Source organism: Melozone crissalis, unplaced genomic scaffold (assembly GCF_028551555.1).
Source record: "Melozone crissalis strain CALT ecotype California unplaced genomic scaffold, PUWL_Pcris_2 ptg000002l_1, whole genome shotgun sequence".
NCBI classification, from domain to species: Eukaryota; Metazoa; Chordata; class Aves; order Passeriformes; family Passerellidae; genus Melozone; species Melozone crissalis.
This window is the reverse complement of record NW_026535780.1, coordinates 2,991,792-3,062,691: the sequence shown is the minus strand read 5'-3', so window position 1 is coordinate 3,062,691 and position 70,900 is coordinate 2,991,792. Positions and strand designations below refer to the sequence as shown.

General features: G+C 49.7%; 1 protein-coding gene across 2 annotated transcripts; it reads right to left on the bottom strand.

The window, feature by feature from the left end:
- Positions 1 to 21,717: 21,717 nt before the first annotated feature.
- Positions 21,718 to 59,692, bottom strand: PTP4A3 (protein tyrosine phosphatase 4A3). 2 transcript variants are annotated; one of them, XM_054292663.1, is made up of 6 exons: positions 59,608 to 59,692; positions 28,728 to 29,548; positions 27,358 to 27,450; positions 23,995 to 24,125; positions 23,565 to 23,639; positions 21,718 to 23,175 (listed from the first exon to the last, which is right to left on the bottom strand). In XM_054292663.1, exons 2-6 carry the CDS (start codon positions 28,830 to 28,832, stop codon positions 23,058 to 23,060), a joined length of 522 nt encoding a protein of 173 aa, XP_054148638.1. In that variant the 5' UTR covers positions 28,833 to 29,548; positions 59,608 to 59,692; the 3' UTR covers positions 21,718 to 23,057. The 2 variants fall into 2 exon arrangements, with proteins under 2 accessions (XP_054148638.1, XP_054148700.1); XM_054292725.1 differs by lacking the exon at positions 59,608 to 59,692 and adding an exon at positions 55,714 to 55,824.
- Positions 59,693 to 70,900: the final 11,208 nt, after the last annotated feature.

Below are 70,900 nucleotides of genomic sequence, written 5' to 3'. Positions count from 1 at the left end.
GAGACACAAGTCTGCCATGATTGTCTTTTTTGGGTAAATATTAGCAAATTTGTCTAGATCTGACTGGAATGTTTTCTGATTAATTTTTTTTCCCCATAAAAAGTGCTGATATAATTGAAACTAAAACTTTGCATGGGAACATACCCATTTCAATGAAACATCAGTTGAGAAAAATTTCTCAGGTCCCCATCTGAATTTGGGGCCAAAACCAGAGGGGCAGGGAGTTTTTGTGCCATTTTATCTGAGCCTGGGGGATGTGGAAATCCCACTTCACAGGGATCACAGTGATTGAAATCCCTGCTGTGAATATCAGCTGTTAGAAAGTGAGTGACAGTAGAGATTCTTTGCAGTGATGATTAACCATGTACTGGGCTCTGTTATCTTGGCTCTGAGTCCAGTTTGGGAAAGGTTGGTAGCTTTCCAGACTGTGGGATTCTGGAATAACAGAGTAAATATGTTTTCACTTGCGGCAGTGTTTGGAAGTTGGGTTGGATGAGGGTGGAACAGAGATGTGAATTCTGGTAAGTGACCTGTGGGCTGGGTGAGACAAAATAACCACATCTATCCCATTCCCTCTGATTTTCTGGGGATAAAAATAATGATTTAAATTTTTTTCTCATCTCTGAGAATATGGAAATCATGGTATTACCCATTCCATGGAATAGAGGGGAGGGACAACTCTGTGCAGTATTTATCTCCCAGCTGCCTTCATCCTGCTTTCTACACCCTTCACCTCTCTCCCCTGAGCTCTTCCTGTGCTCAGATGTTGCTTATCCTGTCATGCAGGGGATTGACGCCACCTGCAAACACATCTGCCTGACTGGAGAGATCAGCTGGGTCATGGCTGAATTCCTTGAGAACTTCCAGAAGAGAAAGGTGGATGAATTCCCAGTGAGCTCTGTCACCAGTTTATGTAGCTTGGATCCATAGCTGCTAAACAATGACTGATCAGGGTTTGTTTGACAGCTGTGCTCTAAACCTTTGCACATGTTGATGTTAGGACATATTTTGGTTCTGATGCAGAATTCCCCTTGGATCAAGCTGTGCTTGCAGGGGGAGGTGGGGGATGGAAATTTTCCCTGGCTGTGACCTGGGCTTTTAAACCATGGGAGGCAGAGCAGGTAGTTGTTATTGCAGTAGCAATGGCAGATGTCATGTCCCAGTGAGGCCAGGCTGCTTTCCTCAGCCCTGCCACCTTCTCCCTGCTTCCCCCAGAGCATCCTTTCACCTCTGCAAAGGAGGGTGACCAGGCTCCCATCTGAACAGGTAAATCACATTCACAGTCTTGTTCAGGTAGAAATAATTCCTAAAAAATGCTGGACAGAGATGGGCCAGGCTGGGAAGTTGCATCTTTCAACCAACTTTCACCCTCTGCATCCTCAGTGTGATAATGGGACCAGTTCCTTCTCACTGGCTGCTGCTTTTCAGACCAGCATGTCAGAGATCTGTGCAGAAACAGCTCAGTTTTCCCAGAGAATGTCTGGACAGGTCTTTTTTGTGTCCAGCTCTGCTCATCATGCTGTTTTTGTCCATGCAGGTGTTTCTGTGTGCAGCCTACAGCCCTGCTCGTGCTGCATCCCAAACCAAGGCAAAGGATTGGCAGGAGATGAGGCACAGAGCTCGTGGCATGAGCTCTGCCTCCCAATCCTTGGGCTGCAGGGCTGTGATCCCACCTGGACAGAGATCAGATGGTACCTGCAGGGTCTGTCTGTCACCCTGCCAGCACTTCCCATCCAAGAACAAGCTTTGTAAACCCAATTTCTCTTTACTGAGCAGCTCCCTGACAGATTCTGGGAGCACTGAGAACACACATCAAGGTAGTGAAAATGCTGGTGGCCAGGCAGACTGGGATGGCTGCAATCTGCCTCTGACAGTGGGCCCTTGGGAGCTGCTGGAGGGGAGCCCCAAAAAACCCAGAGATAAAAAATCTGCTTAACATCACTGCAAAGTCTGTTCTGCAGCATGTGGTCAGTGCATCAGTGATCAGAGATATGCATTTATCAGGGTTTTGTGCAAGCTGCTTTTAACCCCCTGAGGTGGGAATACCTACCTGTCTATTTGAGGTCAGGGTGATCATGGCCTAACAAGAACTCAAGGAGCATTTCAGGGCTCTCAGGCTCATGGTGGGATTTTTGGGACTGTCCCATGAAGGGCCAGGAGCTGGACTTGATGATCCTTGTGTGTCCCTTCCAACTCAGGATATTCCATGATTCTGATTCTACTGAGCCGGTGGACAGGGCAGTTTCTTCTTTGGCTGCTCGGCCCTGACCTTGCTCTTGGCAGCTTCCATTCCCCTCTGCTCTGAGCCCTTATTTCCAGCCATGCTGTGATCCCTGTGACTGTTTCCTTGTCCTGGACCCAGCGAAGGCTGTTTTCTCTCCTGCCTCTCTGTTCCCCACAGGATAATGGCAAAATACAGCAGTGAATTCCTATGGGAGCACAGCTTAGCAGGAAACACTACAGTGGGACTGGCTCAGGGATTTCAGCAGGCATCAGCCACTAACACACAAAAAAACCCCCAAACCAAGCAATCCAGGGATGCAACCCAGAGTTTGCCTTTTCAGGGATGAGGCTGGAAATGGGCTGGCATCGCCCTCTGGTGCAAGTTCCCAGAATTAACCGAGCGGCTCCAGCAGCCAAAAACCTGCCCGGGAGTGAAAACCTGACCGGAGCAAGGGTGGTGTGGCCGGTCCCAAGGAGAGGTGACCTTCATCCTCAGCATTTTCAGCCTGATTGTCCCCTCAGAAATATTTGGGAAGCAAGTTGATGAGTGCTGGGATGGAGCAAAGAAAGAAAAGTAATGGGCGGTGGAGGCTGGACTCCTGTTTTTCATAGGGAGCATCCGAGTCTCTGGGGTTGCTAAAAGTTTTCTAATTTATTTTTAAGATAAATCATCTTTTCTTTTTAAGTTGGAGAGCTGAGATCACACCAGAAGAAAACCCCAGTTTTATTTTCTAGCCATGGGAGCAAATAACTACAGAAATTTCTATATAATATAACTCATCAGCCAAATAGCCAAATTTTTATTTTCCTCAGCCTCAGTGTTTTCATGTGCTTCTTTTCTAAGGAGAAAGCAAAACTGTGTTCACAGGCACCACCAACACAGCTCAGCTGAAATAAGGAGCTGGGGCTCTGTGTGTGTCATGGCACAAAGTTAAAAGCAAATGTTTGGCACTAACCTTATTCAAATGAAGATTTTTTTATTTGAATTTTCCGGGAAGAAAAACAAACAAAAAAATTTGAATTATTTGAGCAAAACCACAGCTTTTTCTCACAGCAAAACTTGATTTTGCATAACTTGCCTTTCCTGCTGAGCAATTGTTCCTGCAGACAATTCCTACAGCCCTTTCAGAAAGGCAGGGGATCACCAGCTGGCATCTTCTGGGCTGTATGTAGCCAATTAGTTCAAACCAATTAGGCAATTATTGGGTGTTACTAAACTGGAGTTCATTTCAACAAATTGCAAACAGCTGAGGAATTTGGCATCAAAAAAGCAAATCCAAAGGATTTCCCAAACCAGTTTCTTCCCTCTCTGCATTCCCTTTCAGAAAACTTACCTGTGATGCTGCCCTTGGCCTTGTGGCAGTGAAAGAAAATCATCACCTTCCCAGGCAGGGGATCCCAGAGGTGTCTGAATTCATCACAGAATGGGGCAGAAAAACCTGTCCTGAATCCTCTCTGGAAGGGTGGATCAGTTGTCCAGATTGCTCCAGCAGGGTGCAAAACCAGCCAGATTATTTGGGGAGCAGACTGGGATCCCAGCGATGGGCACCCATCTGGGCATTGCTCTAAGAATATTTTCTCTTCCCTCATGTGGCATTCTTTCCAAACAGGAGCTGGAGCACTAAAAAGCAGAAATGAGGCTTGGAAATGGGGCTACCCCTAACTTTAGTGCAAGGCACTAAATGGCATAAATTTTTTCCAAGTTTCTGGGGGTTTACAAACAATTGAGAAGTTGCCTAAACATCTGGTACTGTTCAAAACACCCTACAGGTATTTATGGAAGGCCATTAAACCCTTCAGACACTCATATCCTCTTGTAGCAGCTGGAGGTTGATGGGAACACCCCATCTGGTCTGAAAAACCTGTGTTAGGACACTAAACTGCAACCTTAGCATGAAGTAAAGCCCATGTAGACAATTCCATAGCCAGTCCTAGGGTATCCTGAGTTGGAAAGGTCCCACAAGGATCCTGGAGTCCAACTCCTGGCCCTTCCCAGGACAGTCCCAACAATCACACCATGAATTCCCAGTCAAACCCTCCTCAGCTCTGTGCACTCCTGGACACCTCATGTTGTGCTGGACTTGGTCTGGACCCTGGGAAGGTGCAGAGTTGTTCTGGTGGGACTGGAGAAGAAAACACGCAGAAAGAAGTTCTGGGTTTGTGCCAGATCACTGTAAGGAGTGATCTGAAATGCAAGGAGGTTGAGCTGGAGCAGCAGAGGAGCACACGGCTGCTTCCCAGCACTGACTTTGCCCAGGGTCTTCAAAGGACCGTGTGGACAAATCCTACAAGATCCCAAACATCCTCATCTTCCTTCTGATCAGCTGAGAAGTAATCACTGAGATTTATTTCAACTGAAGTTCACAGTGGCAGATGTTGGTGATCCTCTGTACTGAATGTCCTGTTTCAGGAAAAAACCCCAGTCCTGTTGGATCCAATAACCTGGTCTTGAACAGGGTCCTTCACCATTCTGTGACACACTGGGGGGAAAATGTCTCCTGAATGCAGTGGCATGGATTTAATTGTTTGTGAAGAGGGATTTTTGACCAGAGCATACAAAGAGAGTACAAGGTTAGTGCCTTTAGGCTGAAGGAGGGTAGATTTAGACTAGGTATGATGGAGAAATGCTTCCATGTGAGGGTGGTGAGGCGCTGGAATTAGTTGTCCAAAGAAGCTATGGACACCTTATCCCTAGAAGTGTTCAAGGCCAGACTGGATGGAAATTGGAGCAACCTGGGATAGTGGGAGGCGTCCCTGCCCATGGCTGGGGTTGCAACAAGATGATTTTTCACGTTTCCCAAGCCGAAATATTCCATGACTCCATGAAAGATTTGATCAAATCAATATGTGACTGAAGACAGAAACCTGTGTCTGGTCATAAAGTATTAATTTTCAAGAGAGAATCACTAGGGAAATAGCTGTGAAGGTTTGTAGTGAAACAGGCCACTAAATATATTCCAGCACAAAGCTGACAACAGCTAGGGCCACATGTGATATGCCTCTGGAATCCTAGCAGGGTTGATTTATCTTGGTGTTAGGCCTAATATACTTAAAAGCCCTTTATAAATAACCCAGGACCTTTTGCACTTGCTGTTTTACAGACTTGCTTTGTTTATTTGACTGGTTGAGCTGGGCCTGTAATTTTTAATGAAAATAAACTTCTTGTCAAGGACCTTTTTCTTTTGGGACCTTCCAAAGGACACACAGAGCAATTCTGTGCTTCTTCCCTGCTTCCCAGCAGTCCCATCAGTTTTTATCTCTTTGGCTTATGGAAGGCAAGGCCTGGGGAAAGGTTAACTGAGCCCCTGTGGGTTGTGTTTCTTCAGGCCCTCAAAGCAGAATCATAAAAATCAGAGAATCACAGAAAGGTTTGGGTTGGAAGGGACCTTAGAGACCATCAAGTTCCCTTCCATGGGCAGAGACACCTTCTATTCCACTATCTCAGGTTGCTCCAAGCCACATCCAGCCTGGAACACTTCCAGGGATGGGACATCCCCAGATTTTCTGAGCAAGGAGTCTTCTAATTTTGGGTTTGTTTTTTCTGAGGGGTAGGCACTCAACGTGCAGGTAGAGCTCAAGTTCAGCCCAAAGGAACAAGAGGAATCTACAGAGGAGGGCGGGTGAGGGGCAGGCAGGTGACTATGGTCATTGAGTGTAAATCCCATCTGTTCCTTTTCCTAATATCCAGCCTAAACCTCCCCTGACAGATCCAGCCATTCCCTCAGGTCATGTCACTGGTCACCAGAAGGAAGAAATCAGCTGATAGTAGGAACTATTTGCTACATCTTCATTTATCACTCTGGTTTTTCTCTTCTGCCCTCTGAACTTCAGGTATTCTCCCTCTGCGATGAGCTGGTTAATTTTTTGATATAGAGCTGTTTTCCCCCTGTACTTTGCTTATCTCTGGCACCAGCATTTTTCTTCTAACAGATCCCCAGGATCGGCAGAGGGAGTGCAAGAGCAAGGAAAAGAGAGATGTGCGCACTGAATGTGTGATCTGAGTGCTCCATGAGCCTGGCCAGGGATGAATGAACCCTCTGGAGAGGAGACCCTTCTGGCCATCTGAGCGATTCCTTCTGCATTTTCACACAAAAAAGGGACATCAGATGTTCTCAGTAATCTTTATTCTCCTTGTGAATATGAGAAAATCTGATTACATTATAGCAGCAGCAGAAAAAAAAAGCAAATAAATTAAGTGTGAACTTAGGATCCAGGTTAAAAGATTTTCATCCAGATAATTTAGAAATCAACAACATTCACAGACAAACACACAGAGAAAAAAAGTTGAAACTGTGAAAATCACCTAGTCAGCTACTATTTCACCATTTCAGAGAGAACACAGGGGATGAAGGGCTTTGTGCTAGTCAGCAATGTGACTTGGTGACCCTTGGTTTGGCAATGACAAATGTTGTCTTTGTTATCCAAAAACTCCAAGGTCCTCACATCTAGCACGTTGCACAAGGTTGCATTTAAGTGCCACTGAGGCCAAGGAGATTTGAGCACACAGCTGAGAGTGCTCTGCTGAACCACAGCCCCAGCCTGTAAATATTTGTTAACTTAGCCCAAGAGCCCAGGGAACACAAATCTTACAGCTGCAATGAGTGGCTGGTGTAGCAGTGAAGGCACTCGACCCTTTCTCTCATTTAACAAAAACAGAAAAAAAATAGTACTTAACTATTCAAATATCTGCCCTTCATTAATCTTTTGTCAGTAATTATTAGCCCAATAAGCAAGCACATCATATAGCTACCTATAAGCCCAAGGTATTACTGCCCATTCCATTTGCACTGGAAAAAAACAAAACAAAACAAAAAAATCTCCCCAAAGCATTTAAATTGTGAAATTAAGATAAAGCCCCCAAAAAATCAAAGGCTTTCTTTCACATCTATCTGCCTCACTGTGTGATGGGAGCATTTTTTCAGTGTCAGGTCCCCAAAAAATGACACAAGAATAATGAGTACAAATGACCTAAAGGAGGAAAATGAGCCAACACTCACCAGGTATCTCAGGGGTTTCAGCTCCCCTTACCCAGTTTGATGTGGGCACCATGAAGATCTAGACTGAATAGATCAGCTGAAAGGGTGCTTAGGTATTTTGCTGAATTTGGGGTGCACCCAGCCTATGCTGTCTGATCCCAGGCTGGGGAAGCCTCTTTCTGTACATTACTACTGGGAAATGCCCACCAGGAGACAGCTCCTACCTCCTGCACTCCTGAGGAAGGCTTTAACTGGGAGCACTGAATGTCCAAGGTGAGGTGTGTGGCTTTAGTAAAAGGATTCTCAAGATGCTGTGGTTCTCCTCTTGGAAAACCTGTGGAAGAGCTTCTCCCTGGTGCACCCTCTTGGACCACTGCTCTGGAGACTGCTGGGCTCCTTAAAAGCCAAGATCCAGGAGCAATTCCTTGGGCTGGCCCTGAGAGAGCTCATTCAAGCAGGGTTGGGTCCAGCTGCTCCAAGCAGTGAGGTTATTTCATGGACAATCTCCTGAAAGGATTGTGACAGAAACATCCCTTGCTGTGCACAGGCTCTGCCCACCAGCCCCAGGGAATCTTCTGCTCCCCTCAGGCTGCAGGAGACCCTTCTGCAGAGCAGAACCCACAGAAGCTTTCCACCCTTGTTGCTTTTCCAACACCAGTTTGCTGTGAGCGGCTGCAATTCTCCCAGAGCCTGGAGCAACAGGGCTGAAACACTGAAGAAAACTCATTGCAAACCTGCTGTGGGTGCTACAGCAGAAAGCTGAGAGCTCTGGAGTGTCAGGGGCTGGAAAAGGCCTTGGCCATCCCAATGAGAGCCTGTGGAGGGCTCTTGGTTTCATTTTTAGATGTGTCCTCCTCTTGTGTCCCAGAGCTGTGGTGCCAAGAGGTTTGGTTAGCCACACTGGGGGCATCCACCTGAGCCAGGAAGGCAGGAGATGTGGAGGAGCCTTGTGACATTCCAGTGTCCAGGTGATCAGCCATGGCCCATCCCTGACACCCTCAATCCACCAGAGTTGTTATTCCCAGACCTGTTTAACCACTCTCATGTTTCCTGACAGCACAGGGTGGTGGAGGTTATCAACAAAGATTGTTTGATGTGTTTAATTGGCCTGTAGTTAATTATATAATATTTCTTTATAAAGAAACTCATGAAAGAGAGCTGCCAGCATGGCTGATGTGTTTGTCATTCACATGGCCTGCCTGGGGGATGGCAAGGTTGGCCTTGTTCAAGTGTTTTAGGCTTAGCTCAGGAACATCCACTCCAGCTGGAGTTACAAAGACCTGCTCCCAGGTGTTCTCTTTTGTTCTATTTAGTCTGTTTTATTCTGTTTAGCCTTTTATTTTTTCCTGCTGTTTTCTCCAGGGAGCTTAGTGGGGAGGAAAGAAGGAGAAGTGAGTTTGCCCTGTCATGAATTACATCCCTTCTGTCTCCTTCTCTCCTCTAATACCACAGGGTTTGCCTTAGGACCTTTCCCTGGTGCTGCAGGGCTCCTGAAGAGGTCTTTGATACCCCACACATGGCAGGGCCAGTGCTGGGCTGGGCTGAGAGCAGCTGGGCCTGCAGCTCTCCCACCCCAGCCAACCCCACTGTTCACTGCCCACCACAGACAAGTGAAACTGTGCTCCAAAAATGGGTCAGGCTGCTCCAAAGGAGGAGAATTGATATACCAGCAGATCAGTGGCTGTTTGAGGCTGCACCTCTGCATCCATGCCCTCATCTGCTGCCTCATCCTCCAACCCACAGTGGTGTTTTCCTCCCCAGGCTGGTGGCAGGGTCTGAGATGCCTCCAGAAGGAAATGGGTGTTCCCAAATCAGCATCATCATGTGTCGCAGACATCTTTTTCACTAAAAATCTTTTCTTCAGGATTTTCCCTTCTGGGAAGCTGAGGCCCCAGAAAAAGAATGTAAACAATGGTTGCTGCTGTGGAATGCAACAGGTGGATTTTTGATTGGGCCATCTTGAATGTTTATAATTAATGGCCAATCAAGGACCGAGCTATCTCAGACAGAGTCCGAGAGAGCTGGCAGTGTTATCATTCTTTTCAATTCTATTCTTAGCTTAGCTAACTTCTGAGGAAACCTTTCCTTCTAATTCTTTTTAGTATAGTTATAATGCAATATATATATAATAAAATAATAAATCAAGCCTTCTGAACATGGAGTCAACATTCTCATCTCTTCCTTCACCTGAAAACCCCTGTGACCACTGTCACAATCATGAAGCCACATCCTGCTGCTCCTCCTTCCCAATCCATCATGTATCCCACCCTGACTTAACCCCAAACCTGAGGCTTCCATCTTCCTACATCCTCTCTCACATTTTATTGAAGACAATCTGGTAGGATGGAAATTGCACCATAAACCAAAGCACAAGTGTACAAGGCTGTGCAGAGACTCCACAGTGAGGTGCCCCCTTTCTTTTCAGGGGTCAGAGCTGAGAAATAGTCATGAGCCTTTTTTTCCCCTCAGAAAGGGAAGAATCCACAGCTTGTCCACCCTGCTCAGCAGCAGGGCTGGGCTCAGAGCAGTTTGTGTAGGTCTGCACTGAGGACATTGTTCTCCATCACCCTTGGGGCTGGCAGTCCCCAAAACCATGACAGACCAGTGATGGTTTATGGTCTCCCCAAAGTGCCAGTGACAGAAAGGGCTTGCAAGACCCCAGGGAAGGCTTTGCAAACACAGCAGGGATGCTCTTGGCACAGCAAAGTGCTTTGGCACCACAGCCCAGCTTTTTTCCCCTTGTTTTCCTAAAGAAGCAAGATTTATGTGAGTAATCCAGGCAGTTTCAACCCAAATGATGCTGAGTAGAAGAGCCCTCAAGGAGATTTTGTTCCCTCCAGATTTGTGGGGGAAAAGCAGCCCCTGCCCTTGGGATTGTGACACTGAGGGGCCCCTCCCTGCGCTTGGAAGGATGGAGGACAGAGAATCACTGGTGCAAAAATGGGCTGAGCTGTGCTCTCCACCCTGAAGGGACAGGGAATGTGCCTGAGGGACATGGTGCCATCCAGAGGGACCTGGACAAGCTTGGGAAGTTGGCCATGGAATCTTGTGAAGTTCAACAAAGCCAAGTGCTGGTGCTGCACCTGGGTCAGGGCAATGCCTGTTATCCATCCAGGTAGAAGACAGACATGGAATTCTTGAAGTGGGTCTAGAGGAGGGCCATGAAAAAGATCAGAGGGCTGGAGCATCTCTGCTCTGGTGACAGCCCAGGACAGCTGGGTCTGTTCAGGCTGGAGATGGGAAGGCTTCAGCAAGACCTTAAGACCTTTTCAGTACCTAAAAGGCACATATTAAAAAAAAAAAAGAGAACAGACATTTTAGCAGGGTTTGTAGTGATGGTTCAGGCGGCAATGGCTTTAAATTGAAAGATGTCAATTTAGATTTGGTATTAGAAAGAAGTCTTGTTACAGTGAGGGTGGTAAAACACCAGCACAGGTTGCTCAGATGGTGGATGCCCCATTCTTGGAAACATTCAAGACCAGGTTGGATGGGGCTCTGATCAATCTGGTTTAGTGGGGTCTGGACTAAATGACCTTTTAAGGTCCCTTCCCACCCAAACCATTTTATGATTCAACAATCCATGGAAGCCTCTCTACCACCTGCCTCTACCCAGCCTCCATGCAGGCATCCTCATCCATGGCACCCTGGCTTTTAAAGCCCCTCTATGTCTCTTGTGCCAGGCTGGATCAAGGCTTGTGGAGGGGTGGATGCTGGGCATCACCTCTCTTGGCTGTTCACAGCAGGACTGACTTCCATAAATCTCTTTGCATCCTGTTTTTCAGGAGGGGATAGTGACACTGGAGTAAACCACGAGACCAGGTGGTTTTTCACCCAAGTTGCCTCTCACACCAAAGGGGTTTTCCAGGCCTGCTGACACTGCAATTCTGTGATGGATAGTGTGGCTGAACCTCTCCATGGTCTCACAGGGGAGAGAGAGACCATGGCATCCCTTATGGCATCTCCTCTCACCTTCAGCAGGACAGGGAGGCCGGGACCAGCTCTCCCTCCCAACAGGAGGGCACAAAGGAAATGCTCCATCCGTCAGGGCTCATTCCCCATCCGGGGGCGATGGGGGAGGATGGGACCAGGCAAGCCCGGCCATGTGTGATGGGAGGAGGAGAATGGGAAGGGAAGGACGCTTGGATTCGTCCCGCTGGGCTGTCATCTCCCCCCTGGATTTATCACCCAGCGCTAATGAGAAGCAGCCGGCGCTGTGTGATGCGGACAAGCCCCGGCTCCTCTCGCAGGCAGGGAGGGCAGGGCTGGCAAAGATGCTCCAGCTCAGCTCGTGTCCTCAGGAGCTCTCGGGCTGAGCCGGGGGGTGGTGGGGAATGTGAAGGGCAGCAAAAGCGAGACAGGCTCTGCTGGGGCAAGCACAGCCCTGAGCCAAGCTTTTCTTCTGGCAGCCGGCTCCACGCATTCACAGGGGGATTATCTTTTCTTTCTTCTATTTTTTTCCCCCTCCCGAAGTGTGTTGCATGAGCCCTGGAGGGGAGAAGATTATTTAAACCTGACGTGTCCCCTCTGGTCCTTCTCACGTTGCCAACCCCGCAAGGCTGCGGATGCTCCTCCACCTTCCCTCGCTGCTCCATCTGCCAGGAGCTGCGCATCCCACCCTCCACCGAGCCCAGCCCCGGGCCCTCCTTGGGTGGAGGAAGAGGAAGCCGCCCACACCACCCCGAGAATCCCCCCATTGTCTTCCTCACTCGTGGGAAGCCCCAGTGCCACCGCCAGGGCTGCAGGGAGGGCAGGAATCTCGGGCAGGATGCAGGGAAGGACCCGCAGCGCGGGTTTGGTTTGGCGGCCCCGCTCAGACAATAAAAGGTCAGGCTGCAGAGAAGATTGTTTTGTTGATTTTTTTTTTTTTTCGATTTCCCTGGCTTTTGTTCAAGGCTGTGTCCTTAAGGACGGGGATTCTCTACGCCGGTGGCAGGCTCAGAGCACGGGTGGGCGGCTGGGTCTTTGTCTGGCGGGGTTTTTAGTGTGCAAATGATTTTGCTGGAGCACCAGCTGCGAGAGGAGGAGGAGGAGGCTGGGCTGGGTGTGAGCTCTGCGAAAGGAGGTGAAACTCTGCACCAGGGTTCGGTTTGGTTCGATATCTGAAGTATCTTCTTTTTCACGCTGAAGTTTTAGAGGTTTTCAGGGGACCCAGAAGATCAGGAATTGAAGCACGTGCTATGGAGGAAGCTGCACATGTGGAATAAAATGAGGGCGAACAGCCCCAAGCAGAGATGAGGCCACAGGAGGGTCTGTATGGAAATGGTCACGCAGGGTTTGAGAGTATGCTTCAATGGTCTCAGCAGATCAGCTGCTTCACCTTTTGATTTTGGGTAGGATTTGATGTTTTTGGGATGCTGCTGCTGCTTCCTAATCTTTTTGGGGCAGGGACATTTTCCTAAAGCTGTGCACCCTCCACTAAATCTCCGTCCCTGGAATGTTCAAAGGACACTGAGATGTGGCCCTTGGGGACATGGTTTAGTGGTGAACACAGTGGGGCTGGGTTAATGGTTGCAGTCAGTGATCTTGGAGGTTTTTTCTAAGCTGAATGATTCTATGATTCTATAATCACACCCAGCCTGATCCCTGCTGTCCCACAGCCCGAGGGTCAAGGACCACAGCACTCTGCTGTCACACACAGGGAGTTTTGCAGGGTCACTGTTGGCTGTGCCTCTCCTGCAGCTCAGGGACGTGAGCTCAGGCCTCACCTGGTGTGTCCTGCCAGGCTCCCCACAACCATCTCCTCTCCTTGGCCACCTTGCAAAGAGACACACAATGAACCCTAATGAGTTTAAAGGCTGCCATAATATCTGTCTTCTATCTGAGTTTCATACAAACTTCAGGACAAAGTAAGGAAACCGGTTTTTGGGTGTAGAACAGCTGCCTCAGGCTCAACCCAAGCAAGCCTGGAGCTCAGATCCTTGGAAGATGCGAAGGCCTTGATGCCTGGGCCAACACCTTCTCCTGGTCTCTGGTACCAGTGCTAAGGTGATGCTGAGCAGCAAAACTGCCTTTGTGGGCCAGACATGTCTAGGGGTGATGTCAGGCTGGTAATAACAACAGGCTGATTGCTAATAAAACCAGTCTGATCTAGAATCTGATTCATGAAAGCACAAATAGCATAAATATAAAAAATGCCAGTCAACGTGGTTTTCTGGAGCAGGGTCTTGTTGTACCAGCTTGATGCCATTATTTTAGAACATAAGGTTGGCCCATAAACATAACTGTGTATTCAACATGCTTGTAAAATATTAGATTTGTACAGTGTGGTGTTCCAGTAGGGGAGGAAAGCACCACACATCAGTAGAGCATGTGTTAAATGAGCTAAGAATTGGCTGTCTGACAGATCTCAAAAAATGGTGATCAGTGGGCTTTCACCAGGGCCTGGATCTGTTTCTTCAGTGGAAAATCCTTGGCCCAAAGTTGTGCAGTCTTTTCTTCCAGTGAGCTGGAAATAAATGTGAAATTGCTCCTGAAGAAGCTGTGAGGGGAGAAAAATGGGGTAGAAAATGGACAAACACCCACAGGGACTGGCCAATCGCTCTTAGTATGAAACCATTTCACAGAATCATCAAATCATCAAGGTTGGAAAAGAATTCTAAGTGCATCAAGTCCAACCATTAACCCAGAACAACCATGTTCACCACTAAACTGTGCTCCCAAGTGCCACATCTAGATACCTTTTAAATACCTTCAGGGATGGTGACTGCTCAGCTTCCCTGGCTGGCCTGTTCCAGTGCTTGATGATCCTTTCTGGAAAGAAATTTTTCCTGATATCCAATCAAAACCTCCCCAGGTACAACTTGAGGCCATTTCCTCTGGTCATTTGTAACTTGGGAGAAGAGACCAGCCCCCACCTGGCTCCAATCTCCTCCTTTCCTCCAGGCCTCAACTCCCTCAGCCATTCCTCATCAGATTTGTTCTCCAGACCCTCTCTCAGCTCCACCACCTGGGCAGGACAGGACACACTTTGTAACACTTTGGCACCTGCATTTCCATGCAGATTTCTGTCCATCCAGCTGGAAAGGACCCCAGTGGTGGATTGAGGGATCAAAATGTGAGGGGTCCCAGCTCAGCCTCTTCAGGACATGATGGATCACAGCTGATGGAGACAAGAGACATCTCATTGCAGGGCTTTGAGTGTGGTAAATCTGCATCTTGTGATGGAAACACTCTCAAGAGAAAACAGAAGACAGGTTTGAGTTATGGGTGCATGTAGGGAAGGGATTAAACTGCTTTAGATGAGTCTGGAATCCACATCTGAGGAGCTGTGGATGGTGAAATCCTCTGACAAGCTGTGGATGGTCCCATCCCTGGAAGTGTTCAAGGCCAGGTTGGACTGGGCTTGGAGCAACCTGGGATAGTGAATGTGTCCCTGCCCATGGCAGGGGGTGGGATTGGATGATCTTTGAGACCCCTTCCAACTCAAATCATTCTGTGATCCCAGGATTCTATGAAAGTGAGTACAATCACACTTCAGAGAGGATCCTGAGCTGTCTGTGGGGGGAGCAGGCAGTCTGGACATAATTCCCTCTGCAGCCAGGGACATTTTATCCATAACAGACGGAGTTGGAGGGGACAGGTGCACTGTCAGGAGAAGGCACATGCCCCAAGGGGAATATCTCTCCAAAATCTCCTTCAGTGACCTACTTTGCACCCTATGAGCTATAAGATATCCTTTTCTTCTCTGAGATCTTCATAGGACTACAGAATGATTCAGGCTGGAAGGAGGTCTCCTGCTCAAAGCAGGGCAGTTATGGGGGCCAGCCCAGTTCCTTACAGCTTTACCCTGAAATATTCCCAGAATAGAGAACAAATTGAGGAGCTGCAAAAAGAAGGAGCAGACTCCTCTTGCCAGGTGTGTCCCTTGGCTGCAGCTGGGGCAGTCACAGCCTCTCTGCCTTACCCAGCTGTGTTGTCTCACTCAACCTGGCAGATTTACAACGCAGACACAGCCACAAGACAGCATTTTGGCAGCTCCAGGTGAGTTTTCATGACAAGCCCTTTATCACAGCCCTTGTTTTGAGTGCTTTCACCCATCCATGAAAAGCGAGTGCCCTGAACTGGGCCCCCCAAACCCAGCCCTGCCGTCCTTGCCCGGCTGCCTGAGCGCTGCAAAACAAGGCGGCCTTGTTTGCTTTAAAGATCAAAAGCTCATTGAAATGCATTGCTTCTCCATGTCTCCACCTGATATCCAGACAAGATGCCCTGGCTCAGGTGAGTCAGTCAGCCGCAGTTATCTCTGCGAGGCGGAGGCAGCTCTTGCATCCTCCCCGTGCCAGCGCCGGGTGTCTCTAATCCCCTCCGCCCCCGGTGCTTGGACCGAGCCCAGCTTGGCCGTGACACGTCCCTGGAGGCTGCCCTGGTGCTGTGGGAGAGCACAGTGGGTGCTGCCTCCCCTGCTCTGCTGCGAGCCCCAAGGGAGGTGTCGCAACAGGAGCCAGCACCTGCAGCCAGGGAAGGACATTTTCATATTTTCATAATTTCATATTTTCATATTTTCATTTTCACAGCCGCCGCTTCTGCACGGAGCTCCCCGGCTGCGTGCGGCACATTCAGCTCTCCGGTGGGATGAGGGAGAGGCTGGCAGTTGAGATTTTTTCTTTTAATTTTTAATTTTTTTAAGGAGGAGCTGACAAAGCTCCAGGTGGCTCTTTGGCAGTCACGCTTTTCTCCTCAGCTGCTGACGCCGACAGCGAGTGACTCAGCCCTTTCTGAGCTCCCTGCAAGCCTCTTCTCCTGCCACTCAAATGTTCTTTCTCTCCCATGGTTAAAGCTAATTCTGCCCCGAGGTGCTGCCCGGCGAGTGGCTCAGACAGGGCAGCACGGCTCCTTGCTGTGGTGGGATTTGCAGGATTCCCTTTCTGGACCGTGGGGGTTGTTCTGTGAGCCTGGGCAAAGAGTTTTTCCTTCCCCTCCTTGTTCTGTTTCCCAGGGAAAGCTCCCAGGGCAGAACCCACCCCTGGTGATCCGTGTTCCTGTACCTGTGCCAAGCACTGCCTAATTCCCCACTTGACTTTTCAGCTATATTTGTTGCAAACATTTTAATTTTCTTTCCAACCCAAGAGTTGCCCTACATTTTCATCCCTACCAGCATGGGAGTTTCCAGATCCTGCAGTGCAAGCAGGGCAGCGCCTCCCACCTCCCAGCTCTGTGTGCCCAGACCTGGGGTCTGCCAGGTCCTGAGGGCAGGTGAGACCTTTGCTCCTGCACAGCTGATGGTTCAAGACTCCCTGGGCACAGAGGGAAGTGGGGAGACCCTTTCAGGCAGCAGGATGTCCTCAGGTGGAGGTGTTGTGAAAGGGCTGATCCCAGGCAGGTTGATGGGATCTGTGCTGAGAGCTCTGCTGCGCCTGGGAACAGCCAGCGTTGGCCATGGCAGCCAGCAGCAGTCCAAAATAATCAAAGGAAGGTTTCATCATGGTTCAGAATGTACCAAGGCAGCCCTCAGAAAACATTTTTAATCTAGTTTTATGAGGCTGGTCTGTGGCTGGTCTGGATTTACTGAAGACCCTGCAACATTTGCCTCCTTGCTCTGTAGACCAGGTTTGCTGAGGTGGGGTAGGAACATGGACAGGGAGAGCTGTGAGCCATGGCTCATCTCCCAAGGCTTTGGGGTCTCCAGGATGTGTCTGAGTGAGCTGAGAGTTCTGGGGGTCCCTCTGTGGTGATGGAGCTCTTCCATGACAGTCTCAGACGAGTCCCCCCTGAATCTGTGGTGCTGTCCCTTGACTTCTGATGACTGGAAAGGGAGTCAGGGAGGAACCCAAGCTGTGGATGTCCACCTTGAAGTGTGTGTGTGGGGGGGATTTCACTGATTTTGTTGTTGGCCAGACTGAAAGCACTGCAATACTGCCTGTGATGGACCTTGCAGGTACCAGCATCCTCTGCTGAGAATTGTTTAAGGCACTGTGGACCGTGGCACCAGTTGGGAAGAGATCAGAGAATCATAGAATTGTTTGAGTTGGAAGGGATCTTGGAGATCATCCAGTTCTACCCCTGCCTCCACCATGGGCAGGGACACCTTCCACCAGACCAGGTTGCTCCAAGCCCCATCCAACCTGGCCTTGAACATTTCCAGGGATGGGGCAGCCACAGCTTCTCTGGGCTGATCCCTGTGAGAGGCCAACTTAGCATTTCCAGAACCCCCAATTTAATGGAATTTCATAGTACTCCTCATAGGGAAGGCAGGGACTTGTACATGGAGTGGCAGCAGCCTGACACAGAGAGTTGGGACCTGGCCTGCAGAGGGGTGCACGTTTCTGGGTGACGGAGAGCAGGGAGGAATGCAGCAGGTAGGAGCCAGCATGTACAGGCAGGAGCATGGGTGGGTGTTTCTCCAGCACACACATCATGTTCAGCAGTCCCCCTGGCCTCCTGCTTGAGAGGAGAGGCAGCAATTAGGCTGATTGAAGGCCCAGTTGCTTCTTGCACAAGGAGGAGGCAGTGCCCCTTGCAGCTGCGGTTCAAAGCCTGCAGGAGATAAGGATCTGCCGTGCCAAGCACTTGGGAAGTGCTGGGGGAATCCAAGGACAACTCTGGCCATGCCACCCTGCTTCACCTCTATCTCTTCCCAGCTGGCATCTGGCTTAAAATCCTTCCTGAACCTAGAGCAGCACAAGGGGAGTTTCCTCCCCACTCTTCCATGCAACCCCCATGTAATTACTTGGGAGCTCTCACAACTTTGTGTCAGCTTTCCCTGCTTACCATCCTGTTTGTGCAAGCTCCAACTCCTCAGCCTCCATGGAGACTCTGGTCTTCGCCTTCCTTGGTCACGGGGAGCAGAGTTAAAAACCCAACTGATTTAATGAGATCAGGTGAGGTGTGTGTACTGTCTCCTCTGGGTATATTCCAGGGTGTCCAGTCAAGGTTAGGCTCTACTGGATATAAAATCATGGAATGGTTTGGGTTGAAAGGGGCTCTCCAGATCACAGAGTTCCATCTGCCCCACCATGGCCAGGGAAACCTTCCTCTAGATGAGGCTCCAAACCCCATCCAAGCTGGCCTCAAAGGGATGGGGCAGCCACAGCTTCTCTGGGCAGCCTGTGCCAGGGCCTCACCACCCTCACAGGCAAGAATTTCTTCTTCTAAACCCACCCCCTGTCAGCCTGAAGCCATTCCCTGGTGTCCTGTCACCCCAAGCCTTTGCAAATTCTCTCTCCAGTTCTCCTGTAGCACTGAAGGTGCTCTAAGGCCATCCTGAAGCCCTCTCTTCTCCAGCCAGAACAAACTCCCCCATACACTTCCACCCTTGGCCAGAGTTCAGCTCTGCTTTAGCCTCCCACATCCTGATAATTCCCATTAGCAGCACCAGGCACACAGGGATGTACAAAACAGTGAACGCTTTTTATTTCGCTGCTGGAGTGTAACCACTGTAATTTCATAAAACTCAAAAAAACAACAAAAAAAAAAGTGATTACCGAAGGCATACATTTTTTTTTTCCTTTTTACACAAGACGTTAAGTAAACAGACAAGTTTCTTTTTAAAAAGGTTATAAAGTGTCAAGATCCTATACCTCATCTGCATATTCAAAGTGATGCCATCTGATACAAAAAGCATTGGGTACAATAATTTAGCTATGGCTCAGACCAAAAAAAAAAAAAAAAAAAAAACCACCAAAAAAACAAAACCAAAAAACCCAACAAAAAAAACCCCATCATCTGGGCTTAATCTACACACTGCTATGGTTGCCCAGGGGGTTAAAAAGGAAAATATGCAGTTCTTTGTTGCACAGAAAGGAACAGCAGGGAAGTGGAGAGTTCATTGGGAGATCAGAGTCTGAAGGGAAGCAGCGGAACGCCCCCTCCCCGGGAATGTCTGCGAGAGCCCAGCCCAGGTCTCCCCTCTGTGCCAGGAACCAGCCACATTTGTCTCCCACCAGACAGAATCCCATCCAAAGCCACCCGCCAAGCTGCACCTACCCAGCATGCTGGCAGCAAAACAGATCCAAGACCTTGGAAACTGCATGGAAGTCACGAATCTCCCTGCGAGCTTTCCCACTGGGACTAATAAAAACCAAACAAACCCAACGAAAAAAAAATAAAAAAGGAAACGACTCGTTCTATTGTGGGTAGAGCCAGACTCTGCTTTCTCGGGAAATCTGTTCCACATAAACCTCTGAAGCTCCCAGCCCAAGCACCACAGTGTCAGCCTTACTGCAAGACTCATCAATTTACAAATGCAAAGTCTTTACATGTGTGTCACCAGAACTTTCTGAAATTAAGAGCTGGACATTGGTGATGGCCACATTTCCTTCCTTCTCACCATCCCACCCCCTCCACGTGCTCCATCTGACAGGAAAACAAACAACAGAAGGGATATTTGAGGGCATTTGTGTGCTGTGTGCCACTGGTGAGAGGACACAGCTACAATTCCTGCTCAGATTTATTCCCTCACACGAGGCTCAGCCATGACTGACTCCTGGGTAAAGGCTGCAGGCTCTTGGTTGGATGGTTGGGGCACTTCAGCTTTGCCATCCCTCGGGTCTCCAAAGTTCTTGCACCAATTTGGAGCCTTATCCCTGCAAATTGTGGTGGCTTCCCATGGAAGGTGAGGGGGTGGATAGGGGTGAGAAATGATTAAAACTCAGTTTGAGCCTTTGCTTGTGGAGAAAAGGGCAGGATGAGGTGGCAGGTTTGTAGCCAAAGCCATGGGGGTGTCTGCTCCCTGTGACATCTGCCAGGACTCGACGGAAACAACCGGAGCAGTGACAGCGTTGGCAAATACATCAGATTTTTAAGATGTATTTTAAGATCCTTTCAGCATCTTGGCATTTGAGGTGAAATGAGGATTAGTGTACAAGGAGAGAACTCAACACCAGCCCAAACCATGAGCCCTTGTCTGGTGTTGTCTACTGAGTTTCAACCTTCCCCATTACCAAACTGTCTTAAGACTTTTGAGCTCTTCTTTGAGATTTCTAACCCAAATCCCGCTTGGAAGACCTCTCAATTTCCCCAGCCTGTTGATTCTGTAACCTTCTCTAGGCTGAAACTTTGAGGAGCTGGTACCTCAGAGGAAGGAGCCCAAGACCATATAAAAAAAAAAAAAAATCCCAAATATTTGGCAGTCCAGCCCAGAGAAACTTTGAATTCAGCCCTTCATGCAAAACAGCAGCAATTGGGCTGCCAAGGTATCCTTTCCATGGAAGCAGCACATTTTAGGGTTAAGGGGGAGATATCCATGAAAAAAAAAAGAAAGGAAAAATATCTAGGACAATTAAATCAGCATGATTTGGTTTGTTGGGGGTTTGGGTTTTTTTCAGTGAATCATAAACTGAGGAGGATCAAGATGTCACTCTGCCAGCCAGATGCCCTCAGGATTTGGCCACACAGCCAGATCAATGACTGCTTTTATACCAGAAGTTCCCAAATTTTAAGGTGATTGGGTTGATGCTACATAAAGCAAAGCCTGTCCCCTTCATGTTCCACCCAGGCTGAGACCTAAGTGAAGTCTTGCTCAAGAGTGGCCAAAGGAGGCTGAATTCAAATCCCTCTGTCCCCAGCCTGAGTCCAGCTCAAAGGCATCGTGGCTGAATCCCAGGACCTCCTGCCCTGGGCAACGTTCCAGGTGATGCTGCCATGAGCATGGGTGAGGAAATCTCATCTTGCCAGGGCAGAAACGTCTCCAGGCCCATAAAGCAACAGTTCCCACAAGGAAGGGCATGGGACTGGGAGGTTTCCTGGCTAGCAGGGACTGGGGCTGTCACCACCACAATGCCAAGCCACCTCCCATGTCCCTGGGGAAGGAGCAGCACCTCTTTTAGCAGCAGGAGGACAGACCCAAGCAGGAGGGGGTTGGTGACCCACCCAGCAGGGTGTTCTAATACAGGGTCAGGCCTTTTTATCAGCCCAATCCACACTATTTCCAATCAGCACAGACCCTTTAGCCTTCTCCACCAGTCTTGGGAACCAGCAGCCTGGGATAGAGCAGGACAAACTCCAAGGATTGAGGGCTGACCCACAATGTTGGACAGGCCCAAGGTGTGTGGTGTGACAACTCCAGGGCCACATGTGGAGGGTCCCCAGCTCACTCACCACCACATTTTATCCCAAAGGATGACATTCCCTGCCCTGCAGTGGGGTTGGCCCCTATCAGGACAGGTGAAGTGGTGCTGGAAACAGCTCCGAACACCTCAGCTGCTCACCCATGTGGTGGTACAAAGCCAGCCCCAGCCTCCTGCAGGTACTGAAGGTGTCTAACCAGCCTTCCTCACCACCTGTCCCAAGAGATGAACACTCTGAAGCGAATGTCTCTGGATATCTACATTTGGAAGGCACACAAACCTTTGGAGAGACCCAACTCAGGGTCAACAGGACACTGAGGGCATCTCAAGCTGCTCAGCCTAAAACCCCAAGAGGTGGAAGGAAGATCAGCCCTCCTTGTCCCAACAACTGTGATCCTCTGCAGCTGAGGTGTGAGCAGCCCAAAGGACACCTGGAGCATCCCCTGGGCCACATGGATGTCCTGGTGGCAGTGGATGGCAGCCAGCTGTGACACAGTGCTGGGGATCAGGCTGGGGGACCATGGGTCACCTCCTGGGCTCTACTGGGCAGCGACAGGAGAAAGAATGGCCAGAGGATGTGCGGAAGACAAACAGGGTATTTTTTTAAGTTTTTTTTTTCCTTTAATTAGCAAATTTCTTGTTATCCTCATTAAAAGAAAAAAACCCACCCCCACACCCCCTAGGTGCCCAGTGCTCCAGCTGCTGCAAGCGTTCAAAGGCAGAAAGTTGAGAGATGTTTCATGTCCCAGCTCAGGGCAGCTCTGAGCCCACCCCAGCTGGGTGTGTGCCAGGTGCCTCAGTACAGATATGGAAAAGGCAGGTGCAAAATTAGGTGATGTGCTCTTGCCAGGAACGCCCCAAATCCCCATGGAGAGCTGCAGCCCAGCCCCTTGGCCAGCAAATGCAGTGGTGGTGGAGGACATGGATGTGCCTTGAGAGGCACACTGTGTCCCCAGGGCACTGCAGCCAGAACTGGGGTTTGTGCCACAGCTCAGGGGTGGGGACAGGACAGCAGATAACCCACCACCCTGGGCACTGAATTTGGAAGCTGTAAATAAGAGCACCCCACACTTTGGGGGACCCAGTGCTGATCCAGCATCCCAGCAAAGCTGAGTGCCTCAAAGCCCTGCTGTGGTCCCCGAGGTTCTCAGTAGCTCTGCCTTCACTGGAGCGAGTCCCCAGCGAGCCCCATCTGCAGCATCCTGGCTGGCACTGAGGCAACAGGGAGGTGGTGAGCTGATAGAGGGGCCAGGAGAAAGGGAATGGTGCTGGGGGTCTTAGCTCAGCCCCTCCCCTGGTCACAAGGGTCACTGAGCTAAGAGCCCCTGTCACCTCTCCCTGCTATCACCACCTTCCCCCCCGAGGCCACTGTGCCATCCCCACCTCCATCCCTGCTGCTGCAGCCCTTATTGATGGGGAAGAGGTGGGGAAAGGCTTTTCTGGGGGTGCTCTGGCCCTTCTGCACCCCATCCCTTCTCAGCTGGCAGAGCCCTGCCTGCACCACCCCAAACCAAGCACTCTTTGCCCACTCCTCTGAGTGCAATGGGAGGGGAAAGGGAGGAGGAGGATGGTGATGAAGAACAGTCACATGAGCTCATTGCCTGCCAACACCAAGAGTCTAAGGGCAGTGCTGCCTTCCCTCCTTGGGGCTGCAGCTGGAGAGAGCAGACTTTTTTGGGATCCAGCAAGATGAGTGTGCTGTGAGTGCTGGAACACACTGGAGATGCTCCATGTCCCCAGCCCAGCCCTGGCAGAGGGGCAGCATTGGGGAGTGCAGGGCTGGGCCAGGAGGTGAGGGGTGCGATGTGTGCGAGTGCCTGGGGGTCTGTGCACGGATTTTGGCAAGAGGTCATTGAGGTTACATGATGCAGCATTTGTTCTTGTGGTTATGAGGGTCCTTAAATCGGAGTCTCTGCTTTGGTCGGTATTTTTCCAAGTACGTCAGCTGCTTGCTATTGATGGCTCCTCTGCGCTTCCTGGGGGGACAGAGAAATGCCAGAACAGTCAGAGGTGCGGCATGAGATCCCTCCCACCTCAAACCACTCTTGTCAGGGTGCTGAGCACTCCTTCCTGGAGCAGAAAGGGATTTTGGAGGCTGAAGCCAGGTGCACCCTCCAGGGATGGAGACAGGCACTGAGCCCAGCAGCTTTCCTTGCTCATCCACCCTTTGGGTCCCAGGACATGGAGAGCTGGGGAGGAAATGTGGGGCAGAGGTGGGGTGACTGCCACAAGCCCCTCAGGGATGCTCCACACCAATGCCTTGTTTTCCCACTCCCAAAGGAGAGAAAACCAACCCCAGTGTCACAAAACCCATTCCCTCAGAGAGGGGTTTTCTGCCCTAACACCACAACACTGCTCCACTTACTGTCGGATGAACTGGATGGCATCTTCATACTTCATCCCACTCTCGATCAAGGCCAGCGCGACAAGGACGGGAGCTCTGAAAGGCAGAAGCAGTGGCTGTCACTCCCCAGTCACACAGCCCAGAGGCTGATATCCATCATCTTAAGTTCAATATCCATCATTTAAAGTTCAAGGAGAAGCTCAGGTAGCAGATCTTCCCCATTAACACCTATTCCCACTAAGGTTTCACAAAACCCTGCTGAAAGAGGGGCTGGGAAAAGGAAGGAGGAGTACTGGCATGGTTGTCCCTCTCTTGCCTTCATGGAGAGGTGGCAGCTGGGATAAAATCCTGCTCAGTGTGGGGCTGGGGAAGAGAAAGAGGAGAGTTGGCATGGTTTTCCCTCTCCTGCACTCATGAGGGGCGGCAGCTGAGGGGCTGGGCTCGGACTCACCGGCCCAGGCCGGCCACGCAGTGCACGGCCACGCAGCACCCGGGGTCCTCGCAGAACTTGGTCTTCAACAAGTTGAGCCAATCTTCCACAATCTTGCTGGGAGGAGGTGCTCCATCATCAAATGGCCAATCCTGCAAGGTTGGGAAGAGAGAAACGTTGTCAAGTCTCTGGGGAAAACCTTTTAGGGGTTGGTTTTTACTTGGGGTGATGGTGTTTGGGGCCTCAGGTGCAGGGAGGTAGAAGAGTGCCAGAACTGGGCTCACAGTGTAGCTCTGTAGGGACACAGGTGGTTTTGTGGCATCATCTGGCAAACAAGAATTCCCTGGCTGCTCTGACTCAGGGTTTGAAGCCACACAAATCTAGGTCTGGAGTCCTCTGGCCTCCTATGGACAGGTTCAGCCTACAGGAGCACCTGTAGGATCTGCAACATGGTTCCCATGACCTCCTGCTTCTGCAGACCAGGATGGCCACCCCATGCTCCATCCCCATCCAGATGAGCTCACTGAGCTTTGGGGTGATGCAGTTCCCATCCTCCCTCCTGCCAGCTCCTAATTCCAGAGTTTGGGATCACACTGTAGGGGATTTGAGCAAAGGTGGCTTGAAGATGGTTGAAATCTCAGAGCTTGATGAGATGCTGAAATTAAGCTTCCTGCAACACATGGAGGGGAAGACCAGAAGAATGGTCTGGGGACCACTCACACAGCCCTAGAGAGAGAGTCAGAGGGAGGGAGATCACTCCAAATGAGGCTATCTAAATATCATCCTTCAGGAAAGGCTACTAAGGGACAAAAAAAAAAATCCCATCTCCTTCTGAGCTTCATCCTCAAATTGCAGGGGTTCAAAATTGGAGCATGGTGAGGAAGTTGGTCAAATGGATTCTGCATTTGATACCCCTCAGCCCTGGGCTCAGTTATGAGGGGTAAGTGTCCCAAAATGGGAATTTCTTTCCCAAAACAGATTTGTCAGGAGGAGCATGGCCACTGGCTATGCAGCACTGGCAGAGAGAGACAGGAAGGGAAGCATCACTTGGAGAGGATGTGGCTTGGTGAGCCCTGAAGGGTGGGGGGTACTGGGCCCTAATCCTAGATATTGAGGAGTGAGTCACTAAGCTGCTGTGCTGGAGTCACCCTTAGTGTGAGAAGGCAAAATAAGCTGCTTCACTTCAGTGTTTGAACAGGTGGAGAGATTTCTGTTGGGATCTGATGGCAAAGGAGCACGCTGGGCTTCAGGGTATTTGCAGTGTTTGAGCCAGCCCTGTCCTGCAAGGCCATCTCCTCCTGCAGGGCCATGTCCTCCCTGCAGCCATGAGTGCAGGTCAGGGGCTCACACCAGGGATGACACAGCACCCTACAGAATCAGCCCCTGATGGAATGGTTTGGGATGGAAGGCACCTTCAAATATCATCTGGTCCAACCCTCTGCCCTGGCAGGGACACCTTCCACCATTGCAGGCTGCTGCAACCTGGCCATGAACACTTCCAGAGACGGGGCAGCCTCAGCTTCTCTGGGCAACCTGTGCCAGTGTCTCACCACTCTCATGATAAAAACCTTTTTCCTTATGTTTCCTCTAAATCTGCTCTCTGCCAGTTTAAAGACATTCTCCCTTGGTCTATCACTACATGCCTGTGTAAATGGTCCAGCTCTCCTGCAGTCCCTTGAGGGACTGGAAGGGGCTTTAAGGTCTCCCCAGAGCCTTCACTTCTCCATACACAGACCTATATATGGTCTATATACAGAAGCATAGAATTGTTTATGTTGGAAAATCCCTCTAGGATCATCAAGTCCAAGTGTTATCCCAGCACTGGCAAGGCCACCACTCCAAGTGCCACATCTACAGCTCTTCTAAACCCCTCCGGGATGGTGACTCCACAATCTCCCTGGGCAGGCTGGTTCAATGCTTGACAACCCTTTCAGTGAAGAAATTTTTCCTAATATCCAATCTAAACCTCCCCTGGAGCAACTGAAGGTCATTCCCTCCTGTCCTCTTGCTTATTATCTGCAAGAAGAGACCAACTCCTGCCCTTTCAGGAAGTTGTAGAGAGGAAAGATCTTCCCCAAGTCTCCTTTTCTTCACACTAAACACCCTCAGCTGCTCCTCATCAGACTTGTGCACCAAGATATATTTATATGCCAGATCTATCTATGAGGATACAGATAAATAAATGAGGATACAGATAAAAATATACCAAACTGTGTATATCAAATAAAAATATATACCATGATATCTCAAAAATATACAGAGATTTGATATAATTATAGATATATTTCTGTATCTGCAGAGATACATCTATCTATAGAAAACCAGGTTATAGATATCTCTTGATTTGCCTTATATAGTTTCTATATGGTTATAGAACATTGATATAGAAGCTATTTAGTTTCTATACAGTATCTTGTATAGTTTCTCTAACTGTCTATATAAAATACATCCTAGATATGTATCTCTCCACATAAGAGAGATATAAGAGATGTAAAGAGGTATGTATATCCTAGATATAGAAACTCAGACTAGAGGCTCCAGTTAGAAATGGGGTAAACTGCAGAATTTGGTGTGTAAGTGAGCAGCTATGATCTACAACACACAGATTCTATATATGCAGGATTCAGTGATCTTTCCAAGATATACCCAGTAGAGACACAGATTGCATCTCTATCTAGAGACATCTGCATCTGGAGGATCTGTATCTAGAGAGCCATGGAATTATCCACCCATATCCCTGAGGATCTAAGAGCCTCCTCTCTCTAGGATATACATTATACAGACAGAGCTATATTAAGAGGTCCTACACACAGAGGACCACCCCAGGAGACACAAGGCCTTTCCAAACCCTTCCCTAAATAATAGGCAGAGCCTCACTTCCCAGCTGGAGCTGAACTCCCTGGCAGGGCTATCACATCTGACATCATGTCCAATTACCTATCAGCCAAGATACAGCCCAGGCAGCTGCATGCTCTGCCTTTCCCAGCTTGCTGCCTGCTCCCTTTCATCCCCCCCAGCTGCACCAGCCAGCTGCTGGAGGAGCTCACAGCACCCCCCAGGATAAGATAACGCTGGGGGGGAATGGGAACCACGTGCATCTTTCTCGTGGGATCAGGAGCTCTCATCCCTGGATGCTTCAGAGCCTCAGCAACAGGCAGGGAGGCAGCTGCCGACTCAGGCAGTGAGTCACAGTTTCGGCTGCGTGGGCAGCACGGCTCTTTTTAAAGCACCAGCCTCAGCTCAGCTCAGCTGGGCTTCCAGCTCTGCTCCTGCCTCAGTGTGATGCTGTGCTGGGCTGCCAGGGTGTTTAACAGCCCCAAGGGATGGGATTTTTAAGGGTGGTGTTGGGGCAGCCCCCCTGTGCACATCCTGCTGCCCACCTACCATGACAGTGATGCCGTCCTTCTCCAGGGGGGTCTTGTCATAGGTCACTTCACACACTCGCACGACCGTGGTGGCACCGTACTTCTTCAGGTCCTGGGCAGGGAAGGAGAAGGAGAGGTCTGAACAGACCCTGCCAGATGCACCCCAGCTAACCCCAACACATCCAAGCCCTGCTATGACCATGGGGAGCAGTATGGACCCTTAAACAGTGCTGTGCCCCTTCTCTGAACCCTTGACTCATGGTCCATCCCTGGCAGGCACAAGGAATCACGAAATCCCAGGACACTGAAGCCACGTGGCCTTGTAGGATTTTTAACCAGCATCTTCATGACTCCTCAGAGTCACGAGTACCAATGGGGCCATTTATTTTTAAGCCCTGCCAGCCTCATCAGCAGGGATTTTATACCTCAGGCAAAGAAACATCCCTGACATGGGTGCCAGTCCTCTGAAGGAGAAACTGTTTGTGCCTGCTGAGGTCACACTCCTGGAGCAGAAATGCATGGAGACAGCAGTGGGGGAGTTTGAGCATGCCCCACCAGCAGAGCTCAGCATCTCACAGATGGCTCAGGGGCTCCTTCTCCACCTCGCTGCTGTATCCCATCATCACTCCAACCCGCTGCAGGCTCAGGCGTGGGCCTTGGGATGCTTCCAGCGTGGCTCAGTGCCCGGCGTGAGGATTGCCCCCGGATTACGCGCCCGGTGCGCCGGCCTCGCCGGGAACCATGAGATCATCCCCAGTGATCCACCTCCTTTGTTCCCCATGGCTGCTCACCAGACCGTGGTGAGCCTCACATGCTCAGCAGCCTGGCCAAAAGTCTAAGTGACTGGAAGAAAGGGGAATTTTTCTCTCTTCTCACTAGTGTGGTCCCCATTGCTCTCTGCAGCGAGTAGGGGTGGCTGTCCCCAAGTCACAGCCACCTTCCTGTCACCCTGAGGCAGTGGCACTCACACAGCTGCTACTAGTGCTGGCTCTTCAACACCAAGCTCTCCAGCACTACCCAACACACTCTAGGCACTACAGCTTTTGGGATCAAAAGCCATTATTGAGGTGCTGGGAGGGACAGAGCAGGTTTTGTGCACCCATGTGCATCACTCCAAAACCCTGTGACATGATGCGCTGGTGGATCTGGCAGGGGATGCAATGGGGATGGGGAAACTCTGCTCCATCTCTACTGTGCCCAAACATCACACTTAGGGTCCTGAAAAACATCCCATCCCAAAAAGCTGGCAAGGATTGGACCCACTGCCCCAGGATGCCACCAGGGGCTGTGGTACCAAAGGGGATGTGCTGCCCTCTCATCCACATCATCTTTTAGTCCCAAAAGATGCAACTGGACCCTGGTGCCCACCTTCCAGTCTCCCCTCCTTACCTCCAAAAAGGTGCTGAGCGTGGCATTGGTGGGGTTGTGGGTGATGAGGAACCTCATGTTTTTGTAGCAGACCTCCACGGGTGCAGGGCGGTTCATCCGGGCCATGGTGGGGACAGTGGGAAGGTGAGGTGGTGCTGACAGTGGCAGGGGAAAAACCCAAAAAAAGAGTGGTGTGGAGGGGCAAAAAAAAACCAAACAAAAACCCCACGACCCCTCTGCGCTTCAAAAATAAAAATAAAACAGGATTAAGAACTCAATATACAGACGTTGTGCAAATAATCCCAACTCCTGGGAGCGCACCGGCTTCCTTGACACACCACAAGCCTCCCAGGGGGAAAAAAAAAAAGCCAGATTGGGGGGGGGGGGAATAATATTAATGAAATAATAATAATAATAATAATAATAAAAAAAAATCCCTTTGCTGTAGTGTTGGCGTCCTCTGCGTGTGTGCGACGGCGAGCGGCTGCCGCCTCCGGTGCCGCGCGCTCTGGGGCGCTCTAGAAAGGCCTCTGCATATGGGGGGTGCTGGGTGGTGGCGGGAGGGTGGCCCCCGTCACGTTACCCCATCGGGGTATGTGGAGTACTTGGGGGCGGCACGGGGGGCCGGGAGCCTACGGGGCGGCGTCGGCGGCGTCGGGCAGCGGAGCCTCGCTGGGGAGATCCATGCACAGGAGCCTTGAATGGTTGAGTCCGAGGGTCGGGGTGCTGGGCGGGACGAGGAGAGGCGGCCGGGGGCTGCTGCTTCACAGGGCGGGCTGCTGGGGGTTGTGGGGCTCACAGCTGCTCCTCAGCACCTCCATAAATCCCAGTGCAGAGCGAGGCTGCGGGGGAGAGAAAGGGAAATGTGATGGTGAGAGCATGCTCCTCTCCAAGGAAGCCCCTGCCTGGTGTGGGTGCCCCTGAAGGCACCATCACTTTCTACGTCCCCTGCGAGCATCCCTGACCATTCTCATCTTAACAGGAGATCATAAATTAGAAAGTGAGGTGGTATTTAAAGCTAAAGCTGAAATATTATCTGGAGAGCTGGAATGGCACTGGAAAGCCAGAGAGGGTAACTCACATTTCACCTGCAGAACGGGAAGCACATGGCAGGGAAGGCCTTGCTCCCATATACCACCCAACATCTGCACCTGCTGGTGGATTTAAGCACCCAATTCATGCCAGCTGACCCCCCTGACACCCCTCCAGACCCCCCAGACCTCACCTTTGTGTCCCCAAAAAGCACGTTGAGTATCTCCACCCCAAATGCACGCTGTGCCCGAACCCAGCTGCCGCTGCCGCTAATCGGCCACATGCTCCTGGCGCTGGGCTCATGTCCACTAAATGCACCTCTAATGCTCTTAGGAGAATTAAGCTGCCTGCAAATGAGCTATCTTGGGGAGGGGGGGCTGAGGAGGGGGTTGTGTGTGTGTGGTTTTGCCAAGGTTGGTGATGGATGTGTCTCCCTGCCTGCTCATCCATATTCCCACACCGCCGGCACACTGCTCCCAGAAACGGAGCCCGGCCCCTCCACCCATGGCATCTTTGCTTTCAAGGATGGCAGTGGGAAGGATTAAGAAAGAAAATCAACTCCCACTGTGTAAATACTCAAATCCATGAGATGATGGGCCAAGCAGGGAGGCAAGGGCTCTGCCAGCCCCACTCAGAGCTGAGGGAAACCCAGCCAGAGCCTCCCCAGGTTGTTCCCCACTGGACTCTTGTTTTGAAGCTGGTCCTTCCCCAGGTCAGCAGCTGCTTAGTGCTGGGTAGCCAGAGCCTCAAAATAGACCATAAGCACTTAAGTAACACGAGCCAGGCCAGCAGGCACCCCCTTGGCTCTCCTCACAGCAGCCAGAAACTTTCCCCTCTGGATTGTCTCACCCTTATGCAAGGAGGCAAGGTGGGAGTAGGGAGATGAGCTGAGCCCTGACCAGCTCATGACAGCACCTGGCTGCTGACAACAGGTTTGTCCAGGCCTGAGCATCATTTACAACGTGTTTAACGCCTCCTGCTTCTCCAGGTAGCCAGGAATGAAAAAGTTAAATAGCAACAGGAAAATGCCAGGTGAGGTGTCGGGGGAAGCTGAGCTGCTCTGCTGAATGTGCCCAGTTTGGCTGCTAAAATCACAGACTCTTCCCAACAACCATGTTCCATCACACCTGACTAATTTTTTTTGCCTGTAAAGAAGGGGATAATGCTATCTCAGAGTCCTGCAAGGATGTTCTGGAAAGTTCAAACCCTACCTGGACTGCAGGGGATGAGTGGGACATTCAGGGGGGATGACTTTCCAGTCCCCATTGAGAAATCAGAGTTTAGAGGCTGATGGAGGCTGGGAGCTTGGCTGAGGCATGGAGTGAGGTGAGAGCTGCCTCTCTGCAGCATTTTAGGTGTGATTCAGAGCAGCTCAGCCCACAGATGATGCTGAACCCCCCAGGGTAGCTGATCCTTCCCACCTGGACCACAGCAGCTGGAATTTTTGCTCAAAGCTTGCAATGATCCTGCAAGATGGGCTGGGAAACCTGCTTCCCCCACAGTGTTCACTGTGTTTTTTTTGGTGATGATCCCACCTATCACTTTGTTTGTGGGGTCTGCTTCTTCCCAAAACAATCTCACCATGGCTGAGTAAGAGCCAATTTGTTATTTCTGGAGGATAATTCTGGGGTGGTTTTGGCTCCTACATATCCCAGCTGCCAATGTGCTGGCCAGCACAACCACAAAAAGGGACGGGAGGTGGGAGAGATGGGCAGCCACAGTTGCCTGCTCAAAGGGAAGAGCTGATGCAAAGTAGGAATTGCCCCAAACCATCAGCTTGAAAGCCCAGTGAAACAAAGGACTTGAGGATATTTTGCTTTTACTTTTCATGCCTTTGCTCTTCGGGCTTCCAGTGTGTTTAATGCCATCTGTCCTAATGATTTGATCTGATCCTGATGATCAATCTGATGTGACACACCAGCACCAGAGGTGCACAAGGGAAAGCATCAAAAAAAAAGACTTTTCTCCCTCCAAACAACCTCATACCTCGTTTTAACCGGCTGCCAGGGACATCAATACAAACTGTGCCCATGTTTACCCATGTCCTGGATTAAATCCCACCTGCTGAGCAGCCCCGTGGGGCTGGGAGCTGCTGCCAGCACCAATGCCAGCGCTGCCCCCTGTCATCATCCAGCACACAGTTTATGCTCCATCAGTGCTCTGGATTCTGGACAATTTTTTATTGGCTTGGGTGTGCTCGCTGCCAGTAAGGGAGGCTCAGTGGGAACCGCCTGCCTACGAGAACAGTGAGTGCTCCTTTCCCACAAGGTCTCCTCTCTCCAGTGGAAGCGTTTCAAGTATTTTGGCAATCACACATCCCAGCAATTCAGTCCTGAAGCCCATAAATCCCTAATGGGTATTCAATCACAAATCATCCCCGGCAGTTCAGGCTGAGATGCTGATCTCCATATTAAGCGTGGCAGAACAATGTGGAAAAGGGAATTTCAGCTAATATTAATAACCTGCCAAGTGGAATATAAATCCTTCCCATTTGAGCGCTCCGGGGGATGGAGAGGAAGCATGTGAGGACACAGTGAACAAGCCCTGGATGAGGATGCTCAGCAGTGCAGCAATGGCCTGTCAGGCTCAAACCCATCTTGCGGAACCTCGATGAAAGGAGGCTGTAGCCAGGTGGGGGTCAGTCTCTTCTTCCACAGAGAGGACAAGATGAAACAGCCTCAAATTGTGTCAGGGGAGGTTTAGATTGGATATAAGGAAAAATTTCTTCACTAAAAGGGTGCTCAGACATTGGAGCAGGCTGTCCAGGGAAGGAGTGGAATCAGTATCCCTGGAAGTGTTCAAGACGCATGGATGTGGCACATGGTTTAGTGCTGGACCTGGCAGTGTTAACAACTGATCTCAGAGATCTTTTCCAGCTTTAATGATTCTATGATTTTCTTTTCACCATGGCTGTGGGAATTTCTGTTTCTTACACAAGAATTTTGCAGCCAAGAGCACACTGAGGATCCAGTATGAACACAAACCAGTGCGGCAAGACAGCAGCGAAGGATGCTGCTCTTGGGGATGGGGACAACTGAGCCATCATCTCCTTGTCTTAAACCCCCCAGCTGAGGGGATCACAGGGGTCTCTGAAATATTCCTTTGCAGGGTGGCAAGACCATTACAAATGTCTTGACCTCATCCCAGATGTCCAGGGACTGAGCCTGCAACAAAGGAATGAGGCTGATCTTCCTCATGGCAACTTGATGGAAAATAAAGGTCAGATCATCTTCACCCAGTGACTGGGAGAGCTCAGTTGGAGCAGTGAGCAGCTGCCTGACCCGATGGCTGTGCTGCTGGTACCCGGCTAGCAGGACACAGATGGTGGAGTCAGGTTTTCCTAAACACAGCACATCCCCAAGAGAAGGAAAAGGAAGCTGTGCAGAGCCAAAGTGTCGCTCCACATGAGCCTTAGCAGCGGGACTCGGAACAAAGGCTCTCACTCACCCAAACAATGTGTAACGCACCCATGCATAAATATAGATCTCAGAGTGAGCACATCTCCTGTTCAAAGTTCATCTTCAGAGAAATCCAACAAAACACCCAGCTGTGTCACACTTTCTTGACCTCTCTCCCGTTTTCAGCTCACGTAGCAAGACACCGACCAGCCCTTTCCCCTTTAGGCTGATGAAGTCTTGCTCTCCTTGCTCCCAACAAGCACTTCCATCACCCTGAGAACTGAATCCAAGTTTCTGAGTATTTTCAGTTATCACCCTGCAGAAGTTTCTGCACACATCTGTTGCCACTGACATGAGTGACCACGGGGAGCAGGTCTGTGAGGCTCAGCTGCAGATGTAAGATCTGTGCCAGCAGTACCACCACTGTCACCATTGCCACCAGCGTGAGCAATGACGTCAGAAGCATCACTACTGACACCACTGCCCCCAGTGTTACCACTGCCACCACCACCACTGAAACCAGAATCAGCAGCACCTCCACTGTCACCAATGCCACCACAACCACCACAATGACCATGAGCACCACCACTGCCACCTGTGTCACCACTGCTATCAGTAGGAGGAACACCACTGCCACCACCATGACCAGCACCACTGCCACCAACACCACCATTGCCACCAGCATCAGCAGCACCAGCACCACCACTGCCACCATTCCAAGCATTGCCACCAGTGTCACCACTGCTACCATCACCATCACTGCCAGGGAGAACAGGTCCCAGGACACAGAGAGCCACAGAGCTGTCCCCAGCCTGTGACTGCAGCTGGGACACAGCCAGTGTGCTGAGATTTCCTCCAGTTGCATCCGCACGGAAGGAAACAGGAAAGGTCCGGGAGGAGAGCGACGGAAACAAAACACCCAGCAGGAGCCGGCATCTGCGGGGAGAGGTGCAAGCAGCACCAGCACATCCTGCTCCAGGGAGGGCAGAGCTGCACAGAGCAGATGGGATGTCCTGGAAAAGCCATGCTGGCTACCATGGTGGCTGTGGGTACCTGCTGCCAGGGGCAAAGCAGTGCCCAGCACCATCTGCCAGGGCAGGATTGTGGGGTTTTTCCTCCAAGGGGTTAATTTTTAGGTTGTTTCTCTTGCTGCACTGATGTTTTCTGAGCAAAACACAACAAGGAGGATTAAAAATGCACAGGTGTAGAGGGAGAGGGATGGGGGACTCTTGGCAGCCCATGAAAACACACCTGCAAGATAAACCAAGTCATGCATCTTTCCCCACATCCTTTTTGGTGTGCAGTAAATACTGGCTAACAGGAAATTTTGCCAAAGAGATCTGTGCAGCCCTTGATTTTACAGCTCCAGTTGGACTTAAGGAGTTTGGTAGCATTTAGAGCAGGGAAAGATGCCAGCATTTGCAAGCAGGAGGCACTCAGGACACCAGGAAAGAGGGAGGAATGGGGAAACTGAGGCAGAGAGCCAGCCAGCCAGATAAAAAGAAGAGCAAAGTCTTCCCAGCACTCTGCAAGCTGGGAATGCACCGGAGGCACTGGTAACATGATCAACCCTTTCTTATCTTGTATTTGCACCTTTTGTCTTTGAAGAGAGGCTGAGGCACAGAGTGGAAAGTGCCTACAAAGGTCCTTTGGGAGTTGTTTTTCCCTCTCACCCAGATTCACAACCCCTGGACACCGACCCTGTGCTCACACTGGAATTCCTGTGATGCCACCAGTGTCAGGGCTGCCTCTCCTGCCCAGAGCTCACAGGGCAATGCCCTGGAGGAAACATGATGCTTCAAGCACCCCTTCAACAGCCCCTTAGCTGGAATTTCAGCTCTTCCCTTCTCATGCAGCCCCCAAGCAACTCGAATTTGAGGTCTCCTTGGACAGCTTTTTAACCCAATTCCTTCTTGTGCCGGAAGAGATTCAGCCATCAGAGAATCATAAAAACCACAAAAAGGCACTAAACCTTCCATGCCGTGGGGAAAAGGAACCCCCTAGCTGAACACAGCCCCCCATCCATCCCTCCCACCCTCTCCCCAGCAGAGAACAACTCACAGTGAGATCCTGGTTTTATGGTCTGGGATATCCCCTCCACTGCCTTCCCCCAGCAGCCACGAGGAGCTTGCAGCCCTGTGCCCACGTCAGAGGTTTTTCCTGGCTTGGATTTGAAGGGAAAGGAGGAAAAAAAAGAAAAAAGAGGGGGGAGGAAGAGAGGCCAACTCCACAGGGAAAAGTAATAACAGGCTTGGGGCTGGCTGCCTCCCAAATCTGCAGAGGGTGTGCCCTAGAGGGTTTTTTTGGGGAGGGGTGAAAGGTTTGGTCCTTTGGGGATGGATGGTCCCCACGCTCTGGTGCCCGATGCACAGGGAAGTCAGGCACCCCAAATACTGAGGGCCAGCTCCCCCATCCTTCAGGGATTTCTTTTGGCCAGAAGAATCAGGGGGAAAAAAAGCAAATCTGTGTGTGATTGGGCATTTCCAGGCTTCAAGCCTTGTCCAACAGTATCTTTGGAAAGAAAAGAAACCCAAAGCAGCATCCTTGGCCCAAAACACACACTGGGGGCAAACTGACCCCAGTGGTCCCCCCCAACAAGTGTCACTGCCACGTGTCTCTCCCACCCTGAAACTCTGGTGCAGCTGAACATCTGTTTAGCTTTTTTCTTGTGGTTTCTCACAGTATTTTGAGCAAATTTAATACTTGTGGCAGGTGGCAAAGCTTGGGGGTGGGGGTGCAGAATGATGTGTTTTTTGGGGGAAACATGAGAAACAGCAGCACACTCCTGGGAAGGGCAGGGAGGAGCTGCCATGACCTCCCCTTTGAGGTGCAGTTTGAGCCTGAACCTCTGTCCCACCAGACCTGAACTTTGCTATTTGCAATGTCCCTCCTCAGTGGGGGGATTCTGATGGGAATTGTCCCTACATTGCCTGGTCAGGCCACCAGGAGCCCTGAGCCAAGGCCACCAGAGCCCCGTCTGCGTCACTGGCGCCTCTTGCACAAGCCCCAGCCCAGGCAGGCTGCGGTGGCTTTGATGGAAGTTTGCTGATGGAGGGGGCTCCAAGGGACTCAAATCCACCCAAAGGGTGGATTTTGACCTGCAGACAATGTTGAAATAGTGACATGCTGGGGATGAAACACAGGACAGAACATGCTCTGCCTGTGATGTGTCCCATGGAAAGATCTCTGGTGGCATCAAGCTATGGTTAGGACTGTCCAGAGAAGCCAAGCTCTGCAGAAAGGCAGCTCTTCCAAGTCAATGACACCAGGTTTAGATGGTGTTTGTGGGTCTCTCAGCTTCCTCCACCATCCAGACTCTGTGCTGCTTGGGGCTGTCCTCCCAAACCATCTTGCTGTTGCTCTGCACTTTTACACATTTCCCCCCAAGACAGGGTCACACAGATCATAACAGGCTGCTGGGAGGTGGCAGCACCACCAGGCCTCTCCTGTGTGGGGGACACCAAAACACTTCTGAAGGCAGCCACAAGCCTATGGGGACAGTGCTGCAGGGAAACGCCCTGGGTTGTCTCCACATCCTCTCCAGCCATGGCTATGGTCACTTTAACAGCAGAAACTGCCCCTTGAAACAGCCCCTCCAGGGGTGTCCCTTTTCCAGCAGGATGGGACAGAGCTGCTCCATGTAGGTGAGAAATGTCCCCTCAGGAGTATCAACAACACAGAGGTCCTGGGGAAACACAACTGAGCACCAGCCAGGATAATTAAAAGCCATGGAGGAAGTGAAGGGAGATGGGAAAAGAGGCTGCTCCTGGGTAGGATGTGGCAAGGTCTGGCAGTGTTATCAAGACCCCAGAACACATCACACTCCTGGCTCCTCCCATTAAGCCCAGGTCCTGCAGAGATGGTTTTCCCTAAAACCCTCTTCCAGAAAACTTCTTAGCTCCAGCAGAAAGACACAGCAGAGCTCTGTGGTTGCCACAGGACAAATGCTCTGCAAAAGCAACATGTTGACAAAGGTGGGTAGTTCCAAGCTGCCAGATTTGGATGCATGGCTACAGCATGGCCTGATCCTGCACCCTCTCCTGTTCCCCTGCACCCTCTCCTACCCTCCTGGACCCAGCCATCCTCAGCAACAGCGACAAAATCCCTTGGTCCTGCCACCCTTGTGCAAAACCCCAAAGCTGTGCCAAGAGTTGTCCCACACTGTGGGAGCTCACAGAGCAAATGAAGGTGGTTTTCTTTCAAATAAAAGATCAAAGGGCATGAAATGCTGAAAGTCACAGCTGTTCTTGCTGGAGGGACAGCAATGTCTCCACTCTCACTGCCAAGCCGGCCTGGTGTGTAAACACTGCCTCATGTCCTCAGCCTGATTTGCACCTTGTTCACATGGGAGATGGGGAATAAACTGGAAGGAGGAGGAAGGAGGATCAAGCATCACTTTGGAGGGAGGAGATTAAGGCAGTGGGAGCTCAGATTGCTCAGGGTCTACAAACCAAAAAAATAGAATTGTAGACAGAATTGTAAAATCATTCAGGTTGGAAAGGATCTCCAAGCTCATCAAGTCCATCCTTCAACCAGGTACCATCCTACCCACCAAACCACATTCCTGACTACCATGTCTACCCATTTTTGAACACTTCAGGGATGTTTTCCACCAGTTCCCTGAGCAGTCCATTCCAATGCTGAGTTGCTCCTTCAGTGAGAAACTCTTCCTGATATCCAACTCGAATCTCCCTTGGTGCAACTTGAGATCTTTTCCCAACTACAGAACTTCTGAAACCCAAAGCTCCTTGGAAATGCACCTTGCAGCTGGGTTCAGATGGGCATAAAAAGGTGAGGATGTGGCAGTGGCTCTTTCTGCAGCTCAGGAATTGGTGGTCAGGGAGACCTCACTGCAGGTTTTCAATGTATTAAAGAGGCTGAAAAAAAAAGATTCAAAAAGACTTTTACATGGGGCTGTAGTGATAGTACAAAAAGCAACAGCTTTAAACTCAAAGAGGGCAGGTTCATATTGAACATAAGGAGGAGATTTGCTATGATGGGAGTGGTGACACACTGAAACAGGTTGTCCCCAGAAGCTGTGGCTGCACCAGCCCTGGAAGTGTTCAAGGCCAGGCTGGATGAGGCCTTGAGAAACCAACTCAACTCCATTGCAACTGGTTGCAATGGAAGGTGTCCCTGTCCATGGCAGCATGGCTAAAACTAGACAATCTTTAAAGGTCCTTTCCATCCCAAACCACTGCATGTTTCTCTGAGTCTCTGATGGCCAGAGTGGTTGGGTGTCACCATGACCCTTCCCCTGGGTTCTCCACATCATCTCCCACCCAGCTTCCCACCTGCAACTTCACCAAATGGGGTTCAAACTGGATTCAAGTTTAACCAAGGTATTAAAAAAAACCTTGCTGGAACAGGACACTCAGAATTAGGAAAATGGGATGAAAAACCCTTTGGGCTGGAGCCCTACAATGCTGCAGCTTGGGACTTGGTGGTTTTGGACTGCAGAAATGGGCTCTCCAATTAACACCAAGCCTGTCCCTTTCTGGGCTGCACACTAGAAGCAGGGAGCAGCTGCTGCAGCCCCAGATGAACAGATTTTAAATCACATCCTCATTTGTCACACAAGAGATGCTCTGGCATGCCAAGGCTGCTCCCAGCCACTGCTGGAGGCGAAACCAGCTGAAAAAAGATGGCAAACTATACAGATCCTGGCACTTCTTGAACTTAAATGAACTGTCTTTTGATACAGAAGATGAAGAGTCATCCAATCCTGTTCCTGTCATTCACAGGAAGGATTTCCAACAGTGGCTTTGTAAAAGCCAGCAAACGCCCTGGTATTTCAGGAAGGGAAATTGCAATGATTTGCATGAGCAAAAAGCTCATGTCAGAGCCACTGTGGGATGATGATACTTGGTGCTCTTCCCATCCTGTCAGGGAAAGCAAGGAGAAGGTCATGCAGCACAGCCAGCTGGCTTTGATGGACTGTGCCCAGGTGATTTTGGAGATCATTGAAGGAGAAGGACCACATCCTCAGGGGAATGGCAGGATGAGGAAGAAATTCATTCTGTCTAGAGAGGAAACACCACCTCAACACCATAAGAAGAGGGAATGGTACACCCAGGAAAATCAAATCCAACAGTGGGATGTCACAACCTCAAAGCTCCTTTCCGGACTGATACCACTCTTGGAAAATGTGGAGGTGAAGTGGTCATCACCAAGTGTTTTTGGGGCTGGAGGAACCTGTAGTCAGCAGGTTCTCCCCAGAATCCCAAAAGGTTGGAAGGAGAGGGTCTGACTCTTCAGGAAGTACCCAGGAAAGCTTACTCACGAGCATGCTTTGCCTTTGACTCTCTTTCATCTAGATTTTTGCATAAATCTGGTGCTGCCTTTAGGGAAATGCAAATTCCCCAGAGAAAGGGGAGCGTTTGAAGGTGCTGGCTGGTCTGACGCGCCAGGCAAGGAAGCGACGCTTTTATCACCTGAACATTAAATAAAGGCTGAGATGTGAAGCCTCCCCACCCTGCTAAGCAGGAAAACTTCCTCAGCTCCTAGGGCCGGATCCAGCAGGGATGGGACAGGCAGGATGCAGCGTTTCATCCGTGCTCTGCACATCCTCCCCAGCCCCAGGGGTGAGCTTTAATGGCCTGGAGACACGCAAGGCTCCGCTTGGTTTCCCGCAAGGCTCCGCTTGGTTTCCCGGATGGTTTCTGAGGCACTTTTGACACCCTGGCGTGGGTGGCATTTCCAAGCCACCCTTGCTGTGCTGGAGCAGGCTCTAATCAAGCTGAAAGCAAATGAGCTTCCCTGGGTAAAGGAAGCTGCAAACTTCATCTGCTCCAGTGCAAAGTCAGCAGGTACTGGTTTGGCTCAATTCTACCAGCACGAGGCTGTCTTGGCAAAGGCATCATGGAGTTGATCATGCCTTGGGGGAGTTAAAAAATAAATAAAAAAGTTTATTTTCAGCTTGATCCATTTCCAGCCCATGTCTCTACAAACAGGCAGCTGAACTGGCAGGGCACTGTGGGCAGCACTGGCACAGGCAGCCAAGGGTTGCTAAATGAGCACTGTAATTCAATGCTGAGCCATGGGGTGAAACTCTGCCCTGTGTTCCCACAGGGGAATTTCTCTGGCATTTTCTTTTATCAGCTGGTCAATAAAACATCCCCATCCTGTTTCCAGATCTCCTGTAAGTGTAATTCGTCACGCAGATGGAGCACATCCTCTCTGCTGTCATTAGCACGTCCTGGGCTGGCATTTACTAGAAACAGAGGGACTTCCCTCAAGTTCCACCAGATAGTGGCACCTGGAAGCTTGTGGGGACCTCAGCAAGAGACCTCCCTGCACAGTTTGGAAATTCCAACCAACCTGCCCTATGTGGACACAGCCTCCCTGTCTGAGCCTCACAAGCTGGCAGGACTGTGGTGATCTGGCTGGGTGCACCCATGGAGCCATCAATAGCTCAGGTACAGAGGAACTCCTGCCCCAAATCTGCTCCCAGGAGACTGGCACAGTGTAGGAATAGGAGCCTGATCCACTAAGGATTAGCTCTGAGCCCACCCAATTCCCCAGCAAGGCAGGAGCATCACTGTGGCATCACTGCCTCCAAAGCTGGTGACAACGCCTCCAACTCCTCACCAGGAGCACATCCCAGCCACCCTTCCAGCTTGCAGCCACAGCACCCAGCATGAGGAACATTCACAGCATGCAGGACCAGCAGTGCATGCCTCTGATGCCAGGGCATTGATAAAACCCAGGTCCTCAACCTTCCCCTTCAATAAAACAACAGCTCCACGAAATCTCCCCTAACTTCAGCAGACACCAATTTTAGCCCAGCTGCCTGCATGATGCCTCTGCTGCATTTTTATGCCTAGCTTCAGGCAATATTCTGATTTTTGTAATGCCTGAAGACAGTTGTGGGGAATACACAGCCATTTTTAAAGCAATGGCAAAAATAAAACAGTGTTATAAAGGGAAACAGAGGGGGGAAAACTATCCTTGTTCTGAAAAAAAGCCCAACAACCCCACTAAGATTTGCTGACAAAAACCACCAACACATGAGACACTTCTATTCTGATCCCCATCTCTGAGCCATGAAATCACAAAGCTGGACCATGAGCTGCCCCACTTGTCCACAGCTCACTGCCACTCTGTGCTTGTTATCTTGGGGGAATAGAGTGAGGTTACATGGCTGTCCTGTGCAAAAGCTTTTTACACATTTGTTGTCTTCAGATTTAAAATCTGATTTGTTTTTTTTCAACTTTCATTTTTGGAAGTGATTTATCATGCCCCTGCATTTTAGCAGAGAGCACTAAATGGATGGAGGATGCTCAAGAGCAGCTTTGGGATATAGAGAAGGTATTTCCATGTCACATTAACCCAGCCTTGTTCAAGATGAGAATTTGAGACAGACTTTGTCTCCAAATCACGCCTTTCTCAATGAGTTCATTTTCAGGAAGCTGTCCCATCCACTAACCTCAAAAAATGTCTCTGGCTCGCATCCATTAAATCAGATAAATGAGAGTTTGTAAGTTCATAACTTGAACTGGAGTCAGAAAGTTTTGTCTTTCGTTTTCTAGAGCTGATTCACGGCCAGCCTGACCCGAAATGTGGGCTTGCTTCAAGTTTTTTGTCATTTCAGGGTTCATTTGCAGTTTAAAGTGATGCTCTTTTCCTGCCTGAAGTCTCCTGTGCTCTCATCCCAGCTCAGTGCTGGCACTCTGCACTCCCCAAAGCCTGTGTGGACAAACTTTTCAAAGTTGATCAAGTGAAATGCCCCTGGATTTGCTTCTTTGCCAGAAATTCAGAGGGATGTCAGGCAGGAGAGAGCACCACCTTGGACTTGTTTTTATCTCCAGAAAGACATTTGAGCTTTTCCAAATCGAGTTTTTCCTCTCTCTTCTACACCAGTACATGAATTGTGAGCTTCCTTATTTCACTGAACCCAGCTGTATTTCTGGCCTGCAGAGTCAACAAGAGGAGCAGCCAGCTTTTTGGCTCCCTTGGAAACTCTGCAGTCCAAGAAAATCAGACGAAACATTTCAATGTGCTCAAGCTTGTTCGTCAACAGTCTGATTTCGGAGGGACCTGACCCCGCGCCCGGGCCGGCCGACGCTGCACTGACAGCAAGATTTTTGGGTCCTGTGTGGAACACTCCTGCAACAGCCCCGCTGCCAAGTCTTGCAAAAGTTCCCAGGCTGAGGAGCTGGACTTGAGGACCATCCACTGCAGGGTTCGTGTGAATTGCTGAAACATCTCAGCTCATGGGGAAGGGTCAGAAGTGGGGAAGGACAGGCATCGTGTTGACTACAACTCAATAAAAGCAACAAAATGCCTACAGAGGACTGGGACATCTCATATTGACTGTCACAGGAGGGCTGAACCACCTCCAACCTCCCCATCAGGGGTGAAACATTGCTATGGGCATCTCACCCCTGATGCCTTGGCACCCTCATGGACATCCTGCGGATCAGATGGTCACTGCAGTCACACATTACCACCATGTCTGGATTGATGGATGAGATTCCTGGTCCTGGCCAATGAACTGTGCTCCTCTGAGGAGATGGAGCATCTAAAGCACACTTTTAGAGCTAAAGGATATAATTTCCTCCCTTTGCCCTGCCCAAGGTCACTGAAGGACATGGAGACACAGATCTCCCTTCCCAAATGCCCTCTCTCAGCTCCAAAGAGCACCAAACTCTTTCATAGGGTCCTTCAGAGACAGGAAATGCACCCTCTACCCCAAAATGTGGTGGTCACTCTGGATCCTCCAAACAGGCTCATCCACAGAGCCCATCTGAGGTGTGGTGCCTGGTCATGGCCCAGGATGAGGCATCTGGCTGAGCCTGCAAGGTGGAAAGTTCAAGTGGTTGTTGTTTATTTGGCTTTGCAGAGAGCAGTCGCCCAGGCTGAACGTGGGCCAAGCACCTTCCCATGGCAGGAAACGCTGCTGGAGTCTTTAAATAACCACCAGTGGTCAGGGCTTTGGTTTACAGCTGCTCTGGATGGAAACCATCCCTCACTCTGTGTCTGCTCCAGCTCTCTCCTGGGTGTAAATGTCAACACTTCTCTCATTACCTCCTAGGTATTCATGTCCATGTCCACCAGCCCCACGTAGAAGCTTGATAGAAGCAGGAAAAGTTCTCCAAGCACAGGCATAAAAATACATGTAGGCTTCTCATTCTTTGTGAAAGATGAATTTTATGTCCTACAGCCAAAGCTTCCCTTTGCTTTTGTGTAAATTCGTAGCTCCCTGGGCTCTCCTCACTCTCCCCATCCTGCTTTAAGGTCCACACACATCTCCTCACACTCCAGCACTGAACTGCACCACCATAAGTGCTCCTCACCTTCCTGCAGCTGGACTGGTGTGCTACCAGTTCATATGATTAAAATCAAGAATAAAATCCTTCCTCCGGGGCAAGTAGAAAATGCCAAGATCTCTCCACAAAGGCTTTTCTCAAGTATTTCCCTGGGGCACTTGAAATCAGAAATCTTGCCAAGAACCTGGGTAGAATGGGTCACCCAGCAAATCCTGCTTTACTGACGGAAAGTTCCCAAAAGCTGTTTCACTGGGAAGCCTGGCTACTTGGGGATTTTGGCTTGTCAAGACTCCAGGGAACACTATTTATTTATTTTATTTTACCTATAGCTGTTGTTAACATACTAACCTAAAATGATGGCTGGTGAGAGGAAGCTCTGTAAATAAGCAAAATAACATTTTACAGTTGGAAAACAAGACCTTGTCCTGACCTCCCCTCTTGGACAGATTCACTGGCGCACAGCAAACCAGTATTTTATTTTAAACTCTGCTTGTAAAAAGTTAAAAAAAGCTGCTTCCTTGACACTTAAGTCAGGTAAGGACACAGCAGGCCAATCTACCATATAAATAAGCCTGCTTTTGTATACACATGGGTTTTAAAATAAGCTTATGAAATGTAAACACATGGGCTTTAACAAAAAATAATTCAGCCTCACTGAAACCATTTAAGTGGGACTGAGCCAGGCTTCAGAGATCTGCACAGGGCATGCTGACTTTGACCCAAAAACCCCTTAGAGACAAACAGAACACTTTCATAAACATACAAAAAGGAGTAAAATTCAGTATTTTTCTGAAGGATCATCCCTAGAGCTGCATTTCTGTCTTGGTTATAGGAAAAAGAGATTGGGGAGGGGGGAAGAGTTTCTCCCAACCCATGTGAGCACGTTCCACACTGTTCACCTTCTTTGTACCACTGAGATGGGCAATTTTTCTATTTGTCCCTGGCCTGTACACCCGAGGAGAGGAGCCAACCACCAAGAAACTTAGGTTTTAAAAATAAAACATAGCCTTGGCTTCAGAGAGGCAGGTGCAGGGGGAAAAACTACTTTTAACCCTCATTCTGCAAGAGGGGAATGCTGGGACCCCTCTGAGTGGTGCTTGTCTGAGTTTAGAAGATTTATTTGGAGTCGATGGAGACATCTGACGGGTGGTTAATCCTGGTGCTGGGCACTGGGGCTGGGGAAATGGACATCAAAGCATTCCTGCATCTGCTGGGGAAATGGGAGAGGCAGCAGACAGAGCCCTGCCTCCTCCCTGCGTGGCTGCTGGGGCTACAGGCAGCACAGGTCTGAGCCTGGGGCTCTCCAGGACCCAGAAAAGCTGTCTAGAGGTCTGAGCAACCCCCTGAGGATGGATCTTCCCACTTCATTTGCTGGGTTTCCATCCTGCTGCAAACATGAGGAGATGCTCCAGCCCTCTGATCATTTTTGTGGTCTCCTCTGGACCTGCTCTAACAGGTCCATGTCTTTCTTGTGCTGAGGACCCCAGACCTGGGCACAGTTCTCCAGGTGGGTCTCACAAGGGCACATTCTGTGATTCTGTGAAGATGAGCTCCCAGCAAGCTCATGAGATCTAGGTATCCCTAGATCCATCCATCCTGGCATCCATGGTGGAAGCTTTTCCAACCACTGACAGAGGATGGTTTAAACTTCTTGTGAGCTGGCTCGGCATCAACCCAAGAGTTAGCATCTGGCCTGGAGATGAAGAGCACATTAAGGATTTAGCAGGACCTGACAGCTCATAAAGGGCAGCTATGGTAACTTTGTCAAAGGCTGGCATTCAGGACTTCTCCATCCAAGGAGCCAAACAGCCTCAGGCAAGCTGTCCCGGGGGAGTTCTGGGTACACTGCATAAATCTCCAACCTTATTAAAGCTCCAAAGACCACAGAATCCAGCTCCTGACCTTCCCCAGAGCAGAAAACGACAAAACGTTTCCTGTTATTTATAGCAGCTGGAGAGCCTGATGGGAAAACCCCACTTGTGAAACGTGGGCTGCTTGCCATGGCTGCTCCCAGGGAACGGTCAGGCTGCTCTGAACTCCAGCCTGGATGGACCATTTCATCCCTGGGGCCACTTCAGCCTGGGCAAGACCACGTCCAGAGTCTGCACAAGAGGAACAGGCAAAAGGATCTTGCTCCTGTTGGCTCTTCCATGTCATGTTTGCATGGCCCAACTTGGAATAGACAAGGCAGAGCATCCCAGAGAGGTGGTTTCATCTGTGGGCTACAGGCACGTGGTCACCTTTGAGGAGCACACTTAACCTGTATGAAGTTCCACCTGGATGTGGCTGACCTCACCTAGGTGGGAACTGTCAGCTTTTTAGGAAAACTGAGGAGGTGGGCCCCTTTGCCCACCTCCATGAGGTGCCACCCCCCTCCTCAAAGCACGGCAGGACAGGCACAGACACGTTTATCTGCTGGCAGTTGGATTTCCACCACTCTGGCACACATGGAAGGTGCTTTCCAGCACACTCAGTCATGCAGGTGCAGGAAACCTCTCAGCCCAAGGCAAGCTCTTCCTGCACCAGGATGGGCTTTGCTGCTGGGAGCCTCCCAGCACTGGCCCTGCTGGAGAGGAGCATTTGCTGTCATGCTGTCGAGGAGGATTCCCAAAGCTTCTGTCTTGGGCCAGCGCCAGTGTGGGTGTTGTGCTCACTCCCAGGCTGAGGGAAGCAAGCTGTTCCTCACACAGGGCCGTGAGATGCTCGCCAGCCACGAGGAGCAGCAGCTCTGGAGCTGCCATGATGGGGGCTGAAAGGCTGTGGTGGCACCCAGGTACATGCACTGACCATTGCCCTGCCACTGTCAAAACCAAGCCACCAGGCTGAGGGTAGGGTGACAGTGAGTGTCACCAGTGTCAGTGCAGCAGTGAACTGCTGCTGGGATTCAGGAGCACACTGGGAACAGCACAGGTCACACTCCAGAACTTCACCTTCATCATGAAGCTTTTGCTCCTGTCCAGGTAATGATGCTTTGTACAGGATTCAGCTTGAGAGTAGAAACCTGAATTTAGGGATGCAGGAGCCTCATTAGAATCATCACGAAAATCACAGAATGGTTTGGGTTGGAAAGAATTTCAAATATTGTCTAGCCAACAGTATTTACTCCTTCAAGGAGACTTCCCAGTAGATCAAGAGACCATTTCAGTCACCGGGTCCCAGGATTCTTGACAGGCTCCTCCTGTCCTCTGCTACAGCTCTGCTCTTGGTGAATCTGTGTGGCCCCATGGCCAGTGTGGAAGACTGAGACCCTGACACATCTTATCCTCAACAACAAAACCCCAAAGCAGAGCCACGACCAAGGCCTAGGCTCATCTCCAAAGAGCCCAGACAGATCTTCTCCCAGGGAGATCTCAGCCCTTGCGATGGACAAGTTCCTTCCAAACATCCCCAGGCAGTTTGCCTGCAAGTCCAATTAATAACTATATTTTGTCAACAAAGTCAGGTCAGCAGCAATTCATAGACTTCACGCTGGTTAACCTTTTCCCACCAAACAAGCCCAGGGATATTTTGACTCTCTGCCCTCGAGAAGTTTATTTGCGTAGGATCCATCCACTTACCAGCTTCCGGCAATGAAAAGACACACAAGGAGTGTAACTGCTTTCTAATAGTTGGGGAAAGATGTGATGGATGCGGCCAGGGCTCCCTGGCACTGGCACTAGAAAAGCAGAGCACTTGCCAAAGCCACCTGAGAGAGTCCAAGAGGCTTGTAATTAGCTTAGGAGAGAAATCAGAATGAGTGCAACAGCCCGACCATCGCCCCCAGATGCAACAGTATCTTCTGCGGAGAACCTGGAGGTGTTTTACTTGCTGGAGGCAAAATGTGTGGTCTGGGACTGTGGAATATTGAAAGAAGACTCAACAGAGAAGAAACATCAGAGAAAGCCATCCCTGCTTTCAGCCTTGTCCACATGCCATCGCCCAGGAGGAGATGACTCAACACCAAACCAGTTCGAGATTCTCCACTGCTTTTCACTGCCCAGGACCACATCTCATCATCTGATGCTCACTGGATTTTGAAGCAAAAGCAGAAGAGAGAGATCAAGGAAAAAGGTTGTCTTAGCTTTGGCCTTGTGAGGATTTTATGTCTCTCAGAAGAAGGACCAAGGGGAAAGATTTCTCACCTTCCTCCTGAGATGTGTGGGATGCATCTCTCAGCCCAGGCTGCTGAAGCTCACAGGGTGTTTCAGCTCCAGGTAGCCCAGAAACCTTCACTGTGATTCAAAAGGATTGGCCAAAAGGGATTCAGCTTGAGACTCCCTCACTGCCTGGGCTCTCCTGGCAAATGATTAACAGATGCTGCACTGGCTGGGGAGCTCTTCACCCAGACAGAACAGCATCTGGCAGGTCCATTACTGCCTTGTGTGGCGGGTGTGCCCTATAGAGCCTGGAGATTTATTGCCCAGATATAAAGTGACTGAGCTCTGTCCTAGGAGCACCATGAGGGAAAAGCAGAATTTCTTCATAAAAGAGCCTACTTATCACAATTTCAATTATTTGCACATGAAGGGGAGACCAGGAGGGCAAAAGGACCCCAGGGTGATGTGGGGAGGTGACACAGTGCTGGCTCCAGTGGGTGCTGCCAGCTGGAGGAGGGTGTCTGGTTCAGTGAAGGAATGGCCATCCCAGAAAGGGGTAGGGAAAGCTGTGCCTTTTAACAGCAGTTGGGATATTGTCCTCAGCACATTCCTCTCCCTCCAGTAATCTTGTGGGAGCCTGGAAAGACAAAGGTTGTGAAATGCAATTTCTCCCTGCTGGCAGCTCTGTGGGGATGCCAGGAGCCAGAGCAGCCTTGCACAGAGGCAGGACCAGTGTCCATCACGCTGCAAACAAGAGACACTGATAATTAAACTGGGAGGTGAGGAGAAAGCCTTTCCCATCATACAGCTCCTCCCTGGCCTGGCTTGCCCCTGCATCAGGATGGACTCAAGTGTCTCAGACTGGGTGAAAGGATACAGGGCGTGCTCATTGTGATGCAATATTTACCTCTTGAGATCTGGGTGAGGTCACGCATTTGCATCACTTTGGGCTGTATTTGCTTATGGATAGAGAGGAAAACCCTTCAGGTTTCAGAGTAAATCCCAGTTTGGAGCAGTAACTGGGAGAAGAGCACAGTGTGGGATGCACTGGCTCCTGGGTGGCTACTCCAGGCCACATGGGTCCTTATGTGGTGCCTGAAATCTCAGTCTATCCCATGGATGTGCAGAACATTGGGCTGTATCTGGCAGCAGTTTGAGAGGACACTGCTCACAGCCACGTGCTGGGCTGAGCTGTGCACGCTGTGGTGTGTCTGTGTGACGTGCCTTCATCCACCTCTGCTTTCAATTAAAGCCACTAATGATTTTAACAAGAAAATATTGAACCAAGTGCATCCCTGGCAGGCTCGCTAATGCTGGCCAGATGTGCTGCTCCTGGCAGGTGCCACAGTAGTTGCAAGTGTGCAGGTGGCTTTGCAGGGGGAAAGTAAAAAAAATTAAAAAAAGTAAAAGAAAAAAAAAGTTATGGGTCATTGCCATCAAACCAAATCTTCCAGACTCAGAAAAACTGAATGGAGCCGGTCCTGGATGCTTTGCGGTCTGGGCTTGGGTGAGGCCCCAGGGCTGTAATGGTTTTATTTAGGGCAGGCAATAACCTTTGGCTCCTATTGTATTTGAGTCTGCCAGAAAGGCAGTTGGTGTGGCTGGATTAAAGCTGGTGGTAATTACATGCCAATGCCTCCTCCGTAGCGAGGAAAGGCGAAACCTAAAAAGAAAAATCTGTCATCCCCCTATTTGCCACTTCATGTGGGGACACCCCTTAACCTCCCACGAGCAGAAATCCAGCTCATAACCAGCATTAACGCTTTGGAAAGTTATTGACAGCACAGTCCAAAAAGGAGGAGAGATGTGGGAATGCTCCTGGTGTCAAAATGCATTTTGTAAGAGACCAGATTCACCCCCTGAAGGACACCCTCTGCCTCACCCAGCCACCAACCCACCCAGCAGCCTGCCAGCCTTCCCTGCTTCCCCCAGTGAACGTGCCAAATACAAACCAGATGCTCCAAAACGCCTGCTTGAAGACATTCCCTTTCATCTGGTAATTGCTGCTTCCGAGGGAGAAGAACTTAAGTGGTCCTCAAACCCTCTTGAGTGACCCAGACACCTATTTTTGTCCCTTTTGGGCTTCTGAGCATCTTTGGCTTGGGCATCTGAGGCACTCTGCTTCTCCTCATCCCTTTTCCTGGCAGCATTTGTCCCCTTAGGACTGGTTTATTGCCACCCACTTGCCATCAGCCACGTGCAATCCAATCCCACTGCATGGGGTGCCATGACACCACTGAGATGGGCACCACTATCAGATGGGCATGGTGCAGGAAATTCAGGCTGGGGGGTGACAAAATGAGGTGCAGAAGGCAAAACTAAGATGCTATTTGCAGTAATGGCAGTGATAACAGCTTCATCTAAAACTGCAGCAGGAGAAAATCCACACCCCCCACCAAATCTGACCTACACAAGCCTAAACTTAAATGAGGTACATCTGCACTGAGGATTTTCTCTTGTCCTCTTCAGTCACTGCATTTCTAGCTTTGACAAATAAACAGCCAGTCCTCAAACCTCAGGCTCTTTATTGCTTGTGGCTCCTTCCCCTTTGTTTCTAAGAAATTAGTAACAGAAGGAGAAGGTTGCAAAACACACGCTGACCTCTCCTTCAAATACAGTGAGAAATTAAATAAATAGGGAGAGAGGAACAAGGAAGATCCACTGCAGGCAGAAAATGCCCAGCTGTACCCACTCTGAGTGCTGGAGGCTGTGGATGCAGATTTAGGCAGCGAGAAAACGCGATGCACAAAGCAAACCCAGTGATGAGAGCAGGGTGTGATGCACTCCTGTGCTGGAGCTGCAGCTGTGAAGGAGCCCACAGGCTGCTCAGAAAAGATTCAGGAGGGGAAGTTAATGCCCAACATGATGTGCTAAACAACCATGGCCTGGAGGAGAGGAGCTGAGGGTCAAAAATCACTTAATGTGGAAAGATGCGATGGGGTCTGCTGGTTTTCTCCTGGTATCTGCTGCTGATGCTCAGTGCCCCATCAGCATCACTCTCCCTGACAGTGGAGATGAGCTTTAGTGGGAATTGTGTTACACCAGCCCAGCAGCTTCACTGGAAACCAGGAGATGAGAATAATCCTGCTAATAACTGCAGAGGCCAGCTCCTCCTCGATGATGCCAATTTCTGCGTGGTTTAACGAGGGCACAGAATGATGGAAGGACACTGCAGGGGAACATGAAATCCTGCCTCAAATGGACACATGCTGGTGCAGTTTAGATTGGAGAGAAGGAAAAAAAAGAAAAAAAAAAGGTTCTTAACTAAAGGGAAACTTGGAGGAAATCAGGAGCAGGTGAGTGATGGCACCTGGAGCATCCTTCCTTCCATCAAAGGTACAAGTTCTACCTGCCAAGGTGAAGGCAGAAGTCTAAATTGGGATGGATTAGCCAGCATCTCAGCATCACCAGGAATAAGCACATAGATCCCAAAGACAGCACATAAAAGGCAAAGAAAAGCCGTGGCAAAGATGCAGCAGTGAAAGTATGGTGAAAAATTATCATCCTGGGGGAAAAGCAAACACCTTGCAGCTCTTCCCATATCATCCTGGACAGTCCTCCAGCTCCAAAAGGGGCCAGTGGTAAGGAACCATGTGTGTATTTTGACCTGATGAACTTTCACATTTTAAAGCCACTTCAGCCTTTGAGCAAAGCGCCTGGCACAGCTGTGCATGGGAAATGTCAGCTTCACAACACCAAGGCTGAGATTAGCAAGGCCGGGAACATGAGCCCTGGCACTACCAGAAAGGAGAGGGAAAGGTGCTCCTGAAGGCTGCAGGAGGGAAAAAAAAGCTCATCTTCTGCCAAAATGGTGTTTGCATTGCAAAAGAGAAGTGTGCTCATGAAATTAGATAATGGTTTCAAATCAGAGAGTCAGTGGTGAGGATGGTTGGGGTTGTCCTTCTGCAGGCTGGGACCATCCCCAGTCAGCATGTCAAGAGGCAGCATGGTGGATTTTCCTTTTCAATGGGTGAGCTGCAAATCAAGTTGCTGGGGCTGTCTCCACTGCAGGAATGAGGAAGCCTAGATGCCCCTACACCCCTCCCAGCCATGCTCCACCAGGAGCTCTGGGGTTATTTAGGTTGGCAGACCCAGAGCACTTGGCAAAGCCTGCCAGAGGATAAATACCAGAGCAGGGAAAGGAGCCATCCAAGCTAAAAGCCAGTGTGGGTACAAGAAGAACAAGGCCAAATGGGTACGAGTCACCCACAAATAAATTTAAGCTGGAAATGAGAGCAGTTTGTATCTGTGTGAGCAGCAAGGCTCTGGCAACAGCTTTCCCAGAGGACTTGCCAGGGTCAAACAGCTCATTAGTTTTAAGAAGGAAGCTGGCAGGGGGTTTGTGTCATGGCTGCTTGTAACAGCGGGGGGGGGACCAGCCAAAAATTGCTGGTGGCCCTGGGGCTGCCTCCATCAGGACCTGGGTCTGCAGGCACAGCCCACATCCTACCTGTGCCGGGGGACACGGAGGGATGTGAGCGCATCCGCTCGCTCTCGGAGAGGAAAATAAAAACGCACAGCTCCATTTTTCCAGCTGACAGGAGCCTAAACACCGGCTGGGAATTGGGCTCAGGGCCCTGTGTGAAATTCAGCTTGGCTTGTCTTGAGACAGCAGCTCTACTCCCCGAGCACCCTACGAGCATTTCGGTAATAGCAGGGAGAATCAGACCTACTCGTCAAGCGTGTTGCTATTTGTGCAAACGCTCTGTACCAGAGGGAAGCTTGAAGAACAAGTCTCCTTTTTATAGTGCGTTGGATGCTGGCACTGATCCTGCAAATTAGAAGGAATTCAGAGAGGAGCAACAACAACAACAACAAAAAAGCCTAAGGGGCTGGAGGGATTAGTTTAGGAGGAGGAAAAAAAAAAAAAGCTAAGTGTGTGGTCCAGTGGATGTGACTTTGGGTTGGGACAGCACTGGGTTGTACCCCATCCACAGCAAATCTCCCTGTGCTGTGTGCAGGTTTCCCTACCTGTCCTTAAGAGGCAAGATGTGTTTTCTGCCACCTCAGGAGACAGCTCTGTCATGCCCACACAGAAAAAAAAAAATTAAAAACTACATATATGATAGAAAGTTCAGTAAGAAGCTGCCAGATTAAAGGTCAGCCCATGAACGAAATCAGTTTGAGCTGGAAGCAACATAACCATGGCAATGGAGGGTGTGTGGGGAAGAACCCCCTGATGCAATGTTTTTTTTAGGGTGGTTATCCCTCAAATTAGCTCAGTTCACCCCCAAACCTGCTGAACTGTGCAGAGAAGTGCAACATCCCCAACTAGATGTAGTCTTGCTATCAGCATCTTTATTTTTTGGGGCACTGAGAGGGGCAGGAGTGACCTGGATCATGGGTTTAATCATCAGCCTTCAGCCTGGCTGCACTTGCACTGGTGCCAGGGCCCTGGAGAGGGGACTTGGGCAAGAGCCCAGAACTGTCTCTGTAGGGAAAAGCTTGGCTGTCCCCAGCTCGGGGTACTCAGCCTCATGGGGACATTCCCGTGACCAAGAAGTTGCACCAGTCTGGATGCAGCAACACATCACCCTGGGGAGCACCAGCGCAGGGACACCCAGAGCCTTTCAGGGACGAGACCAACTTCGCAGTTTGTTGACCAAACCTCCCCCTTTTAGTGTCTGTCACACAAGCACGGATGAAGCTGTAATTTGCCATGATGGGACGCAGGAGAGGAAGGGACACAGAGGATGAGACAAGCCTTCCCTTAAATGCCCCCTAACGCCAACTTAAAAAATAATGAACCGGGGGCAGTGGAGGTTACTGGCTTGGTATGAGAATTTTCAGGAGCATGAGAAAAAGAAAGACCACATTGCTCCAAAGCTGTTTTTTTTTTGTTTAAGCAAGCTTCAGGGGCTCTGGGAGAGCAAAGTTTGCTGCAAAGTTTGTTTTCTGTTGTGCCCATGTTACCAAGCAGAGCTGGCCATGGAATGTGCGGCCAGGGGCACCTGGCTGTGCTGCACCCCTGGGTAAGGCTGGTGGCCAGGTAGGATGGCACAGTGAGGGTCACTGAGCCTTGGGCACTGCCTCCAGCCCAGGACATCGCCCAGCCACCCACCTTCCCAGTTCAGCACAACTCTGCTTCCAGCAGTGCCCCATTTCCAACAGTTGTGCTGCACATGCAGCTAATAAATAAACATCATATAGACATCAAAAAAGTGTTTTTTAGATGTTAGGATAATCAGGGCAATTGCCCTGGCGCCTTTCCCCGGCGTGCCAGGGTGCAGCGCGGTAGCCGGCAGCTCCCAAACCCTTCTCCGGAAAAGTTCAAACCCTCAAATACTTGGAATTGCTCTTTGAGGGAATTTATTTTAAAGCCGCTTTAACGGCAGCTGGGAATTACCAGGGAGGCACTTTGCTCTGCTATTTCCCAGCTGCTGACCCCGTTCGCATCAAGGGGGCCCCGGGCAGCCGCCCAGCTGGGACGCTTGGGGACATGTGCCGAGCCAGCACTGCCTGGAGTTGCACCCAAAATTCCCCTTGTCCCAGCAAAAGCACAGAGAGAGGGGTTGTTGTGCATGGCAGCAGTGAGAAAAATTAACTCCCACATCCAGCAGTGAGGGTGTGAGCTGTGATGTGGTAGAGTTATCTTTTAAGCCCCTGTTCCCATGAGGGCTGAAAATTGCAACCAACTATGTTGCTTCCTCCCCAGAGCAAAAGCAGAACTGGGAGGCTGTGAGCCTCCCAAAAACTAAATAACATCCCAAGGTGTTGGTGGCATGTTGTTTTTTAAGCAGCATTTTAGTCTAAAAAGAAAAGGGTTACTGAGCAAAATCAGTGACAGCAAGTCAGCAGATAAATGTCATCAGGACTGTGAGTGACAGGTCCTGATGGAAGGTTGGAAAATGCCGCCACCAGAGCTGTGGTTGCTCCTCCTGCAAACCTTCCATGTCCCTATTTCCCCGAGAGGGTTACAGAGCCCTTCTCCCCTCCACACCAACATAGGGACACCATGGCCACCCTGCCTGACTCAAGCCCTGGGGATGAGCTGGGAGCCCTGGAATATGTGCAGGTGGCTGGGTTGGGTCTGGTGGCAGACAGAAGCGACTCCAAGCCCAACAGCTGCCAGATGTGAACCCACCTGCAGCCACCAAGTCACTGAAGTGAAGGGGCCCCCAAAGCCACAGGCAAAGTTGGCCTGATAGGCATCAACCCCCTGCAGCACTCGTGGCTTTCTTCTCTCTGCTGTCACGCTTGAAAAACATTTGTGGAAAAACACAGCAGAATGAAGAGGGTTTGAGTGGCAAGCTGGAGAAGGAGCTGGGGGAAGAAAACAACTTGGCAAGAAAGGAGGAGCTGAAGGACACAAGTGCTCCCATTTTGGTTCCCAACTCCCTAGGGTGCCGCTTGGAGCATTTATTGACCAACTCGCCTGCCCTCGATGAGCTGGCCTTGCAACTGTGGCAGGAGGGAGGCTATTCCTGGTCAAGGCATGTACAGCAGCAACACTCTCTTAACTCTATAATCAACCAGTGACACACAAAACACACAGTCAAGGACTTTCCTGGAGAGGGCTCTGGCTCTGCAGTTACTGCACCTGCAGCTTCACCACAAAAAGCCATCAGGTGCTTTCATGAAATGCTTCAGTGGTCCCCAAAAAAGAGCAAAGTCCAGCCAGGCAGACACAATCTGCTTAAAAAATCAAGTTGCACCCTTGACTCCAGCAGTGCAGCAGATAGAGAGGACTGAGTTGCCTCTCTCAGCATTAGAAGGAAAATAATCATTGTCACAATAAATAAAAAAAAAAAAAAAAAAAAAAAAAAAAGAGATGCAGCCAGGTCAGGTTCATTAAGGGTGAAAGGCAATGGTTTGACTCCAATGCCAGCTGTTCTCCCCAGCATTGATACGATCTTCCCAGCACAAGTCTGCGCAGGAACTCGTCATCCCCCCGTTCCTTGCAACACGATAGCACAGCACATCACCCCCAGCTCCCAAGTTAAACATCTTATTAACTGCAGTGACGTAAAAGAGGAAATCTCCGAGAACTATCACAGAGATGAGAGGGAACACATTTACCATCAATAGGCAATGATACCGCTGCAGAGAGATCTGCACATAAAGCAGCACCCAGCCCCTCCTTCTCCTTCCTCCTCTAATCACTCCATGTCATGGGAAACTAAACCTGACATCCAAACAGCCCCGATACGAGCCGCTCGCTGTAAAAATATTTTTAAGATTGAAAAACAACAAAAAAACTTGCCTTCCAGGAAACCATTTGGATACAAACCCTGCGCAGCTGCAGCCACCCTCGGTGTCGGATTCATCCCTCCTGCTTCGGCTTAGAAAACAGGCAGGGTGGGGAAGGGGAAAGGAAATAAAAAAAACGGGGGAAAAGAAGAAGTGATATTGCAGCTGATGAGCTGCGAGAGGCTGTTGGCAAAGTGGTCCAGCAATCATCTGAAATTCAGACGTCACGTGTGGGTTCTGTCTGCAGCTCCCGCGCAGCCCAGGCTCAGCACTTCGCCCAAGTGCACACGCAGCAATTCCCCGTGCCGAGCTCTCCCGCCTCACTCCCACACGCTCCCCAGCCCGTGCCCCATCCCAACCATACCCAGCAGGTTTTGGCACTGCAAGGTGACCCAGCTGCTCTGGCCACAAAGGTGGATTTCTGCCATGCAAGCGCAGGGCACGCTGAAAAGCATCACTAAGCTGCAAAACCACCCTTCCTTGCAGCTTCTCCACCTAAAACCCAGCCTTGCAGGCAGTGCTGTCTTCACCACCAGGATGTATCAGTGGCCATCACCCCCACTACATCATCTGGGGATGGTGGGGGGTCCCACTGGCCTGGAGGAGTGCCCAGAACACGCTGTACCTGCTCCCGAGGCCAGCCTGTCCCTGGGCAACCCCGGGCACGTCCAAAACCAGCCCTGGAGCTCCCTGAGCTGCTGTGCTTGCATCAGAGAGCAGTGGGTGAGCCCAGACACCTCTGGGGTGAGGTGGCAGCCAGCTTCTTTTTCTTTTTCTTCCCTTTAATTTTCATCTGGGACATTGCTTTAGAGTCAAGGGATGCTTCAGGCTCCAACCTGCACTGCCCAACAGTGCAGCAGCTCCTGGGAACTCACCAGGACCAAGCAATCACCAAAAGCCACACTGCAAATCACCACCATCACTCTGCAAAAGGCCATGATGCGGATGCAGAGATCCAGCCCCACCATCCCATCCCCTAAAATCTTCAAAACAACTAAAATGATTATTTTTTTCTCTGCTTGCACTCATTCTTCACACAAATTAGCAAGAGGAATCAGGAGACTGAATGTTCCACACCGCCTCGGCTTCATCGCCCGGCTGGAGATGCATCGCATGGCACTAAAGTCAGGCAGATACAGTGGGACTAAAAAAAGAGCATGGTTAGTTTTTTTTTTCTTTTAAAGCCGGATTGCCTTTCACGGTGACTATATTTATAGGTAGAGCTGTTGAAATTTTAAGGGCTCCTTGCCACAGGAATCCGGTCGCGTCTCATGTTCGCAAAGTGGCGTAACTTGGCAAAAATGAACATTTAATAGGCCAATGGGTGCTGCTTCCCCTCCTTAATTGTGGGTTAAATTAAGAGAAAGGGAAAAGGACAAGATGTAAAATTAGCCACGCACGCTGCTGCCATGTGCCACAGTCTGTATTTTCCAGATTAGGAGCGTAACGAACACGGGACTTCACACCCTCCCCTAGACCGGCACTTTCCTTTTCTGTCAATGACCAAAAAAACCCAGTTTTCGAGGGTGTTTATTTTTGCTTTCGGTTTGGCTACCCGTGGCACACACAAAGCCTCCTCTGCACTTGGTTTTATGGTTGAAAAACCCCATCAGGGTTCAGCTGCAGAGTGGTAAAACTCGCTCTCCCCGTCCAAAGCCGCCCGGGAACGCCACCTGCCAACTGCTGCAGCACACGATGCCCAGAAACCAGGCAGTCTCAGCCCAAAAGTTGGCAGTTTTCTTACACAACAGCATGCTACGCTGTTAAACCCCTTTTTTATTTTAATTTATGCTATAAAAGCATGTTACACCCTGTCCAAAGATGCTACCACCCCACTGAGCACATCTGGATGCTAAACTTTGATTCCCTATGACAATGTGTGTCTATTTAAAAAAACCAAACCATAATTAAAGTTATTGATAGGAGACGATGTTTACTGTTTGCTATTTTAGCATCAAGTGCTGTTGGATTTCAAGCCACTGATTTCCATGGCTTGCAGGGGATGATGGAGCTGGAAACACGCCCTGATGTTGGGGTTTTTGATGTCTCTCTGGGCACTTCTGCTGTCAAATCAAAGAAACTCACCTAACAGGCCAATCCCAGTGGATGCTTCTCACCCAGGATTGCCTTGACTGGAAGCTGAGTGATTCTTGAGCCATCAAAGCACACATAAAAATAAACCAGCTGTAACAAAAGCTTTTTGCTTCTGCAAGAAGCCATCTCCCTAAGCAGACCCAACAGGGCGATGGCTCATGGCACACACCTTTGACACAAGTTAACCAAAGTTAAAGTTTTAATGTTCCCAAAAGGAACAAATTTCAGGTTGGAGCACTTACCAAAGACTAAAAGTCGCTTCACTTGCCCAACTGGCAAATTTGGTAGCAACTGAGATCCCCAGAAAGTGGCTGTATCAGGGACCATGCTGCATCAGCCCCTGCCACCTGGGCAGTTCACTCTGAAGCCAAGTGACAACACATTTTTAAGTCCCTGGATGTGTATAAATATTGGTGCAGAACATTGCTGAACCCACAAGGCCCTCAGCTTTAAATCCACCTGCAGCATTTTTAATGTAAGCTATTAGCAACAAGGTGATAAAAAAAAATCAGTGATCCTTATAACAGTGGAATTTAAATCCAGCTCACAACCTGGTAGGGAGATTCATGACATTTCTTATACAAAGAAGCCACTAGCCTCATTTATCCACTTTACTCTTTTTCCACTGCTGCCAATAAACATACAACTTCATTAAGGCTCAGTTTTCTTGCTGATCCTCCTTTTGCCAGAAGGATGAACATAAACCCAACCCAACAGCTCCAGACACTCAGTTGCCCTGCTTACATTTCATTTCCTTTGAGCAGAAAGATGAAGCTGTAACCAAATGAACCAGAGAAATTGGCAGCAGCACAAACTCGACAGATTCCAGCTAATTGCTTGGATTAGTAATTCCAGTGGCACGCAAAAATCCACTTTACCTACGGCAGAGAAAGGCATGGCATGGGATGTTCTCCAACTATGCGACCTGCCTGCTCACGGAATGGGAACCACTGGTATTCCCAAGCCCCCACGCCATAGCAAGGCCAGGAATGGCTTGTCAGCCTAACAAGACACGTTAAAATACAGAATCACTGAATCATCCAGGCTGGAAAAGACCTCCAAGATCACCAAATGCAACCATCAATGCAACACCACCACCATGTCCACAGTGAACCGTGTCACCAAGTGCCACAGTCCCGCGTTTCCTGAACACCCCCGGGTGGTGATTCCACCACTTCCCTTGGCAGCCTGCTCTAAACACGAGCCAGGAGAGGCCACCCCCGCCCCAGCTACCGATGCAGGGCAGCCCCATTTCCCCATCCGTTTGACGGAAACATCCTGAGGGACGGCGAGACCGGACAGCCGGGAGCACGGCGCTTCCCCCTCGGGCCCCCTGTGACACCGATCGCTGCGTCCGGCCCGGACGGGGCTGGAGAGGCCCCGCGGAGCCCTGACGGTGCCCACGCCGCATCCCACCCACGGAGATGGGCTCTGCCGGGATGCTCCGTGGCCGCACACGGGGTGTGGGACTGCGGCACCGCGCCTGGGCTCCCAGCGGGGGAGGAAGCAGCGTGTGAGCGTGTGCCCCCCGCACACCGGGGCTGCGGCTCCCCTCCCTTCATTCTGGGTTCAATCTGAAGGTGCCGCAGCCACGCTGGGGCCAGGGGGGCATGCACGCTGCTGCCCCCCCCATCAGAGCCCCAGGATGGCTGCGGCGGAGCCATCACCCCGCTCCGGTGGAGGACATGGCACGGCGCAGCCCCCTCCGCACGCCGCGGTGGCCCCGCAGCCGGCGGCGCACGGACCCCTCCCGCCCGCATTGTTGAGCGGGCGGACCCACGTGCGGGCACCGCCGCCGCCGTTTCCCCTCGCCCGCCCGCCTCCGCGCCCGCGCACTGACCTGCCCGCCGGCTCCGCTCGGCTCCTCTGGGCTGCGCTCGCCCCGCGCCCGGCTCCGCTCGCCGCCCGGCCGGCCCCGCTCGCCGCCCCCCGCCCGCACATGCAGCCGCCGCCGCCGCCGCCCCGAGCGCACCCGCGCACCCGGCCCCGCCCCCGCGCGCGCCGCCGCCGCGTCACGTGGCGCCCGCAGGAGCCAATGGGGAGGGAACGTACGCGGAGGGGGCGTGGTCTATAGGGTGTGGGCGGGGCTGGAAAAGGGGAGGGGGTTGTGAGAGTGGGCGGGGTCCAGGGGTGAGGGGAGCGTGAGGGAAGGGGAAAGGGAAAAGGGAAAGAAATGGAACCAGAGGCACTGGAGCAGCTCTGCTGTGGAAACAGGCTGAGAGAGCTGGGCTTGGTCAGCCTGGAGAAGAGAAGGCTCCGGAGAGAACTTAGAGCCCCTTAGGTTGTCTAAAGGGTCTCCAAGAGAGCTGGAGAGAGACTTTGGACAAAGGGCTGGAGTGACAGGAGAAGGAAGAATTGCCTTAAACTGCAGAGGGCAGGTTTAGATGGGATATTAGGAAAAACCTCTTCCCTGGGAGAGTGGTGAGGCACAGGTTGCCCAAAGAAGCTGTGGATGCCCCATCCCTGGAAGTGTTCAAGGCCAGGCTGGATGGAGTTTGGAGCAACCTGGGATAGTGGAAGGTGTCCCTGCCCATGACAGGGGTTGGAACTGGATGAGCTTTGAGATCACTTGCAACCCAAAATATTCTGTGATTCTATGATTCTGTGATTCTAAGAAGAAGAAAATGAGGATGATGAGGAGGAAGAGGAGGAGGAAGAAGAGGAAGAAGAAAGAAAATGGTGATGACAAGAAGGAAGAGGAGGAAAAGAAGAAATAAGAAGGAAAAGGAGGAAGAAGAAGAGGAAGGAAGAAGATAAATATGAAAAAAGTGATGAGAAAGAGGAAGAGGAGAAAGAAGGAGGAGAAAGAAGAGGAAGAAGGAAGAGGGAAAAGAAGGAGGAAGAATAAGAAGAAAATAAGAAGGAGGAAACAAAGATGACAAAGAGGAAGCTGAGGAAGAGCCTGGGGGCAGAGTCAAGGGGACACAGCAAGGCCTGGGCTCAGTGCAGCAGTGTCCCCTGTCCTCTGGGATGAGATGCCCTTATCTCCTGACCGATGAAGGGTGGAGGCTGCCCATTCCTGAGGCTGTACAGGATATATTTAACATCTCCCATCAGTGGTTCTGAGTATGAGGCACAGGGGTCACCCAGTGTGTCACAGACTCAAGCCGACACAATTCAGGAGCTGCTGTCACATTACAGCCAAGGACCTCACCTCAGGCTGTCAACCTTTGTGTCCGCAACCCGTGTCTAGATCTGTGATGTAAAGAACCACCATAAATTCAAAGGAACAGGAGCAAAGCACCTGATGCCATCACAGGTTTTCTTTTATTTCTAACTTGCTGTGGACTCTCTTAGCAGAAGTCACCACAGAGGCAGCCAAGGGCTTCAAAAAATGAAAGAATAATAGGGGGCTTGGGGTCACAGGAGACCTTGTGTCCTCAGGAGACACAAACACGTAGAGATGAATATCAGGAGACCCTCAGATGTTTTTGCATTTTAAGGCTATTTTTACCTCTTCCCTGAAAGGCACTAAACTCGTGTCCTCTAAACCAGAATAGTCTGAGGGTGCTTTATGTTTCTGAGAACATTGTTCAAAGGATGCAATCCTCCTCTCTGGTTAAGGGATGGCCTGGAAGCAGAGATCATAGAATATCCTCAGTTGGAAATGACCCACAGGGATCATCAAGTTCAACTCCTGGCCCCGCAGAGGACAACCCCAAAAATCTCTCCTGAGAGTGTTGTCAAAATGCTTCTTGAGCTCTGTCAGGCTTGGTGCTGGGACCACTTCCCTGGGGATCCCATTCCATACTCTGACTGAAGAACATTTCCCTGATATCCAACCTAAACCTTCCCTGACACAGCTTCAGGCTGTTACACAACACAGCCTTGACATCCCAACCTGTTAGAACCTCCAGCAGGACTTGAGAAGGGCCAATTTGGCATGTGACTGTTTCAAAAGAGTAAAGGAAATAAAAAAAATTACCAAATATTACCAAAAATTTACCAAATTTACCAAAATCTCTTTAACACTTATGAATCTTATGCAACTCAGTGTTATATGTGTAAATGTAAAAAATGGATCCTTGGATAAAAACTTTGGACTCTGTTGATTGATTTCAAAGGATATTCAACACATTTGGTGTCTGCAAGTTTGAAACACACTGCTGGATGAAAGGAATTTTCATTCTCTCCTTCCCCTTCCCCTCTCAAGGCAGAGCATAAGTTTAACCTTGGTTAGGCATCAGCAAATTCACACCTTGCAAAGAAGTCTGCTGAGAACAGAAAAAAAACCTGTGATTTCCCTTGCTATTGACATTTAGGTTCTGCTGTCTGACTCCCTGCTACTTTTTCGAAGTGAGAAAATTAACTGGTTTTCACATAGACGTTTTTTTAATGAAAACTCAGAGTGTGACTTTTGGTGGTGCTAAAATCAGTCTGGCAAAGCCCGGGGAAAGCTCTGGGGGGCAGAGGTCCCTCTGCTAACACTGGTGATGGTGGGTCCCACAAAGAAGTCTGCCTGTGACTGCTTCTTTAAAACCTAAAAAACCCTGAGAACTGAAACGAACAAAGAAAAAAATACAAAGAAAAATGTTGCTGTTGCTGCATTTGGTTGGGTATTTTTGGTCAAATCTTTTCTTGTTAGAACAGCATTTCCTTTCCACGGGGATTCCCAGGCACGATGGGGAGCTGCTCTTGGCTCTGAGGGAATACGTTTGTTTTTCTGCATCCTTTATTGTTTGTAAAAACGACAGACCCGCATTTCTCTCAGACACAGCAAATGTCAGGAATCTGGTTTTCATTTTGCAGAGAACCTGAGAGTGGTGGTTGGCGCAGCCATTCTTTTTGCTTCCCATCTGAAATGTCACATGGCAAATTGTAGCGCTCGAGCACAACCTCAGCTTGACAGCTCTGGCAGAAGAAAAAGGGCCAACAGCATGGGGCTCTACCACATTCCCTCAGAAGTGCTGTCAAACCCAGCGTGATCCCTCTTGCATGGGTGAGGCTGAAGGGCTGCTGTGCCTGGGAGTGTTGCTTCTTGGCCGGGGGTGTAAATTCATGCCAGTTTGGCTGATGCTCTTGGGCACCACAGAATCAGAGAATATCCTGACTAGGGGAGCTTTTGTCCATTGTGAGCTGGAGGGGAAATAGAGGCATTAAAAATTGATGGGCGATGCAACTGGGGAACACCTTCAGGCCTCCTGGCAAGCCTGAATCCATCTTCAGTCAAGCCTCTGCCTTGCTTCTTTGTATTTTAGAAAAACAAGCAAAGAGAAATGTTTCCACAATCAGGTCACAGCATTAAGAGGATCAAGTAGGCTTCATGTTAGCTGTAATTTCTGAATTTGAATGGATTTTCAGCACAAATATCGACAATCTCCTGTGCATGTGAGCATCCTTGAGCATGTTTTTCAGCCTAATGCACTGAAAAGCAATGTGGAAGGATTGTAACCTCTGCACAGATGCTAATCCCAGCGGGCTGTGTTTGCCTTAGTGTTAGTGCAAAGCCTGGCTATGTTTTAATGTGTGCTTGTCAAAGTGCTTGTATTACAGCTGGGACACTTTCCTGGATCTAGCCCATGCAGCCTCCGTGTTTGCAGAAAGGATAGACATGCAATCCATACACCTGCTTTGTCTAAATTTCTGTAATCTTTTTTTCCCCTGCCCCTTCTGTCATTTCCATTTGACATCCAAACTCAACTTTCTTCAAGCCAGGACACCATTAACAGTGAACTGATGGAAAAAACAACTCTGTTTTTTGCCACCTGCAGACAGCACTTCTCACAGCCACTGTGTTAGAGGGGGAAGCAGCAGAGAAGTGATAACTCTGGGTTGGAAAGATTGCAGGGGGAACCACTCCTCCAGGGTAGGAAGTGAAACATGTATTCTTGAGATGTTAGTGTTGATGTTCCAACCTCCTTTCCATCCACTAAACTGAGCATGTCCTTCACTGAATTTCTCAGCCACTGGAGCTTGTGTCTTGACCCTCTACACCAGGTATTTCTGGTCCTTTGCTGAGGCAATTATCACATCGTGTTCCTCTGGGGCTGCAACATCTCAGTGAGGTTTCCTGACTCAGATATCACATTCATGGGCATAACAAATGACCCGGATTTCTCCAGCCAGCAACTGCTGTGCGTTTACTACTGGTTACTTTTTATTTCTAGGAGAGATAAAAAAGTTGAAAAATGCAAAAAAACCACCCCAAAACAACGCACCAAAATACCCAACCCCAAAGCCTTTGCAATAGTTCTGATTCAAATATTGTTTTTTAAATTTAGTTTTCCTCCAGTAGAGGCTAAAAATGGAGCACTTAGCTCTTCAAGAAGAGTCATTTAATAGCTAGACCAGCACTTGGAATTCACTTGAAGGCACTGACTAATTCAGCACATGAGCGAAACTGAAGTTCACTCATACGTGGTAACGCCTTTCTTTTTCCCACACTCATCAAAACCTTGTTTGCCTGCTTCACAGATTCCCCAGGTATTAATAGCCAGTGAAGGCTTCAGAACACAAAGAGCTCGGCCCAGAGACTCCAAGGTTGCACTTGCATGTGGAAGAGATGGGGTAGGCTATGAAGGGAACTCTACCACAGCTGTAGATATCCTGGTTTCTTACAGCTGCCCTCCTACACAGCTGAAGCTCAGTCCTGCTTTCTCAGGCACAGGGCATAGTCCAGGGCTCTCCTCTGGGCTGAGAACATCGTTAAATCCTTGCAGGCACCACAATCTGGAATGGCATTTTAACCACATCAGGGAAGGAGGCATGGATCTCCCAGGGCAGGGTTCTTCACATGCGGTGCCTGCACTACTGGTGGTCCCCAGCGTGCCTGAACGTGGTCTGCAGGATGATTGCAATTAAGAAAATGAAACCATACACGTTGCATTTCCATGCACATTAGCCAGCAATCAGAAAGGAGGATGAAGTAACAGTAGCAGATAAAGATTTTGAATGTTAGGTCCTGGTGATGGTTCCTTCATTGATGTTGTTCTCAAATTTTGTGCCATTTTTTTTGCGAAGGAAGCAGAATTGATCATTTGGTTTAGGGAGCAGCTGGTTGCTCCACTTCATCTGGCGCTGGAAACCAGGGCTGGTCCATGCTGCAAGAGCCCAAGAGCCGTGATGCTGCCAGAAGAAACCTGCAGCCAACCCCACAAACCTATTCAAAGCACCTTCCTTATCCTCATTACAGGACATTCTTGCATAATCTCCCTTGTATGATAAGGAACAGTGCCTACTTTCTGTCTCACGCCCAGGCCTCCAGACTGAGCCAGGCCTAAGGAAAGGACTATTCTGTGTAACCAGCTCCACCTGGGAGTGTAGACACATCCTAAGGACATGATACTATCTGGATGCGGGGAGAGGGTGCTGCTCCAGGCAACCAGCACTGGGGCCCACAGGCTGGTGTGGAGACAGCAGTTTGAAAAGGGTGAGAAACACAGCACTCAGAAATTTCTCTTTGGTCCTGTTAGAGAAAAAAAAAACCACAATGCTTCATTTTTTTTTTTGTTTGGGGTGACTTTGCTGTTTACTGTGGGGAGGATTTTCGAATGGTGCTGCTGAAAATTGACTGAGAGAGGGGGTTTGCCTACCTTCCCCTTAGTAATGGAGTGCCTGGATTACCAACTGAACCTCAAATAAATTGACCTGGCACCATTAAAACTAGTAGAGCCTGAGGATGTACATGGGGTAGATCTCTGGCCTCAGCCATTTGTTCTCCTATGAGATCCATAGGATCCCACTTGGCTGGTCCTGCATTCACCCCTCTGTAGATGACCTCAGTATTGATGAAAGCATCTTTGATGGGGGTTAGCTCAGACTACTTTGATGAAACCTAAAACTTTGATAAAAAAATCAAGCACCTAGAGCAGGATTGGTTGCATTCAGTGATGAATGTGAAAGATACTCATGGTTCCTGGGATGGCCAAGGCAGGGGATGAATTAATCAATTTGCACTTGGGAGCATGGTGGGGAGTAACAGGGCTGCTTTTTCCTTGTAGAAGTGCTGCAGGTGATCCAACACAGACCTGCACTGTTCAGGAGAAAATAGCAACTTGTCTTTAAGCTTAAATTGGAAAGAATTCTACTCTCAGTCCTCATGGGCCATGGTTTAATACTGGTGGTGGCAGCAGAGTGAGCAAAGCCTTCTGATTATTTCCTCTCCATTTCATGGAAGGTGGAGGCAGGCAGAGGTTAAGTGACTTTCCCAAGGTCATGTAGGAAATCAGTAGGGCAGGAGACGGGTCATTAGAGCATCCTTTCTCCAGAATTTAACAAGAAATGGGCCAGAGGTGCAGAGGATGAACAGGACTTGCCCAAGGTTGTAGAACCATCCTATCTCCTGAGGCCCTGACAGCAGGATTATCACTGACTTCCTGTATTTGCACTGCAAAAGGTGAATGGGAAGGGGTGTGTGGGGGAAACAAGCCGATTGCCATTAATTCAGTTGAGCTTGACTGGACATGCACAAGCAATCTGGAAAAGGAAATAACTCTAGTTCTGTCTGGTTCAGCAGAAACTCCGCCCACTGAAGCTTTCCGGTAGGAAATCAAGTTACAAACATTAAATGATCTGAGCAAATTCTCATACACTGATCCTACCCTGGGGACAGGACACTTTTGCTGCTTATTGAGGCTGTAGTTGGAGATACCTTAACCCTTTCTGCAGTGGCACTTGGAGGGCATCACAGTTTCTTGCGCTAGCCAAGGAAGAGAGATCACAATCAAGAAAAAAGAATGGATTTACAACTGTTGGGGGTCATTCTTCATCAATAAAGAAGCCCTGAAAGCTGTCTTTATGTGGAGAAAGAAGGGGGAAGGCTGGGGAGTCATTCTTCTACTTGCTTTTCCTACTGAAAAATTGAGATCTGTTGACAATATGTTTCCTGGAACACCCTAAAGATGACCAAAAAACGTGTGGTTTCTGGCAGCAGCCTGACTGTGCAAGTGAAACCTCTCGATGGAGAAAGGAACCAAATTGTACTTGGACTGTTTCAGACCCTTTGTTTTTCATTAGGAGAAATGCCTGAGAAACGATGAGTTGTCATCATAAAAATCCACCTACTGCTTCAGCTAAGGGTTAAAATAAGTTGTAATCTGCATTTAAATTATATGATGAACCTTAAGGAAATAAACCTTGATGCTTGGTAATAGCCTCGAGATTGAAAACAAAAAAGCACAGAGAGGAGGAGAGCTTTTCTTTTCACAGAATGGGAAGCAAAAAGAAGCGCAGTTCAAATTTTTCTCTTTATCCAATTACTGGTAATATAGATGAATGTCCGACACTGAGCAAAGAGGGGAGATGGAAACTGCCTGCAGAGACAGCGAGGCTGTTTTTCACATGCTGGCTGGTTTGGGGGGCTTGCAGCCCCCCAGCGCATTGCTGGAGCGTGGGAGGGGTGGGGATGGCCCCTGCAAACAGTGCTTCCCTCCCGAGCCAGCCGTGTCTCAGGTTTCCTTTCTTTTTGCTCGAAGAAGCAGAGCATCTCCTGTTGAAGGTCACAGCTTTGATCCCCACGGCTTGCTCTCCTGTTTATGGATGGCCATTATTAGTAACACAGGGTAGTGCATGCACTGCTCCGTGCCTGCCCTTGTCTGGCTGCAAGGGAGCAGGGGCAGGATAACAAAAGAAAGTATAAATAGAGCCTTTTAAAAAGCCTGTTAAATGGGAAGAGACTTTTAGGGAGGAGAGAGAAAGAATGAGGTGTGTTGCCATAGGAACTGGCAATAGTTTATTTAAGAAGGGCAAAGAAACAAACACCACTAAAAGATGAAGCCAAGAGGACCTGGGGATTACTGAAGGAATATGTCAGGATACAGACAGGAAGGGCCAGGTAAGAGCTGTGAGCTTCTACAGAACTGTGCTGAAAAAACTCGTCTCACTTTACCTCTTGCAAAGTGGTCTGGAAAATGTTACTATGAAATGTGTGTTTCCAGTTAGGGAAACTGCATTTCCAGGTTTTTTGAGGGAGATGGAGGCTGGAGAAGGGCATGAGAATAAATGTCATGTTGGTGAAATCATCAGGAGCAAAAGGCCACATTACCTCTGACTAATCTTAACCCACTTAGTGCAAACTCATGCTTTTGGTCACCCAGATGTTAGAGGAATAGCAGAGGATATTCTGATGTGTTGAGGATGAGTAATATTTTTGATGATGATAATGGTGATGATGACATGGTTGCCCCATCCCTGGAAGGGTTCAAGGCCAAGTTGGATAAGACCCTAAGCAATCCGGTTTAGTGGATTTGTGTGCCTGTCCAAGGCAGGGGTTGGAACCAGATGGTTCCTTCCAACCCAAACCATTCTATAACTCCATGATTCCCTATTATTTATTGCTTCTTTTCCCCCACAGGAAAGCTTTCACTGAGTCAGGAGCAAATACTGAAGAGTGAGAGTGCTTCCAGCTGTGGTGGACAATGATGCTGTCTGTCTTCTTTATCCCATCTGCTCTCTTCACTTCTCAAATGTTTACTCTGGGTTTATGTATTTTGTAGGTAAAACAGCTGATCATAACAATTCACCTTCATTTTTCCCATGCCCAGAAGATGCATCCTGCCTGAAGACCACCTTGTGCTAAATGCTGCACATCCATAGGACACAAAGATGCTTTCTGGTCTGAAGAGAACTCAACAGAAGTAGAGAAACAGTACATACAGGAGCACGTGTGATGATACTTGGAAAAATTGCAATGGGACTGTCCCACTCTTGGTTTCAGAACCTCAGAGACCAGAAGCAACTCAAAAGTCCCTGCAGTTGAGGTCTCTCTTGCTGTTTTGTTTTCAATCTTTTAGTTTCTAAATCAGTGTAAGGATTTTCTAGTTCCTGGCTCGTAATTTTGAAAATTTCAGGTCTGGTACTACTGGAAGAGTTCAAATGATGGAGAAGCCACGAAGAGAGAGCAAGGAAGAGCTAAGAATTGCAGAAGTTGTTATTTCTTTTAAGAACTGCACCAACAACTTGATCAGAGAGAGACAAACAGTTGCAAAAGCCTCCTGCCTCTCTGCAGTGGAGGAAGGACACTGGAACTTCTATCCTTTTTGGCTTCATGATATCATATAAAGCAAATCCTGTATTTGCACAACAGAGGGGGAGACTTTCTGTTGGGTTTCTATCAAGAGGCCCCTTCCTCTCACTGAAAAGGAGGCAGATTATTTTTAAAGCTGTGAATTATGAGCTGGAAGCCTTAGTTCTCCTTAGAGTAATCATAGAAGCATAGAATGATTTGAGTTGGAAGGGTCACTAAAGATAATCTTGTTCAGACCTCTCTGCCGGGGGCAAGGACACCTTCCACTAGACCAGGTTACTCAAAGCCCCATCCAACCCGGTCCTGAACATTTCCAAATCTGAAAGTTTGTTCTCAAATTATTTCTCCAACACCTCTCTGCTCACTGAGTGCATTGCAGCAGCAGCAGCACCACATTAGTGATCCTCTGGGTGAAGTCTGAGGCACAGCTTGAAGGGCTGATGCTTCTGTGAGCCCATTAACACAGACATGTTTGGCAGGGGATGGAAATGAATTCATCCAAAAAATGCCTTAGGTTACCTAACTCAGGCCAGTTTTTTGTGCAAAGCCAAACCTATGGGTGTCATATTTATTTTTAGGTTTTGAGCTAAATTCTCTTCATTTTCTCCCTCAAAGCAAGAGGCGAATTAGAACCCAACTGCTCCACTTTCCACATTTCCCTGACCCTATGGAGAGTTATCCCATATGCCCACCCATGCATGAGAAATTCAGGGTGAGCATTTTCGGAAGGTTTCACACAGCCTTTGATGTCTCCCAGCCTGGGAAATTTGTCCTCCTCCTGCTTCCCAGCTTGGAAGGTCTCACTGTGGTATCTGCAAGAGATAACGCTCCCTTTCGCAGTCTGCACTCTGGGTCAGCCTCACTGCTTGCTGTGGGACTGCAAAAGGGATATTTCCCTCCAGATATTGCAGAAGGGCCCTCTTGGAGAGGCTGGCCAGCCTGCAGAGCTGGGCAGTCCACGTTGCCACTCCTCCCTTCTCACAGAGTTTGAGTTATGCCAGGCTTTGACCTAAGTGAAACTGCTGACGGTCACAGGGATTTGACTAATCTCCTTAGGTCGCTGTGAAATTTGTGATTCCTTTTAGGGAATAGAACTTTTTTTATGATTTTCTTTTTTTTCCCTTTGGGCTAACTTGCAATGTAAAAATAAACTGGAGCCCACGGTGGGAGATTAATTTCCTCCCAAACTCAGGAAGGGCAGTCAGTCAATGCAAGATCCTCCTGGCCCATCCCAGGAGGATGCTGCTCCTGGATTCATTCCTGGAGACAGCTGCTGTCCGACCTTGCCGTAAGACTTCCTTCCCCCATGCTCTCCTCCTGGCCCTGCCACAGTCCTGTGGGGTCTGAGTGCAGCCCCTGGGCACAGCCCAAGACATTTCCTTCCCTCCTGGCTCTGCTCTGCCTCAGAACCCTCAACTAGCAACACTTCTGGGGCTGGGGAGCTGAAATGATAAAAATCCTGATTTCTAACCATATTTGATCTATTTCCTAGTGAAGGGAGAGCCCAGATCTCCACAGGTATCCAACATCCCGAGGCTTGTGAGTGATTTTGTCTCCATTTTCGTGGCTCAGAGAGCTTCTTTGCAGCCTCCTCCCAGGGTAGTTGTGTCCCTTCTGTGCAGAAATCCCCATTCCTGTGGTTTTCCCAGCATGATCCTGCCCTTTCCAGAACTTGGCAGGGTTTGCCTCATGCTCATGATACATTTCCTACTTGACCAGCATTAGCCTGCCTTTCCTGGTGCTCTGATCCTTCCTGACCCAAATTACATTTAAGGTCAGTTTCATTATAAATTCATCAAAAACCCTTAGAAAAGTTGCAATTTGCCATTGTGCTCTTGTACCCAAACCTCTGTAGAAACCCTAGACCCTTGTGGAGGTTTGTACATGAGTGACAAAGAAACCTCCACAAACTGCTCAATGCATATGGTTGCTGCACAATGCTTGTATTAGTCAAATAATTAAGAACTGGTTGCTCAAAGAAATGCCAGAGCCTGGCTCATTTTTTTTGCTGTGCTCCAGGGGTTCCAGTTTCTGGACATTCCCATGAATTAAATTGAGTGAGCTGGCAGGGAAGAAGCAGTCTCTGAATGTTGGCATGAAAAGCCCACCACAAATTCAGCTGTCATTGTCCTTCTGCTTTGAAAGTTTTAAGCTCTTCAATTAGGGAGAA

Bases quoted from the DNA above. Each gene is read 5' to 3' on its own strand.
- PTP4A3 (XM_054292663.1), bottom strand. From the start codon at position 28,832: ATGGCCCGGATGAACCGCCCTGCACCCGTGGAGGTCTGCTACAAAAAC. The intron at 23,640-23,994 runs GTGAGTCCGAGC...TCTGCCTTTCAG, and splicing joins TGCGTGGCCGGCCTGGGCCG to AGCTCCCGTCCTTGTCGCGC. The intron at 23,176-23,564 runs GTAAGTGGAGCA...CTGTCCCCCCAG, and splicing joins GCCATCCAGTTCATCCGACA to GAAGCGCAGAGGAGCCATCA.